General features: G+C 39.0%; 1 protein-coding gene across 2 annotated transcripts; it reads right to left on the reverse strand.

Moving 5' to 3' along the window:
• Positions 1-16,675: 16,675 nt before the first annotated feature.
• Positions 16,676-38,884, reverse strand: kita (KIT proto-oncogene, receptor tyrosine kinase a). 2 transcript variants are annotated; one of them, XM_075484699.1, is made up of 21 exons: positions 38,563-38,884; positions 36,227-36,481; positions 34,550-34,834; positions 34,283-34,422; positions 33,768-33,939; positions 31,913-32,099; positions 31,257-31,372; positions 30,863-30,977; positions 29,269-29,453; positions 27,706-27,812; positions 27,450-27,576; positions 26,780-26,884; positions 26,316-26,426; positions 25,994-26,135; positions 25,731-25,825; positions 25,499-25,629; positions 25,033-25,155; positions 23,480-23,591; positions 23,276-23,375; positions 22,889-22,994; positions 16,676-19,244 (listed from the first exon to the last, which is right to left on the reverse strand). In XM_075484699.1, exons 1-21 carry the CDS (start codon positions 38,615-38,617, stop codon positions 19,062-19,064), a joined length of 2,952 nt encoding a protein of 983 aa, XP_075340814.1. In that variant the 5' UTR covers positions 38,618-38,884; the 3' UTR covers positions 16,676-19,061. The 2 variants fall into 2 exon arrangements, with proteins under 2 accessions (XP_075340814.1, XP_075340813.1); XM_075484698.1 differs by having other exon boundaries at positions 33,768-33,960.
• Between the last annotated feature and the right edge of the window lie 22,068 nt (positions 38,885-60,952).

Below are 60,952 nucleotides of genomic sequence, written 5' to 3' on the forward strand. Positions count from 1 at the left end.
TCTTATGTGAAAAGCCCATCTTTCTGGTGCTCAGTGAGTTGGTTAGTAGTTTGATCATTATCTTTGTGCTTTTTTTTCTTTGCAGTACCAGTGCAGAGTGAGTTTTGAAAGTCGATGAGACTTTGAGGCCAGTGGTGCCTTGCTTGACTCTAAGAAGTGAAAATGTGGGTAGCTCATAAAGCGTATACATAGGTCGCCACTTATTGAACAAGGAAGAAGTAGGAGACTCACACTCTATCCAATATTAAGGCCTTCAAAGTTTTTATTTTATTTTAATTAAACCTTTATTTAATCAGATAAGGCAATTGAGAACAACTTCTCATTTACAATGACGACCTAGCAGGAGGCAGCACAAAAAGTAGTAAACAACAAAAGGCATACATACACATCAAACAATACATTATCAAACCAATTTAAAATAGGTTGTAATATGACACATAAGATAAAAAGACTTATAAAACTAGCTGTAGCTAAAAGCAAGTACGAACAATCACAGACTGTTTTGAAAAGAACAAATTTTTCAATAGATGAGAGTGATATAAAATAACTGAGCTTCTGAATAAATGAACAACCAAGAATATGCAGACATTAGGGATAAGCAGATTTACTTGAGCAAAGAATACGGCTGTTATTGAAATTGAGTAATGAGCGAAGATACAACAGTGTTTTGCCAAGTAAGGTTTTATAAATCAATGTGTTTGATGGCGAGAGTGGAGGGCCAATTTACCAGGGAATACAAGCTGCAGTGATGAATGTTAAAGGAGGCTCCGGTAATAAAACAAAAGGCAGCGTGGTAAATGGTGGTCCAGTTTTTGGAGAAGTGTTATTAGCCCCTTTCACACTGCGACCCGCTACCTTAGCGGGTCCAAATTGCACCTTCGACCCGCGTCGAGCAATGTGAACGCTTGGCGTGTTGGTGACCCGTGTCGCCTGAAGCCGAGTTCAGGGGGCGTTGCCTAGTGGCAGAGCGTCACACGAAACACATAAAATGCTGGGCGTGTACAATGACGTAGGCACAAGCCATGCGTCGGAGGTAGGGTTAAATACACCTTGAGGACTCGTTTTTGCAATTGTATATACAGTTCATGGAGATGTTATTTTACGGGGTGTGGATGGTTACAACGTGGGATGCCGCCGAAGAACATATGCGGAGAATACAAGAGCACTATAGTCCCCGAAATGTGGCGGTAAATAACGTCCTCTGCTCGGAGGCTGAGGAGCTCGCGGACCTCCTTGTCTCCCCAGTTGGCCATTAATAAATGTCTCGAATTTGATGTAGGCTAAAACAGAGTAAAACTTGTCCTCACCTTTCGCTGTTGTTCTGAATCAGCTGTCCATTCTGTCTTTTAAACTCCTCACGTCACGCCACGCCCACGTCCGACCCGCGTCGATTGCGTTCACACCAAACTCGGCAAAAAGACTAGGGTCCGACGCGGGTCGAAAGGCGAGTCGAGTTGACGCGGCAGCCCGGGCCGGCAGTGTGAACGCAACAGCGGACACGCTAAATTCGCGGATTAAACGCGGGTTATTCGGCAGTGTGAAAGGGGCTTTAGAGAGATCTGTAAATTACATCACCGAATAACCCGCGTTTAATTTGCAAATTTAGCGTGACCGCTGTTGCGTTCACACTGCCGACCCGGGCTGCCGCGTCAACTCGACTCGCCTTTCGACCCGCGTCGGACCCTAGTCTTTTTGCCGAGCCGAGTTTGATGTGAACGCAATCGACGCGGGTCAGACGTGGGCGTGGCGTGACGTGAGGAGTTTAAAAGACAGAATGGACAGCTGATTCAGAACAACAGCGACAGGTGAGGACAAGTTTCACTCTGTTTTAGCCTACATCAAGTTGGAGACATTTTTTAATATGGCCAACTGGGGAGACAAGGAGGTCCGCGAGCTCCTCAGCCTCCGAGCAGAGGACGTTATTTTCCGCCATATTTCGGGGACGGTGAAAGATGGACCTCTGCTGGAAGGGCTGGCGAGAAAGATGGGAGAGCGCGGTTTCCCACGCACCGTAAAGTAACATCTCCATGAACTGCATATACAATTGCATAAAAGATATCTCAAGGTGTCCCGCCATCGTTTGTTTGAAAAATTTGAGGCAGACAGGTGTATATAACCCTACCTCCGACGCATGGCTTGTGCCTACGTCATTGCACACGCCCAGCATTTTATGTGTTTCGTGTGACACTCTGCCACTAGGCAACGCCCCCTGAACTCGGCTTCAGGCGACACGGGTCACCAGTACTCAGAGACATGTATAGGTTGAAAGGAGAGAGAGGGCTGTCCTTATGGACTGGATGCATTTGTTTCTAAATGACCTGTGTGACTGCCATTCATACAAAACACTCCAGATATATACTTATCAGGTCTATCAGTAAGTATAATATCAATTAGTGTGCCAGATACCATTAAGTTGGTGTTGTATCTGGTAGGGGCCTTCACAATCTGGGAAATATTTACTGCATCTAATTGCAGCTGTAAAGAAGATGGACAGTTTAGCATGTCCTATTTTAAATCCCCTAGCAAGACAAACTCAGAGGAAGTATAAGGGGGAATCAGTTCACATAGTGCAGGCCAAGCGCAGACAGGATCAGAGGGCGGTCTATAACAACCAGCAACAATAAGGGAGTAATTGTTTGGATAAATTAATTTTTTAAAGAAAAAGTTCAAACTATTTAGCAATCGATTTAGAGTTGTTACTGAGCACTGCAAATTATCCTTACAGTAAACAGCAATACCCCCACCCCTAAAACTTCTGTAACCGGGAATGAAAACATCAGCGTTAGGGATGGATTTCTTGAGTCACATTTCAGAGATGACTATAATATCAGAATTTGCAGTGTTAAAATATGCAGTTAGTTCCACAAGTATTACTATTGGTATATTTAAATGCATATGACCAAGAATTTTTTGGTTACAATAACAGTCAAAAGCCCTGTGATGGACTGGTCAGGGGTGTGCCCTGCCTCTCGCCCAGTGGCAGCTGGGATGGGTTCCAGCCCTCCCCGTGACCTTAGGTTGGATTGGGCGGGTGTGGAGAATGGATGGAATAAGAGTCAAAAGTCAATGACTGGACATCAGAAAGTTCAGGAGCAATATGACTGATCGGAGAGAGATCTGGACCAGGATTTGGTTGAATAGTCACAGATATCAACAGAAGAAAGATCAGGCATTTATGCTTTTATAATCTAATGATATCCTTCTTTTTTAGTGTTAATAATCAATGTTATATTGGGAGGAATGCATAGAGATGTAGAGAAATTGTCCTGTAGAAGGATGCTGGCTATTTGAAGAGAACAGAAAACAACACAATAGAAAACAATCATAGGAAAACAGAATTGATGCATTTAGATGGGCATGTGCCCTGATGAAGTACCAAATTGCCATAGTTATCAAGCTGTGCTTCTTGAAAAAGCAGCGCTTGTAAAGGAAGGTTACCAGACCCATTTGGGATACCAGGAGAGCTACACAAAAGTATAAAACATAATAGAATGATTTATGACATAGAAGGAAATGTTCCAGTGTATTACCATTTTTGATGATGTGGGCAGGCAGGGCTGACAGCTGAAGGCTAACAGTCAGGTCCAATAGCTTTCTAACAGGCTAAGTTGATGGCCGGACGCTTGCAGGCAAAGGCTCGATGGCTGGAGGCTGGCAGGCAAGGCCTGGGCCCGGACTGGTGGCTGCTGATGGTGTAGCCTGGGCTCAGCCAAGTGCTGGCTCCAACATATGAAAAAATTATCATATAATCTTGACCTGTTCTCGTTGCTCACCTCGTCTTAGTTTGACTGACCTGCATCTGCAACTTGTTAGTAACTATTCTCCTCTTTTATGAGTAGAAGTACTGATGCGTAAAGGGATAATCAGAGTTTTTCATATTTGCTGAGAAATCCAACCCTCGTCTCTTAAATTTTGGCCATGAACTTCATTGTGCTGCTTGGGGACTCTAAACAAAGTTGGTAAATATATACATACATATGCATTCCTTTTCAGTTTTTTGTCTATTCTTATAGGACATTTTTACATTCCCTTTAATTTAACCCAGCCAAAACATGTCCTGTTAAAATGATGATTGTAATGCAACAAAATAGAAAAAGCACAAGCAAACGTGAATACTTTTGAAAGCACTGAACGTCAAGTACTTCCCCACATTGTCATGACTTTAAACCATCACTGTGATGTGCTCAGTATACATTTTTTGAGATGTCCTATCAAGAAAGAAGAGCGATCACTGCATTTGCAGATCTCTGGCATTTGGAAGTGTGCTTGTTTTCTGGAAAAGCTAATTAAGGCACTTAATAAAATATGGCCATCTATAATGTTATTAGTTACGGCTACGCATTCCTGCTATGATTTGTTCAGCCTGGAGGGTAAAAAGGTAGATTTTAAGAAAAGACTCACAGTGAATACCTTGCTTAGACAGAGCTCTGTATTGGCCTTAAAGTGAAAAATTTAGATTAAAAATAGAACATTTGTTACAGACCAGGTGTTGTACAGCCACACTGCCTCTACAACTGGTTGCGAATATCTTAAAACATAGAGGGAACTCATTTCCGACTCATTACTCTCCGAGTAATTAAACATATTTCACAAGGTGCGAGCCTTCTTAAATATGAGAGGACGATAGATTGGATGGCCGATGAATGCGGTGCATTATTATCTCAAAAGGTCAGTGACGCAAGGCTGGAGAATGTGTGCATATGGATGTTTATTTTGCTGTAAACAGCTCAGATTGGAGGGGAAGGAAGACTGATATCCTTACACTGAAAATAATGAAAGCAGAAAGAGGATGTTTGGTGCACAGAGTGAAGAGATAAAGATGTTGTGCGCAGAAGGGGTCAGGAGAGCTGCAAAACATGTATTTAGGTGTAATTCCAGTTGTGAAATAAAGAAGCAACTAGCAACCACATTTTTTCCCCTCAACATGTTTTTTTAGGAATCCATTCAAAAAAACATGATGATTTATCATCGTCATCAGAGACACGGGGTGTGAAGCCAGAATAAAAGGCAAGAGAACACACTATCCTTCCTGGAACAAGATTTACACTGGGAAAAAAGAAGCTTCTGAATTCTGTCCAGTTTTCTTCTCTCTTGACAAAAGTCACTGATCACTGATCATACAAACTTCACAATCTCTAAATGATAGAAAACTGGTTTGGTATAAATCAAAGTTTTAAAAAAAGCAATTATATCAAATCAAACTAAACTTCAGGTAAATGTATCTAAAAGGTGTCTGATTCAAATGAAGGCTGCTTTTTCAGTTAAGTCATATCCACACATCTTGTGGGCTTTCAAACGGGTTTAATTGTGGATGCCCAACAGCGAGGATCACCTAGGATCTACAAAAAATCCACGGCAGATTATCCCAAAAAAGACTCGCTTATTGGTTTTAAAATCATTTGCAGCTGACAGAGCCTCAAATAAACAAAATCGTATGACCACAGAACCTACAAACAACAGAAATCCTGCACATCTGTTTTTCAGTCTTCATTGACTCTCTATTTTCTCAAAGCGGGCACAGACCCCGGACCTCAACAGTAAATCCCACTTTAATGAGTGTAGCGCTAACCCTAAAAGATTATGATTTCTGGAGTGAAAATAATGCCAAACAGCATTGGATCAACCAATATAGGATCTGGAAAGGGAAGTTAATCAGACTGTATAAAATAACAAAAGACTATTTTGAACTTAAACTTAACTGTTTTTGTTTAAGAGATTAACCAAGGTCTCTTTGATGAACACATTCAGCTGAACTACAGCTCTGGGGTTTGCATTTTTCAGACTTGTGCTCTTCCTTGTTACACTGAAAAAAATCCTCAAATTGACTATTTCAGTTTTGTGTCTCAATAGAACTCCAAACATACAAAGAAATCAGAATAATAGACTTGAATTGCCTATAATGTTGATGATGATAGCAATTAAAGCATGTTGAAGGCTAACCTCAGTATTTATTCTCGAGGGAATTGAGCATGACTGTGTTGTATGTCTGGTATATTTACTTACATGGAAATGGTAATTCCAGCTGTGATCCTGGACAATCGTCAGTCAAAATCTTATCTGTTGCATATTACAGGCAGCTTTAAGAGCGGCCTGTCTTGAAGAGAAACTGTTGAATTATTGCTTGTCTGGAAGGGCATGACAAGCAATAATTCAACTATTTGTCATGCTCAAGCTGTTAAGAAAGACCTCAGTGGGGCAAAGTAGATAGCTATGTTGGATAATGCTCTCCTTACTGTGAGAAAACTGTCATTATTTAAAAAGATGTATAGGCTGTGTATGAAATCCTTCTTGGTTCACTCGGCCAGGTTTTATCAGAAATTGTTTGTCCGTTACACAGCTTCACAATCCAGGTTTAAAAATTGCTACCAGTGAGTACGCAACTATGTAGTCTGTGACAATGTATAGTTTTCCAGCCCCAATCATGTATTTTTTTTAACATCTAAAGCTAACCAGCAGGTGAAAGCGAACTAGAAAGTAAGTAATTGCTTGAGTACGAAAAAGTTGTCCAGGAGTGGATTTGAATCTCTCAATTGGAGGTAGATGGTTTTACGCTACCCACCAAGCTGTCCTATGCCAAGTTTGTCATTTTCAAAAGTGGCAACTGTTGAGATTATTCGATCACGTCTTAACACGAGGGGAAGCGTCAATGTGACATGAGCAGCATCACAGAGGAGAACTTAAAAAGGAAAATGGAACTATTGTACAATGGTTTTGTTTTTAGCCATAGTTAAGAAGTCGCTACACATTTTTCTTTTGAGCCAAGACAAATGTTTTAGGATCTTTTAAGAGATTGGGTTGGTTCAATATATGGTGAGTTGATATTTACCTTCTAGCATTTCATTTTAAAATTTAAAGTGTCAAATTAACATGTTTATATATATATCTTGTGTGTGCAGCATGTCTAGCATTCTCCCACAACGCAGCTCATGCAACTAGAGATGCAGAGACTGCAAAATGACATGCCCAGGTTCAGGTAATAAAGCCCTTTAGCGATCATAAAAGGAGGAGACACGGAAGTCAGGTGATGCTACTAAAGAGCTGAGACCAAATCCCAATCTCCATGGCCTCTCTTAGGCCTAAACACAATACCCTAACTGACAAATCTGCAGTCACAGCTACCGTGCTCATCACATCCTAAAGGTGTCACATTTTGGGTGGGTGTGCGTGTGTGGCGTGGAGAAGGTAGGACCCGGACGCAGATATTCAAAAACAAAAACTTATGTCCAATAAACAACAAAAGGCAAAAACTTAAACTTAAACTATGAAGTAACTTGAATTAAACTAAACTTGGCTATGACTGTGAAAATATGGACAAACCTGACATGACCAAACCCTACTTGGCATGAATTCAGTGACTATCATGAGTGACAGTGAGGATCTGGCAGAGTGCATGGGAAACTTGGAAACTAAATACTGAACGGGGTGATTGATGATGGAGTGCAGCTGAGGGGAAAAACACAGGTGACGTGAGTGAAGGTGATGGCAGGGCAAGAGTGGCTGAGAAAATCGTGGCAAAAAACTAAAGACTGGACAGGAACCTAAAACATGATCAAAACTAACAGACATGACAGAACATCAAAAACATGACCAGAAATGTAAAACATGACAAAAGGCTTGAAATAGAGTAAAGAGGAAAAGAACACACACACAACCATTTATGTTGCTTGGAAACAATGTGTCATCTTCGGAAATAGTTTGTCTGTTGTGATGAGTGTGGAATCTGCAGGTGTTGGGACAAAGTTCCAAAAAACCCTAATGACTTTTTAAAAAACATCTACATTTTAAAAAAAGTCCCTTAAATCTTCAGTCTTCAGTCTCATTGCTATTACACACACCCCTTCAACCTTCTGTTCAAACTTAAGTCGGATCATCAAGCACCGCTGACATTATTTTCATCTTTTGGAGGCCAGACGTTTTTAAAAAAATAAATAAATTTGGCTTCACTTCTTGGGAGCTCATATCTCATATGTCTATGCAAGCAGTACAGGTCACGTTATGAAACCACATGTACAAGTGTGCATAGAGAAGCAGTTGGGTAGGATGGATGGGCAAACAAAACAGTGCACTGCAATAAAGAACACCGGTTTAATTTTGGATTTCCAACTGATATGACTGTTGTTGTTTTTTTAACAAGGCTGTACAGTTTTTCATTATGTGATTTTCATTACGTAATTTACTGTGATCTCTAAAACAAACTCATTTGTGTGTAATGCTCACCAAATACAGAGTTACACACTGTATTAAAAAAAGAATTTACTGGACAGATGTCCATAAACACTTTTAGAAACATTAATGTTTCCTAGATAATGTCTTGTAATGATTTTAGTAAGTCACTGACTTTTTGTACAGCAACATCCCAAGCCACATATTTTTATTCATTTGACATAAACACACAGAAGTCTCCATCACCCCTCGCTGTTTTTTTAAATTTTCTTTTACTTATCAAGTGATAACTACCATGTTAAAAATAGTACAATAGATTCATAACAGTCAACATCTGTCAGCGATATCCAGATGAACAAAATTCCCTGTCAATGCAAGGTGGGAATGCATGATGAACACTCTGGGAACGGAAGGATTGCATCGCATAAAATGGAAAACATTTGGAGGGGGTTAGGTTTTTATTGAGATAAGCTTTTGTTCTGGTTTAAATGCAATTTGTACAGCATGACACCTGTGTGAAGAATAAACAGGTAATGAAATATAATCTAACTCCATGGCTTCCGAACACCCTAAAGCCCAGGAAAGGCTACAAGCTGAGGACATTTCTTCAGAGACTGGACATATCGGATGTAATCTAGCCAAAGCAGATCGTTTTGCTTAACCTTGGATGTCACATGTTTTTTGGACATGTCAGACAGCTCATCCTTGATAAATTACAGGGAAAACTAAGGGAAACTATTTTCAATTCAATTCAATTCAATTCAATTCAATTCATTTTTATTTATATAGCGCCAAATACAACAAATGTCATCTCAAGGCACTTAGATAGTAAGTCCAATTCAAGCCAATTGGAATTCAATTAATTAATAATAATCATAATTCATAAAATAATCCAATTCGTTCATATAGAGCCAATTCAAAAACAATTTCCTAGCTAAGAAAACCAACAGATTGCACTGAAAACTTTTTGTTTTTCGGTCCAATCTCCCGGCCTGAGCGTGCCTGAGGCGACTGTGGAGAGAAACGACTCCCTTTTAACAGGAAGAAACCTCTGGCAGAACCAGACTCAGGAAGGGTGGCCATCCGCCTCGACCAGCTGGGGTTTGAGAAGACAGAAAGGGGGGGAGGGGGGGAGGGCCGCTAAAAAGAAGTTTTTAAATAAAAGGAAAAAATCTCGTAACACTTTATATTAAGGTATATGTCATTTTCTGTATTTACTGAGTAACTGATGAAGAACTAATATGGAACTGTGTCGTACTTCATGCTTCTGCCTAACTTCCCTAATAACTTCCAGTCTAGGATGTGCATGCAGAAGGACTGCGAGGTAATATTAATCCATAAACCTACATACCTGTGTGCAGTTTGGTTATTAATACCACTTCTAATCACCTTTTTTTCTAAAATGTAACTTTTTTAGAAAAACAATTTACGTGTGTCTCAGGGTGTTCGGACGAAGTGACGATGAAGTGTCTTTATCAGCGTTTAAATGGCCAACAAATACATTTACAAGTGACCAGATGCTACAGAATCCTGCATGTTTGGAAGATCTCACAGACTGAAAAACTAAATGTATGGGCCAAAATGTGGCTATTTTGTAGGTATATTAAATCAGTCCATTTGAACTAGATCTAATTTTACATGCTAATTGGCATGATATCCAATCTCTCATGTTTGTAATCAACAAAATATCATAAAAATGTCATGAAATAATTTCAAAACTTTTTAATGGAGTTAGGCTTTAGTTGTAGTGCTGCTCGCATGTCTCACCTAGATGGAGGAATTCACACTCTGGTTTCGTTCCTCTACACACGCATGACCTCACAGGTTTCCTCTCTCATTTACACCATATGTGAAGGGGTTTAGGGACTATGAAAAGCTGCTTCCTGACCATGTAGCTATTCCATAGTTTCTGAAATATTTTGCAAAATACTGTGTGCACATATGTTGTTTATCCCTTTTTGGTTTACAACACATAGTTTTATAACTGATGAGTGATAACTAATCAGTTGAAAAGATCTGAAAAAGTAAATCCTTTGTTTTATCATTTAGTTGAAGTGAGGTCAACTTTTACAGACAAACATTCCAAACAGATAAAGAAAAGATTTGGGTCCATGAGTTGTGATTACGAATTCTTTATCTTTTACTGACCTCTTTGAATGAGCAACTTTCTAACTCAGAGAGCTTGTAGCTGCATGAAATGTAGTGCTGACAATAGAGCACAGTGCAGAGTGACTAGATGGGCTTAATAGCAGCAACTAAACAAAATTGCTCCACAGTCATGATATATCATGAGACTGGAGCAAAGAAAAATGTTAAATGGAATGAATGGCGTTTTTGGCACAGTTCACACTGTGGGTAAATATTTTGATCTGTGCCAAATCCAAGGAAATTGGAGATTAAAATGAACTCAATACCTTGCTTTTGGCTGCCTTGCAGCACCAGCTAAATATTTGAGCAGACAGGTGATATCTTGCCCAATGGAATGTTCCGACTCACAAAAAGGCTTTAAAGAATGCCTTACAGAGGAAACTGGTCCTACTAAGAGTTAAATGTGCGGAATAGAACAAAACTGATCCAAGAAAAAAAAAATCCAAACGCAATTCTTAAACTGACATGACAGTTTTAGTTCTACTTCTGTGATAAGCATGTGGTTTGCAAAAAATATAGGCTCAATTACATCGCCAAATATGGACAAGATGGAAATAAAGGCAGCATGGTTGGGTTGCAATGACAGCCTGAGGGGAACAGTTACAAGTCAGGTTAATGATTACCTCAGCTTGTCACCTTTTACACAGGTGAACACATAGAGCTTCCACATGCTCTTCTAAATACCCAGGGACTTGGGAATTTATATATATATCTGTGCATGCCTGGCTTCTCTCTGGGTACTCTGGGTATAGATCTATTGATATATATAGGTATCAATAGAGCTATAATTCAATCATATAAGATGGAAAATTTTCATATCTGGGGAGGCTGGAGTACCCAGAGAGAAGCCAGGCATGGACAGGGAGAACGTGCAAACTCAATGTAGAAAGCTTCCCTGCCGAGTTTTGAACTGGGAAGCTTTTGGTTGAGGCCACCACACCACTGTGCAGCCATAGCAATTCTTACTTTTATTATCAAAAGCAAGCCTAAAGGTGAAAAAAACCAAGCAAACCAAAAGCCTTCTTTGAAGCCTAGGAGACTTACTCATGCAATTTTCATGTTTGTGTTGGGTTATGGTGATATCATTTCCACATTTACATTCATGGAATCTTTGCAATGTCCACCATGGCCTCTGAGGTTCATCACAGCCACTAAAATCGTTACTCAGCACTGTATATTGTATGCTTGGCTTGGATGGTCTGCTCTATCCTTGCATAGACTCAAACATTGGTATATTCTCATTTACAAAACTATCTACGCATTTACACCCTTTAAAAAAGCAGGGGAAGTTATTGTCCTCTTACAAGAGAACTACTATTATCTATCCCAAATGCGCTGCTCCCTTTTCTTGGAATCAGCTACAAAATCAATTGGATATTAAGGATAAAGTTTCACTAAATTAATTTCAGCTAATTCGAATCCCATTGGTGGCGGACATGTCTGATTGTAAATGCCCTATAATTGACAGTTCTACCTCTGCTGGGCCTGTGAAGAATGTGGTGATTAAATAAAACTTAAGGTTTTTGTTTTAATACGTTTTTGACATTGTAACTTATGTTTTATATATATATATATATATATTTTTTAAGTTACATGCATGTATTATTTTGTATAGAGTGTGCGTATATTGTTGTTCTTCCTGCTCAGCTGAGTTCCTGCCTGGTCAGGACACTCTTTGAGATGAGATTTTAAAACTGGTTAAAAAAAAGGTTGAATAAAAACAAAATAATACTGTAAAGAAACAGTTGCCAATCAGGTTTGTCCAGCTGGAAGCTCAATGTGCTATTTTATACACTGGCTTCTTGCAGTTTGATGAAATAAGATCAGTGATTCTTCCCTCAAATATATTTATTCACTTCTTTGCCAGGTGAGAAAACTGGCCTCACCCCCCACGTGTGCTGTCAGCTTTCACCCGCAACTGGCTCATTTTTATGAAGATGGACAGCAAGGGGAAAAGCTAGTCTCACAGGCACAACACAAACCCAGGAAGTCCCTGTGTGTAATCATAAAACATTCTGGCATTTAATCCCTCTAAGTAGCACATAATAATTCTCTACTGATTTAACAAAAAAAAGACACAATGTGCTAATAAGTCAAGTCAGCTGATTTTTAAATTTTTGTTTTTTTTAAAGGTTGGGTAGGGGATCTTTTTCTGGAACATTTTTTTACATATTGCTTGAAATACTCTTCACCCCCCCATTGCAACCAATTAATTAAAAGTTTTGACACATATATGAAAAGTTTTAGTGGCCTCTAGAACGTACAATCTAGGAAAAACAGTATCCAATCATTGTGAACGGACCGTTCACAATGATTGGATACTGATGCCGTCTATCAAACTGCAATCTGCTCCCCCCTCCCCCTCCTTCCCCCTGTGCGCGTACCCTGCTCCATGAACGAATTACTCGCCCAGAAGCTTGGCAGGAAGCTAAACTAGAGCCAGCTTGGCTAGCACCTAGCATTATTAAACGTATAGTTATCATATACTAAATACTAAATACGGCAACGATCGATGCTTGCTGTCAGAACAGCGCTCGTGCACCTTCGTGCTTGTGCGCGTTCATGTACTCTAGAGGCGTGCCTTCGGGGGGAAAGTGAAGAAAAGGGTTGGGACTTTTTACCTGTGTATTTTCAAAATGCAGCTTCGCTGGACTCAAAATCCATGATCTCCTACCCTACCTTTAAAGTTGCTTCCAGCTTTTATGCTACGCTAACTGTTGCAAAAACAGATATGCAATGGATTGGACTCATTACCTCATCTAACCCTCCATGACAGTACATTAATTAAGTTTTATAAAACAAGAGTGTATTTATGATATCTTTACAAGTTTTACAAAGTTGTAAAAGTTGGATAAAAGCGTCCGCAAAATGGCCGTAATGTAATGTACAAGTGATGAGAAAACTATATATAAAGTGAAGTCAAATAAAGCGACCCTTGAAGTTTGCTTAGTGTTTCATATGTTTACACCAGAGTCATGGAAGCCATCTGTTTGATTCCTGAGCCCTGAGTCTGAAGCTTGTCTGTTAACGACCCAACGCACAGTGCTGGGAACAGAAGGTTCACTCTTCTTAACACATGAGGAAGTGCAGTGTACCTTGGATAAAATTCCACCTCCCCCAGCCCCCATACCACAAACATATGCACACACTCAGCAGCCATCAGCACACACACATGTATACTCATCTTCACCCGGCCATCTCTGCCTGGTCCCCCTGCGGTTTGCATATCTCAGAGCTTCTGGTTGGCAGGCCTCAAGAGCACCCCTCCTCTACCCTGTCAGGGTGCACACAGGGGTACAGGTTTCCTGAGCAGCTTTGGCAAGTATATGAAGTGGTAGTGACCCAAAAAGAAAAAAAAATCCTCCATATGTTGCATCTGTATTGCAGTGCCTTCCTTTTTCATTCCAACATATCCGTCAACTGCCAAAATATCCTCAAAAGAAAGATTCTGAGATACTCGATGTTAGTTAATTTGTGCATTTTGCTTTTCTTAGAAAAATTACCTGCTTTAAAATCTTTAAGGAGTGACCTGATGCTACAATGTATTGGTTACTGATGGACACGGTGTGTGACAATGCTAGTATTCAGCACAAAGTCATGGGAGTTAAGTGAGTACGAGAATGCGTTGTAGTGTACATCAAGGCATCCCTTCTTTGTATTTGAGAACTTGATGCTATCGCCGTTACATAGTAGCTCACTGACAAAAAGGATGGTACTCAAGTATCACATGGTGAGGCATGAAGCACCACATGATGCTGAGGAAAGACATTGTGATATGTTCAAGCAAGGTCATTTAATAGAGGCCTTGGAGGGCTGTTGTTCAGTGTTTCTTTTTTCTAAATGAATCCGTGATTAGGCAACACCACATATGCTAAAGGCAATTTTCTTACTGGATATTTGAAGCAATATTGTATTTTTTGGAAATCTCGATCAAGGAACCTGTAAAAATTACGCTTCTGTTCAGAGACAGGCCTTGAATCTCTGTGACGGCCACAACGCACCAGCTTCTGTTTCATTGTTGCTACACAAAGCCATCAAAAAAAGAGAGAAAAAAAGGTTTTTCATATTAAACTGGCAGATTTACCACAAACTGTGTCTGAAGGAAAGTGACATGCTTATCAAATTTACAACCACTGCAAGGAACCGCAGTGTGTTGAGCAATCGCGTACACCATATATCCACTTGTTGCATAAAGACAGGGGGATGTGCTCCTTTTTTCAGGTCACATTTTTCAGTGTTCATGGAGAAAAACAAAAAATTAACAAGATCTGCTTTACTGGAAACAGTGTTGGTCTGATAAACAACAACAACAAAAAAGAAATATGCATAATGAGTTTGATTAATTAAAAAAACAAAACATTTTATTTTGTCTGAGTTTTACCAAGCATCTATGTTGTACTTGTGGCCTGATCATTGGGATACTTCTGAGATTCATCTCAGCCTCTCTCTCCTTGTCCTGAAATACTTCCTAAAGCCTGACTAACAAACTTCTTAGCCTCAATTGTGGGATTTCCTGCCTGTCTCTTATCAGTTAGATTCTAAAACAATGGACTCTGCCCCCGCAACTTTTTTCACCAAGCCTGTCTGAGCGGCTGCTTTGAATGCTACTGTCCTTCTCTTGGCTTTCCCCTAATGGCCAGATGTCATTTTCTGGGCCGAGGCCAAACAAGCACAATAATACAAAAGACAGAATGTCTTAAATTATTTTTTTTAAAATCTCACTGTGCTATCCCTTCTAACCAGCTGAAACAGTGAGGCCGCCCAGGATGCCAAAATGCTTTGGAGGCAAATTCACCTGGCCAGAAAAATAGATTCAGCCAAAGTAGGGCATGAAGGATGATGGACAATTAGTTCTGACCCAAGCCAAATCTGGGCCAGAAACTAAGTCAGCTCTATATCTTGTTAAAGTTTAGGCCATCAAAAACAATCATTCTCAGTCCGACTGCAGCTAAAGTGTGCCAATTCACAGCTTCAACTGGGCTAAATTCAAATATTTAAAACCTGACAAATCTGGCAAACATTATGTGATTATTGCCAGATCACATAAAGGGACCAGATTATAGACTTATTGAAATAGTTACTTCATGTTCTATCCGACTTAAAAAAACATACGTTGACATGTGTAGTAACAAACTTATTCTGCAGGCTGCTTGATCTACCATATTAGGCTGTCATCAAATATCACCAGTAATTGAAAAGATGACACTGTTTAAGGTGTAAAGTGTCGTGATGAGTTGACTGCAAATGTAATCGATGATGAAAAATAACACCAGACATTCAATAAGCTCGAAAAAAGGGAAGATTAGGAAAGGAGGTTGTCATGTCTCTTAGTTTTGTTGGGTTTTAAGTTCGTGTTTAGTTTTTAGTTTTTGCCAAGTTTTCCTTAGTTTCTCTTGCCCTGCCATCAGCTTCACTCACATAACATGTGTTTCTCCTCTCAGCTGCAATCACTTACCAATCACACCCTCAGTAATTAGTTTCCAGGTTTTTTTTCATGCAAATTGCCAGATCCTCACCGTCATTGTTTCCCTGTCACAGCTACTCTTGCCAAGTCAGGTTTGTCCATGTTTTTCACATGTATTCGGGCTAAGCCGCACTTTTTGTTGTTTCTTGTAAATAAATCAAGTGTTATTTGGAAATATTTGCATCCTTCTCCACGCCACGAACACCACCCCAACGTGACAGAAGTAAGAGGATCTGACATTTTAAAAACATGGCTCAAGAATTTCAAGCTTCCTTAAAAACCGAAAAAAGAACAGCAAAGCAATGAAAGTTCCTTGCAAGTGGAACGTTTCTAGGGTGTACCATTGATTGTAAGTGGTCACCCTATTTCTGACAAAGTAAAGGAATATAACTGCAGCACAAATGAGGACATAGGTTAGAACGTTTGTCTCCAGAACTTCTAGCACTACACTGGCAGTGACTAAGATAAGATACTAATACAAATATTTTTCATATGTTAAATAGATACAGATTCAGATCTTAAAAACCCACTTTTTTTTTCTTTAGGTATTGCTACTGTTTTTTGTTTGTTTGTTTGTTTTTCCTAAAAAAGGATGGAGGGGTTTACCGTTGGTGCCACTGCAGACGATGTGATGTCATTGTAAAGTGGCTCCTTGGTTATTCGGTTAACCTCCAAATTACAGCAAATCGGAGATCTTATGTAACTTGTGCAACATGCTGCCTCATACGAAGTTACCTGCTTTCACCCACTCCACAGTAAGTGGCACCAAAGTTTGAAAAACACAACTAATATACAATGCAGACCTCCAGATTTTAAGAAATTTATAAAGACCATAGTTTTTGAACATATACACGATTTCATGTAAATAAAATAAAAACCACCAAATATATGAAGGTGGAATTCAATATACACAATTTTATTTACATTGACACATGTAATAACAACACATCAGATTTACACAATAACTAAAGCTTTTAATAAATATCAAGCAAAATGCATGAAATCTTGCAAATATGATGAAAGCAATGACATGAAAAATAATCTCTATCATTTGAAGAAATCTCTTTTGTAGTTGTAAGATTTAGTGATATCATTTAGTCTACAACTGCCTTGACTACTGATGAGCACATCTGACCATCAGGAGTTGCCAAGTTAATGGGCAAAACTGGTTAAAACGATGAGTTGAAATAAAAATTAAAATGTTAGCTCAAGTGAATCTTTTTTTTTTTTTTTTTGGTCGAAGTTACCTTAGTGACAAGAGACACAAGCAGCTTTTCCAGTTGAATCTACACTAGGTAAGTCTGTGCACACATAACAAAATACAGCATGATAAAATTCTGCATCAGTGTACCATATCTTCATTAGGATAGATATCTTCAAAAGCATTGACGTTACTTTACAATATACGCACATTTATATTTACAAAAAGACATGAGCAGTAAGACTGTTGGGTTTTGGTAGCCTAAACGACTTGATGAACCTTTAGTAGTGGCACCTCTTGACAGTAATTCTTAACTAGGCAGACATAGTCATACACATGGAAGTGAACATGCATGCTCTCTCATAAACACACACACACACACACACACACATACAACCAAACACACGTTTTCATACAAACAAACAGGACACTTTGGTGGACAACATCCACCAGCAGGAAGAGGGGATTTGTAACGGTCTGAGCTGATACAGACTACTGGCTGAGAGGTGCTGAAAATCCCACTTCTGATAGAGGAAACAGCTGGATACAAAGAGGAGAGGGACTGCTAGGAAACCAGCTACTGGCCCGAGAACAATGAGATGACCGAACACCAAGTTCTGTGCTTAGGATCAACATCTGCACAGAGAGCCTTAAAGACCCTCGGCTTTCGTCTGGCTCGTCACCTCAGGAAATTCTGCACTCCACTTAATGGCATCTCACATGAGCATCACCTTGACTTAACACGTGATATGTTCTGCACATTATAGAGTTTCAGCTCTAGTTTGGGGTGAAAACACTCCAAGTGCCTATCAGCAAAAACAGTTTCCAGGTCCTTCATGAAGGGATAGAAGTTGAAAAGAGGAAAGAACACATACCAGAAATAGCAGTACCTATCTCACGCTTGTAAACAAATATACAGTAGATGTGGCAGGAGAAGAACCATGTGAACTTGAACAGTTGTATACACTTTTACAAGAGAACCAGCTTATGTAACAAAGCTATGATGAATGCTAAGACTAACAGGCTTCACAGATTTTCCTTGTCAAGACTCTGATCTTGCTTCTGATCACAGAGGAATTATTATCATTACCTTCATATGTTTGTCTGTATATACAGTCGACAAGCACATATATGAAAAGCTAGCGTACCATATTTATACCATACCTCTAAATACGTGTGTGTCGAGTACTTATGAGAAATGGTATGTGTTAATAAAGTCCAAACAGTTATTTTCTCTCTAGGTTGCGACATCAAAAATTAAGAAGAGCAAAAATGTATCTCCTAATCAACTCGAAGCACTTATGGACATATGATTGACCATACTGTTTAATAGCTTATATAACAGTGTCTCCATATGTCAAATCTAATTGGCCCCCAAAAAGTATCTTCTTCATATAGCATTGATCTGAACAGTTTGATATAATACTGACAATAAAAGTAAAAAAAAAAAAAAATTGTGTGGAATGATGTGAAGTTTAAGTGCCTCAAGTGCTTTTTTTTCTTTCTTTTCCCCGCAACCTTAACAGCCAACCAAAGTGAAGACACTACTTAAATTTCCATAACAGAAAAACAACCAAAAAATAACAGAACACAAAAAGTAAAAAGAAAATCAAGTCCAATAGAAAGAGACAAGTTATATATGGACTGCCAAAAAACATGACGAAGCAAAACAACCTTTATGAAATGTGAAGGAGCATGTATGTAACTGAAAAAGTGAAAAATAACAAAACAGATAACTTCGAGATAATGTGCTTTGTGACAGTTTTAATAATGATTGTTGAACTGATGTCCCTCCGCCTTCCTTGCTGCCTTAACAGGTCTGTGAGTCGCTGTGAATCAGGGAGCATTAGTCCAAGTGTCCTCCCCCTGATCAGTAGGCAAAAACAATGATTGCAAAGATAAAAACCGTTTGTCCTGAACTTGTCCTCCCAAATTCTTTCTGTTAAGAAATGTCTGTTATCATTTTTATCTGCAACATGACAACTGCTGCTGGTACCAGAGTGGCGGATGAATGTAGTGGTCGGATGGTTTCTGGCGGAACATTACAGGCACTTTATGAGGCAGCCAAGCAAGTCGGCTGGGTCCTTACACCCGCTGAGCTCCATGGGTTGTCCCCTCCAAGAAGACCTCGTGCTGGACCAGTAAGGGCGCTGTTGGAGTTCTGTTCCCGCTGTCAGAGTTGAGATTGTGAAATGCTGTGCTCTGAGCATTGGGCTCCTCCCTTGCTCTGGGAATCGCAGGGAGCCTGGAGCTGAAGTTCAGATAAATCTGAAAAGAAGGGAAAAGAGAGCAGAAATGTCAATTTAAGTCTGTATGTAATTCCATCAAGTGAAAAAAATAAAAGGAAGAGTTTTTTTTTAAATATTGGAAGATTACATTTTTTTCATTTTATTTCTAAAAGGACAAAAAAAGGCAAAATAATGTTGGCTCACATAAAAGCCCCCCTTCATTCACTTAAAAATTAAGTAATTAACTTTAGCATGTCCATAAGATGTTTTTTTTGTTTGTTTTTAATGTGTTACAATACATATCAAAAGCAAAGCATTGATGTCATCAGTCCTCAATGCTTTGGCTGTGAATTTCTGCTTTGCAAATAACCAGGAGAAGTTAGCTAGTGTCTAGTGGGGGCTACCAGCTGCCCTGACTAGACCCTATGAGCAAGTGGGCGCTAACCACTGCATTCGGGTGGACAAGATCAGCATATTCATGTATATTCGCTGGATGAAGATCAGAAGAGGTGAAAAGGCTATCAAATAAACATCTTGCAAAAAAATCCTTTTTGCAAGATGTATTTTTATATTTTTCTTTGCTAAAGATATTTGTGTTGCCAGATCTCTAGACAGTGTGCTGTTGAGAACATGGGCAAATAGGGCAAACATTTAACTTGCGCTTATGTTCACTCGAGACTTGAGAGCTGCTTTCCTAAAGGAACAGGACAGTGAAAAAATACATCTCGCCAAGGCAGAAATGGACAAAATACAGCACAAAATAAAGACGCACATTTGAGACTATAAGTAGAAGTGCAATTACAAAGCTTCTATGCATAGTAGCTGCACAACCATGACTTACTACACTGGTTATGTTTAGTAAGTTTCAATGTTGCATATCATATCCAGGGAGCGTGCAAAGGTCAATGTCCAGGTTTGTTTGGAACAGGTGATATCTGGTCTAAATAAGGAGTTCTTGGGTCAGATACGGAAGTTGCAAAATCAGAAAACAGGAAATGCTATTGAATATAAAAAGAGATTCTTTGCACCACGTAATTCCTCAGAAAATATCATGTTGACAGATCTTCATCTGCATTTCCCCTCGCTAAATAAACAAACTATGTGAAAACGGGTAACATGTTCTCTTTGTGCACCAAAAACAAAAGCAGAAGTTATCGGATTGTGTTTTGCATGTATGATAGCACAGGTGTACCCATTTACAAAACATAAATATGGGAAATGAATGTTGGCCAGAGAGGAAGCGGCGTGAGACTGTAGGGCAATCACAAACATGCTACAGATTTTTATAGCGCAACACAATACAGCCCGCACTTACAGTACTTATTTGCAAACATTTATCAAGTAATTCCTCTGAACTTAAGCAGTATAGATATGTAGTATTTTAGATGAGAAGATAAAAGATTTTATTGTAACTACTTTTCAAGTACTGGGTACTAATGGGTAAAGCATGGTACAGAGACAATTATCAAACAACCTTCTTTTTAGAAACTGTATTGTGCTTGGTTCCTGAAAATAAGGTGCAATAAAAACACTTTTAATTAATCAAATTTGATTTAATTTAATTTTGTTTTTTATTGATGCAATTAATCTTACATACATAAGCTACGCTACCAGACGTGCTACCATTGAGCTAGCGCACAATAACTCTGGACTTCATTAGCTTTGCCTTTGGTGCTAATTGAAACCAAGCACACATTAGATATTGTCAGCTCAGATGTCAGACTATAAGAAACAATGACTAGGCAAAACAGTTGCATCAAAGGCTGAGCTGCAACTCGTGGAATGAAGGTTTAAAGTCTTTTTCAGTTTCCTAAAATCTATTCATGCCTTTTCAGCTGAGACGGACACGTGGTTTGTTCATTTTATTTTCAGGTTTATCATTAAGTACAATCTTCATGGCTATAAATGTATTCATACCAAACACTTTGAGTTTGCGTAGTTATTCTAAATCGGATGGAACAGATTCCAATTTGATAGTGATTCCTGTGATCATTTCTATACATTTTGTTAATATGAATTAAGAGAACAGTACTTATAGTTACCTTGTAATTGAAGAGTAAATGATGCAATCTGTTACCCTAAAATATTGTACAATTACACAGTAACAAGGAAAAACTTTTGTCATGATGGAAGAGCTCTCTCAGCCTGTCCAGAAGACTTACAACAACAATAGACCTTTGTACTTCAACTTTCTTTTGTTAGGTTGTTCCGTTCATGTCCACCAAACTGAATGTGTATATTTATTACAATGTGTAATAAAGAGAGGAAAAATAATTCCCCTGACCATAGCTAAGTAGCTTGGTGTCATGTTTTTCCTCCCTTTACTGGAAATTGCACTATAAATTTCAAAGAATTACAAAGAAAAATTTGGGAATTACGCTGCTAATTGTGGTGCTGTATAATGTAGTGTTACTCAAATTTCTTACATATTGTGTAGGCACCAGAGATGGGAACAAGTCACTGTTTTGCAAGTCTCAAGTCAAGTCCCAAGTAAAGATATGAGTCCCAAGTCGAGCCCAAAGTCCAGAGTCAGGTCCAAGTTCTAAACTTTGAATGTTCGAGTCCTCATCAAGTCTTCTGACCCAATATCTAATTCAAATGCAGAATAATAATAGGTGATTTCCAGAAATAATAATTGCTTCTTGCATTTATTTGCCAAATTAAGCAGAAAGCGCAACTGAATTTAATCAAAAATACAAAAGTGCATTTAACAATGGAAAATCACACAGGACTACAAAAATACTGAAATGTAAATTAAAAGCTTCCATTATTAAATTAGTAAGCTAGAAAACATACTTAGGGTTAGGTAAGCTAACGTTACCTATGAACTCATCACTGTGACAACCTTGACTTACCGTTCTTTATGTAGCTTCAAATGTTGGACATTGTTGCCTTCCCGTCTGTAATTTTAGACCTGCATGTTTTGCATACTGCAGTTCGCTTCTTGTTAACCACTTGGTAATTTGAGTAAGCAAATGAAACTACCTTAGGTATAATTTTCCCCAACTGGGACCCAGTAATGTCATGGTAAATCTTCGTACATCTCTTCTGTGACTTCACTGTATGTTGCATTGGATCTGGGAATTCTGTCCAGTTGGTCTAAACGGACTGGAAATTAATAAAGTTAATTGATTGATTGAAGTTTTAGGTTAGTTGATTTGAGTAATGCATTAGAAACTTTAAAAAGAGAAATACATATAAAGCTTTTTGTTTGTTGTGAAATATCAAGTATTCTAAAGTCAAAAGACTGAAGTCTAAGATTAGTTGCAAGTAATTGATATTAAAATCCGAGTTGAGTTCAAAGACCTTTATGATTATTAAGTCAAGTCCAAAGTCATTAAAATTAGAACTTGAGTCCAAGTCATCTGACTCAAGTCCACAGCTCTGGTAGGCACCCTAAAAGCAATTAGGTTATTTAGTAATGAAAACTCGTTAGCATTGTTTTAGTTGTTAGCATCTTGGTCTACATAACGTCATGACACTTCATGTCTCTTTTGTCGGGGCTCAAACAATATGTCGAAGGTGTCCCACAACCACAGACCACTTCAAGTTTTACACCCTTCAGATCCTGGAGTTGCTTCTAAATCGCTATTTCATAATCCTGCTAAGCTGGATTCTCTAGGCTTGTAATTTTGACTCATTTCATGCTTTGTGAGAAAACCTGATCAAAGTCGTGCAACCTACATGCTTGGTGGCATCTGACAACTGTTGTTCAATCCTCTCCACAACCTTCCTGAAGGGGGGTCTGTTGAAGGGGTCTTTATCCCAGCAGGACCGCATAATCTGATACCTGCAAAGCAACACACCAACAAACAGTTTTATTTGGGCCACAGATATTACATCCTGTTTTCGTTTTATCCTGTTCTTAGGTCCACCCAAGAGTTTCAACTCATCCTAATTTTTGTAGTTATTCTTATTTGCAGCCAAATATAACAGGATGAGAGCGATCTGTGATTCCAATCCCCCACATTGCATTCTTTCATAGTCTCACCACCTCCAATCTATCCAACCAAACCATCTCTCCTTTTGATCCTTTTAAACACTCAAATTTCAAATCAACAAAAAACTCACATTTCACTGGGTGCAAACTCCGGAGCATCCATTCTGTATCCTTCTTTTATCAGTTTGTAGAACTTGGCATCCACAGGCATACCAGGATAAGGACTGTTTCCTATGTTCAGTGGAGATATTAAGTTACATTATGCAATTCTGAAAACACACACATAGCCGGCCACACACACACACAAAGTACAATATAGTGGATAGTGGACTTACCCAGCGAGAAGATTTCCCAAAGCAAGATGCCATAGGACCACACATCACTCTCAAAGGTATACACACACTCAAAGATACTTTCTGGGGACATCCACTTCACTGGCAGACGAGCCTAAAGGAAAACCCCTCAGTGAGTTATAGACTCTTGTAATATATCACATATTAGTTTGTTTTACTCAAAACACGATGTGATTGAGGGCTGCTAATTGACCAGACAGTACTAAACATCAGTAATGCATAAAGAATTTTTCCTGAGGTATTTAAAAACAAGCAGAGCACAGAGCATATGTGACAATCATACCTACTCTTAAAAAAAAGAAAATCACTCAAATTTGACAGCTCAGTCAGTTCTCACATACGTGTCACATAAAACACACAGCTTAGACTCCAATTGGTTATTTAGAAATATTTGCACTGGCTTGACACAATCCACACCAAGAGTAACCAAGTTATTGTCTTTTAATTGAAGAACAATATTTCTGACTCTGAAACAGATAAGATATAACAGAGGCAACAGAAACATTGAAAAAATTAATGAAAAGCTTTCTTATGTCTGGAACTGAGAATTCTTCTTCTTTTTCTGCAAGTTTGTTTTCCCGACACAGGCATCAGGTAACTCTGGCATTGCCAGACAAATATGCATAGGAAAATAAAGTACACAAGCATTAGGGGGATTTCTGCTTTTCCAATTCAACAGCTGCAAGAACAAGAACAATTACACCTCTGGCTGTAGTTGTGCCAGGTTCTCATAAAAATCTAAATGGATGTGTTTGTATATAACCCTGCTCTACACACTTTCAGAGATTCTTTTTTTTACAGGACAAAAATTATTTTCTAGCTGTTTTATGGGAATTTATAGTTCCAAATAACTACTTGGTTTTAAGGAGGTGATTTACTCAATCTGGGTCGCTATATAGGATGCATATTTGCATAAAACATTGTTTTTTTTGTTCGGTCATAAGAAACTTTGTAAACGGCGCCTTTTCACATGCGGGTTTCAAGCAGGGACTGCCTGTGAAAGTACAGTTTTTGGGGGTCCAGGTTGATCTACTGCTGATAGGCCTCTGAGACAACGAGGCAGTGTTTTAATAGAGGCGAAACAGCATGTATGTCAACAGGGATTTCAATCACATGGATGCAGCATTTTTACAGTGTGAGAACTCTTTGGTATGGTTTTTCATTGTGCAGGATAATGAAAGAGTGTATTCCAAGCCAAACTCTGACCGTTGTGTAACTAACCAAGTGACTTTGCTACCTTCAGAACACAAAACTAAACAGCAAGAGAGAATGAAAGTAAAAACAAACACTGGATTTACACTTGAACCCAGGTCTGTAGGACAAAAGTCCTCCAATTTAGTCAACCACTATGCTTCCTCACATTGACTCGAGCGTGATGCTGGAGCATTTGCTCTGTTGTTACTGCTAGTATGTCAGTAGGCCAATAAGACGCAGTGTGTATCTCAGATTCAGGTTCAGAAATATTTAGACTTTACATATTTTGCAGAAAGATAAAATGGTAACGTCTTGCTTTGTTAAATCAGTAAAAAACTTACATTGCCTTTCACTACATAGTTGGAATCTGTTGTGATGTCTCTGGCCAGGCCAAAATCACAGATTTTTGCCACTCTTCCTTGAGTCAGTAGGATGTTTCTGGCAGCAAGGTCTCTGTGAATACACTGAACAACAAATGAACCATTAAAAATATGATGATACGTGAACAACTGGTAGTAATACATTAGTCATGAAGGAGGAGCTTTTCAAAAGCACTGTGGTACTGAATTTTCCGAGCGTGACTCTGTGACACACAACCACTGACACTGATATGTGAGCTGAGTGGTCACAGTATCTGTGCCTCCACAGCTGATACATTTTTCAACAGCATGCTCCAACAGGCTTTTTAGATCTGTTTACCAGCTGTGGTAACATGATCTGTGGTCTACGTTACAAAAAAATTAGGAAATCAGAGTTTTATCCAAAAATCAAGTATATAAAATTTGCACATTCAGTCAGGGCACTCACATTTTTGGAAGCTAAGAACTCCATGCCTTTGGCTACTTGGTATGAGAAGCTGAGAAGATCCTCTGTGTCTAGAGTCAAACCATCCTCATCAAACATTTCGCTCTCTGCATTTGCTTCAATGTAAGAGCCCCCTGGGAACAGGAGAAAGATTCTTTTTCAGTTGCATTATTTTTTAGCAGTTTTCTGTAAACTTTCAGACAGTGAAAATTTGATGAATGGCCGGCTGGCTTGCCTTTGCGTAGCGAGCGTCTCCTCTCAGACGATGAGCTGAATGGTGGGTTGCCAGCAACAGAAGGCCTCATGGACATGTAGCCGTTCAAGCTGTCACTGTGGAGAGGAAAGGAGCAGTCTGGTCTCAGCTGAGCGCTGCCACACATAAGCACACTGCTGTCCAAATACCCTCCTCCTACGCACGTTCTGGGTTGTAAATACTAGTACTCTCCTTTCTCTTCCACACACAATAAACCACTCTTTGTACAAAATAAAGAGCCTGACCCTTTTGCGACTCTCTGTTGCGTGACATTGCGGTAGTAGTAGTCTTCCTCTATCTTAAAGCAGATGAAGGATTCTCTCTTTCTGCGGAGAAAGTTGAGAAGGTCTCCAAAGCAGCAGTACTCTGTGATCACCAGTGTGGGGCCTGCAGGCAAAAAAGCGCACCTCATGAAAATGATTCACCTAATCATGTAGCGTGCAGCTTTTGTACAAGGTGTTGTAATGAAACCAAAAGGAGCTGGAGTTTCAACAATAATGAGTGTCTGAAGTTTCCTGGCTTCGGGCCACAGCTAAAAACTAATAACACGAGACATGGCTGCCGAACCTCCAACAGTGCAGGCTCCCAGCAGGTTGACAATGTTCATGTGGTTTCCCAAGTAACTGAGGACTTTCAGCTCTGACATCAGTGCCTCTTTCTCTGTGGCATGAGCGCTTGCTGTGGAAAAGAAAGGCAACACATTCAGCATTTACCAAGGGATAAAGACAAATCAGCTCAAGTGGATCAATGATTGCTTATTGTGATCTGGTTTTTGCTGGATTAAAAGAATAGGTGCTTGTTGCAGGCTGATAAATATAAAAGGTGCCTCTTAAATATGTTGCTTTAGCAGAAGTGCACAAACCATCAAATAAAAATATCCATAAAACTGCAGTCTGTCTCTGAACACCTGCAGCCAGATATTCATAGGAAATTCTTGAAAGCATACAGCTATTGTGCACAGTTGCATCGCAGTCAAAATAGCCACGCTCTGTTTGTCCCACTTTATTTGCATGTGTGTTGGCAGAGCTTACATTTGAGCATTTTCACAGCCACTGTCATGACTGAATCTGCTTTCGAGAGTCCATATGCAGTGGCCTCCACCACTTTTCCAAATGCACCAGATCCCAATGTCTTCCCTGAAACAAGAAGACAGAAAAAAAACTGTTATTCCTCCATCCCTCCCACAAACAGGCACTATTCCCGTGTTCCTAGGACAAAAACTGTTTTAGCCCCCAGGCTGTGTACGTAGGCAACCAGGACACGCAGGATCCTGTTTGAGGAGAGCTGTTGAAAACAACACCCAGAATATGTCAACAATATTATGTTTGCACTGAAGGTGTGTGATTTCATCATTAATAAACTGTAAAACAGGTTGGTCGGTACACTTGACTAAAACCTTACTGCCATATCCATATACACAGAAAGTGTCAATCAGCATGAAGTAGCCTGAGGGCGGCAGCTGTGATATCATGCTGACAGCACTGTTTAGTTCTATCATTGGGACTATCACTGAAGAAAACCCCATTTATCTACCTACCCACCTCACTCCTCCTGCTGGGATTTACACCTAAGAAATGACTGCCACACAACCGTGACCACCAGGACATAAATGCAGCAGTGTCAGGAATGACCGATTAGTGGGATCATGGAGGCAGAGCACAAGCTCGAGCTGATATTGGCAGAGTAGTGCAGCATGCTCACCAAAGCACAAGTTGTTTCGTGGGAACTCCCACTGGTGATCATATGGTAGCTGTGTGGGGTCAATGTACACATAGTTGTTTCCATGGATTCCCTCTATAACTTTCCACTGAATCTGGTATTTTGGTTTCTGACATGAAAAAAGAGAAAAGATACCATATATTACATATCCATTCATGAGGTTTCATGCTTTACTTTTATTGTTGACAAAATGGGGCCAAAGGGGTTGTATACAGAAAAAAAAGCTTTGCCGTCTTACCTGTATGTACTTGTAGAACAACATGATAAGGATGAGGCAGAGGATGCCTGCTGCTGACACAGAGCCAATCAGCAGAGGGGCGAACAGATCGTGGGGAACTCTTTTCTCTACAAGGAGATAGCATTGTTATTGTTTACTAATGGAGCAATGATGTCGCCAATCAGATACTCTTTTGCTGGTTTGTCACGTTTACACTCACACAATAACATAGCAAAGGAGCATTAAGGAAAGCCCGAGAAGGCTGAGCTACAACGACGCCCACTTTGATCAAATGGCAAGAAACTAATCCAATTACATATGCACACATAGTGTTGAGTTCCCTGATTTTTTTTTTCTTTGTTTGTAAAATTTTGCTCTTAATTCGTTCACCCCCTAAATCCAATTTGATTGTCTAATAGTTGTTTACTGTTTTGTTGTTGCTTTTACAGCTGTGCTGATGAGTAATTACGCGTAATCAGTGTTCTGTTCCTTTGTGTCTTCCCGGTTGTGATGCCTCATTGTTTTGCTCCTCTGTACACTGGGTTGTAATAAGCTCTTTAGCGATAAGAAGCTTTCTCTCCACTTCAAATCTGAGAATGCAGAGTCTGCAGGAACTAATCCCCTGTAAACCTGTCAGTGGTTTCTAAAGCTCTGTTGTCTCTGCTGCAGCTCACTGACACCTCCAAGCCTCCCACAGCCCTAGAATGCCCAGCATCGCCAAGACTCCTACTACACACTCTCAGCGCCTCCGCCTGGTCTGCTGTTAGTCTGTGAAGCACAAAAAATCCTGGGCACACGCTCCCAAAGGCTCGTCCTGCCCGGCTGCAAATAATAGCCTTTCTCGTAATACTCACCCACATACCCGCAGTGGCAACAAATTAACCCCCCGTATCCAGCATGAACCTGGGCGTGCCGGCTCAAGCAGGGGCAACGCTGGTGCACATTCAGTTACTGCGCTCATATTTTTTTGAGATTTTTTACAGCAGATGGGGAGGCCGTTACAAGAGAGCGGATTTTGAGTCACAAAGTACACAAAGGACTAAAGCTAATTCCTATTTCTGAGTGACAACATCTTATCGCAGCCAGTCTTTTCTGAGGTAGCTTCTCTTTGCAAATGTTTACCAAACAGAGGACAGCCAACCAAGATCTAGTATTGGGACCATATTTCTGGGTTAATCCTTGCCAAAATCGTGCTTTTAGTAAATATTTTGAGCTGAGGAATTATCCCTTGAAGGGTTTACTGTGGGGCACGCCCACTATGATAGGGTGACAATGCAAAGCAGGGATTTTAGAATCCCTGAGATTACTATTCAGTTACTACAACAAAAATATAAAATGAGAATAAAATCTGTTGGATGAAAAACAAAGAGATTTTCACAAAGATGTACTCTTTTAAGTCGTTCACTCTGTTGCACCCAAACCCAATCTGAAGTTGTGAGCATACCAAGAATTACATCAGTTCAGCAACAAAGCATGCGACTGACAGGCACCAACACCTCTTCTAATTCTTTGTGGTCTCTATCCAGACTACATATGTAAGAGGTGTTTTTGTGTGCATGTACTCTTGTTGACGTTAACACACACCGTTTATAGAAAAGAGGGTAAAGGCTTGTTCCCCCTCCACTGTAGCCACACATTCCAGAGTGCTGAATCGTCCCCTGCTGATGTTCACCCGACTCTCCACCTCTGTTTTACCAAATGTGGGGCTGAATAATGTGATGGTGATGACATTGTGCTCTTCTTGGGTAGCATTCATTTGCTGGGAGCACCTGAAAGCAGAACATTATTGTTGACAGGGAGGTGATAGCATCACAAAGCTAATTCCTTTCATGATTGTTTCCTATCAGGACATGGGAGCATCTCTTTCCTGTGTCTCTACAAGACACACATTCATTTCCAAAATCCCGAAAGCACTTTTTGATAATCGGTTCTACATAAAATGCTGTACCATTGCAACACGTCCTCATATTTCAGTAAATAGCCAGCAGTTATTTTCACCAGAAGCCATAATAATAGAGGGGAATTCCATCTGAGGTCGTGAAACAATTGAGAAATGTGTCAAGTTAGCCCAAGGCTCCATTCTTAACAGCCCTGCACCACAAAGAGTAGATTCTATCTAAATGCTCTCTGGTTATTGGACTCTCTTAGGTCACATCACTTCCTGTTCCTATACGTACACATTTACACGCCTTTAGTGACTGTGCATATAATTAAGTGGATTTAATTACAATTTTCAAAAATGACTGGATAAAGTTGGTATTGCTTATGATTCATTGGCTATGCTGCTTGGGATTGGTGTTTCTACGGCAACCGGATGCTCCACCTTCAGCACACTTTACATTTGACACGGGATGAGCCCCTTCCAGTTGTATTCAGGCAGATGTCCTGCCCCCTACCAATCACAAATCAATTCTTCCAATCCCTTGTCACATGGGGGTCATCTCATCACAAGTCCGCCCTGTCAAATCCCACAACCCCACATTCCACCGTCATCATCATTCCTGACTCGATCCAGTGTGTCTTTAGCCTGACCTTTAAGACCCTCGAGATGGACTTCACAGAAGTATGCGGAAGTTTGAATTAAACTAGAAAGTAAAATTGGAAACTGAGGCTGCATATTAAAAACAAGTTGTGTTGTGTGCAAACACAGATAAAATAACCAGTACAACACCAAAATTTGGGCAGAATTGTAATAATATACACATATTTATATGGTAATTTATTAGAACATTATCAGAAAAACACCTTCAATTTATGTGTGCTTTAACAGAGATGTTTGTTTTCAGAGAAAGCTAATAACTGCATTGTTTTATGATGTTTTACTGTATATAATTACGCAGGAGAGGGTTGCTTTTGGTTTTGGTTTATGAGTTTTTCTTTTGCTTTATCTGTTGGTAAGGTGGATGGCTATTCTGAATATCGTCATATTCCAAACAATTAAATGATTTAAAAGTAAATAAAAAAACAAATGGGTTTGAAAGTAATTATCTAGATATTTTAAAAGCTCATCAGGACAATGAAAGTGTTGTTCGGCCGCACCAATCTTTGATTGGTGCGCAGACATATGACATTATATATGAAAATGTAGCCCCAGCCACAATACAAAACAAACAAAAAAAACAGGAATGTGCAAATTTCATGAGAAACAAAAGAAAACAAAAGACAGTAAAAGTCTCACCTGACGTATGGCTGCTCACAGTAGTACCATTTGATCTGTGGTGCAGGGTACCCTTCAGCCACACAGCGTACCTGTCCATCAACTGGGCCCTCATATAATACAATCTCAGGTTTACCTGATAAACAAAAGTTGGTGACAAGAGAAGTCAGGTAAGAAACGAAAGACAAAACAGTGGAAAATTTTATTCAAGCCCTCTATGGCACTGCAATAAAGCTTACTGGGCTATATGCTGACAGGGTGTGGTGAGGGTGGGGAGCTGGACCTCATTTCATAGAAAGAAAAGGTCAACTCCCCCATGTCAGCTACTGAAGATTAATGCAGTGTGCAATAATAAATTTCTCAATGTGGCTTAAGGGAAAAGAAAACCTTTCACAAAATCTATGACACGACTTACTGATCACAAAGATGTTGAATGTCTGATTAACTGATGCGTCACCGTTGGAGGCTTGAAAGGTATAAACACCACCCTCTGACATTTTCAGCCGCACCAGCCTCAGCTCACTGCTGTAACTAAACAAGAGAATTACATTTTTAGCATGAATGCATTCATTAATTTTTTTTCTTTCTTAAGAATCCATCATTAAATGTTTTTTTTATGAATGTTTTACCTGGGCAGAAACATAAAGAGCTTACACTTCTTTAGAAATAATGCAGCCTGAGAAACTATTTAAAATGTTCCAATTTTTGGATTTTGGATAACAGGTCTTTTTTTTTTCGATATAATCCTTTCCTTCACACACATCTGGCTAACATTTGCTTTTGTGAGTGATGTCCATCTGGAGCTTAAAGGTTGCTTCCTAATACGTCCCATATTATCAGAAATGTTGGAGGGAGGTGGGGGGCTTGTGGGTTTGGAGAACACATGATATATCTTTCTACAGCACATAGGTAGGCTATGTCATGGATTGATTTTCATAATCTGCCAAGGACTGTTTCAGGGTGGGGTCCTTAGCTTCAGCTGTTTTTCTCAAAGAGCTGTGACTTGCAGCCAACCCAAAGGTGCTAAATTCCACTGAAACAACGTGAAAGGAACTTCAGGGGATCTCGCACCTGTATTCATTATTGTGTGTGCTGATGACATGGTCGCTTGTGTTTCTCAGCTCTTGGTCCATGAAGCTCCAGGAGAAGGTGTTTGGCCTCGGGTATGCCTTCATGCTAACTTTGAGAGACAAACTCTCACCTGAACGAACGTAGAAGGTTCTGTTGTTTGTGGGTGTTAAGCTGATGAATCCTCTTTCTGAAATAAAGGAAAATTAGATTTTACTCTTGGATTTGTCGATGGAATATGAAGTCTGAATCAACGTGAGTCAGAATTTAATTAATCTGTTTGTGCTATTCAGCGGACTTACTTGTAAATCAGTTACCTAATATGCATATAAAGACTCTGTATTTGTTAGAAAGGGCAAGGCAAAAGATACAGAATCACTCCACATATGTGCATTTTTCAAGCACAGATTTGACATTATGAAAGACATGTTTGTAGAGAGTTGTACAATATCCAAAAGTGAAATTTTAGATTTGAACAAGCGGCCAGTTAGCATAGGTTTAAATGAAAGAATCTGCTTATTTTGTTGTCTTGTCAGGCAATGGAGGATACAAGTAATATTACTCTTATGTATTTATGTAAAATATAGACAAATATATATATATATATAATATATGTAGAAATATAGAGTTGTCAGATAACTTAGCTAGCTTGGATTGACGAGCACACTTATACGTAATCCGTGACATTAAAATTACATTTCTCAGTCTCACTTGGGTAAATAATCATGACCATGTGCAAGGTAACAAGCAGAAATATGCGACTTTTATAAAAAAGAAACTGTCACTCTGTCACTTTTTTTAAATATCAACCTTCAAAACCATCAAAAGGTCAACAACAACGCAAAGGACAGTTTTTTTTAAGTCTTTTACACGAAAGTCACAAATGGCCTTGGGTGCAATTTTCATTTTGATGCCAAGACCACAAATTGATTTGTTTTTTACTTTGAGAATATAAAGCTTTTTTTTTTGTCAGAGAACAAGTCTTTTTGAAGTTCAATTTTCTCCAAGGAAATCGGATTTTAGTTTTCTAAAGATCACAACTTGTAGTCACCTGCTATCATGGGAAAACAAGCTTTGAATTCTTAACATCTCAAGGTTTGTGATGACATTGAAAATGAGTTAGTTAAGTAACTTTATTTGTACCCGAAGGTAGATTGGTCCTCTGCTTTTAACCCATCCAGGTTGGCACCCGTTGACACACGCACAGGGTCACACACTCAGAGACAGATGCCAACCTGGACCGGTGGGCAGCTATGAAAGCGCCTGGGGAGCATTGGGGTACGGTGCCTTGCTCAAGGGCACCTCAGCTGTGACAAGAAGGTGGACTGACACCCCTCCAGCTATCAGTTCCACCAAGCAAGAGTGGGAATTGAACTGCCAACCTTCTGGGCATTGGACAACTGACTCTAACCACTGAGCCACAGCCGCAACACACAGTGTTTCCTGTGTTGATGCCAAAATTCATCCTGTGGTAACTTGAAAATTAACTTTCCTAGACCGAACTATTAAAATATATATTCACCTGTTTTCTCAAGAAAACAAGCTTTATTATCTCAGGATAATGACACAAATGTATCCATTATTTTCATTACATCTTGAGATAATGAAACGCTTTTTCATGCATGGCCTTCCTTGACTTTCTTAGTTCTAACATGATTTGTTCCCCCTCTTCTTTTTCTATTAAATTGTTAATCTTAAAGCTGCACTCCAAATTTTATAACCATAAAATGCAACAAGATATTCAAAACAAGAATGATCCGCCCTTTGGATTGGCCATGAATTTCATCCCAACCCATTGAATCTTTATCAGTGTGAAACTGCGGTTGCAACTACCATCAAACCTTCGTTGTGTACTCACCATAAACATCAAGCCACACCGACTTCGTGGTGGTCCCTTTTTCATTTCGTGCCTCGCATTTGTAACTCCCAGCATCCTGCGGCCGTACTGCTGCGATTTGAAAGGTGGCGCTGCGCACGTGAGTGAAGTTCTCCGGCAGGATACGTGAAGCGCCATCAACCTTTGCTGGTTGCTGTGGACACCGGACGGCATCCTGTCAACGCCCAGAGATCTCTAGAGATTAACCCCATCTGCATGACTATCCTTGCCAAGCAAATACTGACAAACACAGAAAACTGCCTGCATGCGAGCACATATCTCTACAGCACTGTGCAAGCTACGAACACAGCCAAGGTCCTCAAGCGCAAACAGAGAGAATTTTGACCCCTTTCACCCTTGTGTATTCAAACAGAAATTAAGAAGACACAGGGAGGACAATTCTGGTCTCAGACAAAGTTAAGCAACGTTTGGAAATGCAAACATTCAAGTGCATCCTCCACCAACTGCACAGCAAAGACATAGCAGAGGGGTCTCACCGAGCCAGGTGGTGTGACCCACTTGACGCTGATTTCTCCATTGACGTTACTGGTGTTGCAGGTGAGTAAGAGGCTCTGATTGCGGGTAAGAATCAGTCTACTGGGCTGCTGCATCTCAATTACAGGAGGAGCAACAGGTACTGTAGGGAAATAAATGAATTTGCATCAAAAGCTGACTCTGACAGAATCACAGAACAAAAAGGGCCCAAAAAGTGTTTTGATAATAGCAATCCAAACTCAATAATGCATACAGGAACTCCATTTTACCTGGCTTCACTATCAGCTGGTACTCCTGTGATCTGACGAATTTTCCCAGGAGTGTTCCTGTGCACATGTAGCATCCATTATAGGCCTTTTGTACATTGTGGATGATGATGCCTTGCTCCAGGCTTGCAGAAAACTGGAGACCAGAGGCGAGTGCTCTCTCATTGCACGCTTCCAGGCGCAGATTGTCCAGACTTGGATCAGTTGCCAGGCAGGAAATGGAAGCGGTGTCTCCTTCACGGGTAAGAATGCTGGACACCATTGCTCTTCTGAAAGGATTTTCAGGATCTGCCAAAAATTACAATCACACAGGTGGTGTCAGAGACCTGGCTTCATATTGAGTTATTGAGGCTTTACAGCTATATTTCCTTATTTTGACTTCTTGGCAATGCGAGGGGACCTAAAAGAGCTGAAAATAAAGTGGTTGTTGATGAGAGTGCTTTCGTACACACACTGTTTTACCTGGAATGTATAGCTGTTGTTGAAAAAATATTCTTTTTCATGCAATAAATAACCAGCATTTATTTATTTTTTAAACGTTTTTAGCAACGGCTATTCAACAGTATAATAAATCAAATCATTACATAATTTTCATTTTTAGAGGTGAGGTCATAATTCATAGACTGGAGTAAAAGGGCTTCATGTCAGTGGGTATCACACCGTTTCTGGAAAACCGTCCAAAAAAAACCTTATAAATGACCTTAGATGGTGTAGAGAGGCATTGTTATTAAAGCAGCACCAGTGGAAACAATGCAAAAAATGATGTAATAGAAATCTAACATTTCTGTTCATTTAATGTATGAATCTAAGAGACTCCAAACCTACCTGATGCCAGTTCTTCCACCTCTGGTAATGTGTTCAGTCAAATGTGAGGTGTTAGCATATGTTGAAGTCAGATGCTTCGTGTTTGCCATGATTTACATGTGTTTCTGTTTCCACAGCACTTTAGTGCGTTTCCTTTAAACAGATTCACCAACCTTCCATGCGAAGCTGAGTTTTTCTTTTATCTTTCTTTCATTTCCACTCACAGTTTTCCCGCCTTTTTTTCTTTCACAGAAGATTGGAAAATTAAGATTGAAAGAAAAGATGCTGTGAGTGGTAGGCTGCTCACTGGTTACATAGTATCAGAGTTGTTCAAAGTTACTGCTACAGCAAGCAAACACGAGCTACTACTACTTTTTGGTGATTGGTGAAACTGACATTTATTGTCATGTATGCATGACAATAAATCTGATATTAATCTTAATCTTAAATTAATCAACTAACTATATAGTTTTATATAATGATAGATGTGGGCAGCCCATCTAAAATGTGATTATTTTTTGTTGCTGTAAAGATAGATATGGGGATTGTTGAGTAAGTGATCAGCACATGATATGAGCCTGCAGTGATGGCAATTGGCCAAGGGGATTTATGGTCACAGAGACTCGGAAATACAGTAAAACCCAGGTTCTTAATAAATAGCTCCAGTATCTACTGTACCTGTTCAGAGCAAAGTTACATACACCTTCTTCTGTAAATACACCCACACACTCTGCTTCCTGTCAGTAAAGTGAAAAGATTATGTCTGCTGTTCCCTGCAGTCTGTTTCCACTTTCTCTAGATTTCAGTTCTCTTTCTCTCACGCACAAACACCACATAGTCTTGCACACACTTAATCACTGAACTACATCCAGCTACCTTTCACATAGACATAGATGGAGGCCTGCTCGCTGGAGCTCTCGTCAAGGCAGATGTAGCGGCCCATGTTAAGCGGCTGGGCCTTGGGGATGTGGAACGTCCACATCCCATTAATCTGTTTTGCTTTCAATGGCCTGTTCCAATCCACTCTTCTCCACTGTGTCCTGCTGTCACTTTGGCAACGCAGGTCAAAGGGTTTGTCACGCAGGACAACAAGGTGGGGCTCGGCTGGGATGATGGTGGGCTTGGTGTTGCCTATAATGGGACAGAAAAGATATGCTGCTGCAAATCAAACTTGTAAAACCAAGCTGTGTTATGTATAGGCTGAAATATAGTATCATTTTATCAAAAAGAATCGGGCACAATCAGGTCCACATTCCTGAAACACTGATGTGGAATTAGGGCTTTTGTTAAAATCATTTAACAATCTGTTGAGGAGAGTTGTGCCTCAGGAGAAAAATGTTCTCATCACTGCGAATTCAAGATGTATCGACTTCTGTATACCCAGTGATTGCATTGAAATGGCTTCGAAACAAAATCTGATGCAAAGCAGCGCCCATATCAAAACTCTACATAAAGGATTTGTAACTTTGCGTGACTCCTTTTGTTAAACACAAACTACGAACAGTTCACCTGAGAAGTTACGTATCCGTCCCAGATTCATTGAAAACAAAATACCATAAAGGTTTGGGTAACATCCAGTACTTTTTTCACTTAATTTGCAGAACCAACTAAAAACAGGTGCGGTAGTGAATGAGTTTTTTCAGTCAGTAAGACTGCTGCTGACTGAGATGCTCTCTCTATCCTTCAATTCATACTTTTATATAAATAAATAAACTTCTTATCGGTGGTAACCCACTGTGTAAGAAATGCGGGGGTATCTCAAATGTTGGCATTTGTCAAATCACTTACCAACAAACACCAATAAATAATTGTGCAACAACATCCCTGACTTGGTTAATACTGCTGGCTGCGCGTAAATATCTGAAGAACAACTGTGGAATTTAGCGTTAAACCTTTGGTCATCAGCTCATAGGGGAAGGGATCAAAAGGGAGATAAAAGATCTACTAATTATGCGTGTGATGGAATACTTAATTATTTTCTGCGTTCCAACTTCCAGAGCATGGCCATTAATGGCTCATTTGCCCTGCAACATGCACGCGCAAACTGGCTTAAGGCAAACTTCATAGCGTGCTTTGTTGCGTCACATGACATGACAGGCTTACGCTTGTGCTCACTCGAAATGGCAGTAGTTAAGGTTCCCCGATGATACAGTTCTGGCGTGAACATCAAAAGCCTCCCATGGGCGCGTGCGTCATATCTCGCCAAGCTATCGATTGAGAGGAAATAAGGGCAGAAATCTAAGCCCACCTGATGCCGCCTTGGGATGCTCGAAAAGGAGCAACACTCGAGGTTCAACGCTTGTTTTTGCAGGGATGGTCCAACACGACGGTTTTCCATAAATGTCCCTACTATCTCTGGGTAAATTCTAACTACTATTTCCTGCTGAGAAAAAAGGTTGACTTTGAACGATACTTGTATATTTACACTATTCTCAAATGAAAGATTGATATTGCAGGTAAAAACGAAAAAGTAAAGAACAAATGGGGGAAAACTACAGTATTTTGATTAGACAACGTGTTGGACCTTGACCTCTGCAGCTAGGATCCCAAAGATGCCAAGCCATAATAGCTGCAATGTGTTTTCGAAATCCATCCCTTACACAATTAAGCACAACCCCCAGTTTGGATAATGGTTTTAAACTGCTTTTCGGTTCATTCAATGAGTGAAAAAATAACACAAGCCAACCAAACAGTCCTAAACAAAGCAGCAGCTCGTCTGCATGCTTCCTAAAAAAAAATGAGCAACCGATCTATTTTCATAATAACGCCTAGTGCGACTGTTAAGCGCTTGAACGTCTCTTTGTATCTCACTTGTGTTATTCAGCACCAAATTTCACCCCTAATAGTTTGATTATTATCTCCTTTTTTTTTCTTAACGGCGCCCTTTTTCCCACCCGAGTCAATGATAAATTATTAAAGCAGCTCTAGCATCCAAATCGTCAGCCAGAGTATCCACTTTCCTCCTCGGGTTTCTGTGACTTCAGGTAGCTTTCAGATCTGACAGGCGGAACAAAGAAAAGTGTGCAGATATGTGTGGAGGGCGATCCAAAGCAATAATTCACGATAGCCTATATGGATTATGTGTATCTTAATGGGCTACCAGGTGCTGATAAGATGAAGTCATTAAAACGCAACTGACCCCTTTTCCGAAAGTAAACAGCAACAAGTTAAGTGCGTAACCCGGTGCATCAAGTGCAAAAGCTCAGTCTTACCTGGATGGAAGGTTAGCTGTAAAAACACAGACAGCAGAATCCAGAGGTATTCCATAGTTAGTATTCCATGGGTCTAGCTGTGAAGGTGAGCCAGTGCCTTTATGGTTAGGGTAGTTCTACTCTACTCGCCCAAGCGCGTCGGAGTTGTGGGAAGTTGACTGCGGGCTCTGACAGAGGCGCACTAACAAGGCTTTAAAGGTATCTATGCTCAGCACAGCTCGCTACAGCAGCAGCCGTCGCCTGTCTGCAAACATGCTGTTTTTCCTGGAGCGCGCCAAAGGGGACGGTGCAGGCTGGCCAGGTATCTCTGACTGGCTGTGCGTTCAACATGTTTATACGAACCCGTGGTGGAGCCTATACTCACGGCACACCGAGAGAGGGAGGTGTTTCCAGCCTCCCGTCTGCCTCCCAAGGCAAGCAAAAAAGAAATCAAGACGACAGACTCACCCGCAGATCAAGACAAAGACACGCACACTTGGCTCAGTTGTTACGCATCTAATTTGATCCTATGTAACTCAGCACGAATGATTCTGATTAAATAGCTTTACAATATTACCCGTGAATACAGCCCAATAATCGAACATTGTGTGCATTTAACACTGAAATGAAAACACTTTAAGCTCTATACGGTTTATTCATTGCTGAAAACAATCATTTTATTCTTTAACTTATTTCATAACACAACAATCATCGTGACAGATTAAAAAAGAAATCCTGAATTGATGAAAGAAGCCCATAAATGGCATCTCTTTGTGTTTTTCAGGGTAAACCTGACAGGCATGAGAGTCTGTTTTTCTTCTTCACAATAGGCCTTAAATCCAGTTATCTTCACAACACACATTTAAGCAGTCTATAAATGAATGTAAACGTTTCACACACTTGTTGGAAATGTCTAAATGGATTTGAAACAAAACACTGCTCCTCTGAACATCCACAAAATTAAGGGTAAAAAAGGGCATAAACACTCCTTCTGGGTATTCAACTTTAAACGCCAATAAAGTGGAGAGAAAATCAAGTTCTATTTCAGGACCTGAACCACGTTTTAAATTCTCAATAAAGCACATCTATAGCAGCTTACATTGTGTTAGACCTATCATTCTCTTATTTTTCAGTCCCGATTCCCCAAGTTTATCCTTCCATAAGTTTTTGAATGAATATTTCAAAGCTGGGTCTTAATGCCATAATCATAGTTATAGGAAGCTCCCCGAGGAACGTTCATGCTGAACAGTGCCATCCATGATGAGCAAACCAATATAACAGCCATCAAAATTCACTGAATCTATTCTCCGTTCATGTCATTGGTTTTCTTTTTGAAAGAAAATCCACGTAGAAACTATTACAAAACTTCAAAGTCCTACTTAAGGATATGGACTGGAACTTGTAAATTGGAATTTTGTTTTTGTAAGTTGTTTAAAGACTCACACATGGTTAATTATTTTTTTTACTGCATAAGGCTGAAAGTCGTAACAAACATCTACACAAGTCTAATATTTAATTTTGTGTAACACTGTTTATTACTGAGGTCACAGTGGGTGGAAGTTGTGTACTTCACTGTATTTCAAAGAACTTGTTTTTTGTAGTAGTCAATCAACTAACTTCTAGATTCTGGAGGATTATGTGAGTACCACAAAGAATCAAAATGTGTCTTCAGACTGAAAACTTGAAATGGAAGATTCTTTTGTCCAGATTGAACAATTTCACTGGTGATTCATTTCTCATGTGAAACATCTAGCAACAACTGTTAAGATGCAAAATATCCTTGTGGATTTATGGATGTTTAGTAAAACCTAATTTCTAGAAAATCCAGTGAAAAATGTGTAATAGGTGAAGCTTGGAGAGAATAACAACAAGGATTAAATTTAGTTCTGAGGATCAAACTTTAATGATTCCATAAAAGTATTTTGAATATGTTTTCTTAAGGACTTTCTAGTCCCATGACGTAGTTACCATTCAAATTTATTTAAGCAAATTGATGACAAGAACTGAAAGGGTTTTGAGAGCTGGCACAAATTACCCTTTATATCAGATACCACAGGAATACTACCTGATTTTGTGTTTGAATATGCACCGAAGTTCTATGTATTTGAATATATGCTGATTTGCATTTAGAGTAGCTAAGTAAACAATGTGTATTTCAGCTATTCATTTTAACTGGTACGAAAGAGACTATGTTATGCAAGCAAAATAACCAAAAATCTGACAATGAACAAGGAATAAAAAAAACCTTGTGGTGTAAGATGTTTTATTTCTAATTCACTCTTGCAGATCTTCCAAAGGCTATAACTTGAAATGTTTATGACTTGCAAGGTCTCATGATATTCACGTGATCTATCTATCCGATGTGCTTACCCTTCACTAAACAACCTTTCTGCATTCAAAATGGGAATTATGATTAGTAGAATGTGTTTATTGCAAGTTCAGTCTTAGATTAGTAGGTTATTTTAGCAAAATCAATGTTTTGTGTTTCTGTATGGCCCTCTAAAAGCTGACCTTCCCTTAGGAAAAGGGGCCAAAACTGGACAAATCATCCTACTCATGGCTCTAATATTTGGGATTTTTCCATTGTAAAAATGTATCTGCCACCAGAAAGAACAAAATCTGACATCTGACTTAGGAACATTGAAAAAGAACAGTTGGGTTGATATTCGATGGTCCATAACAGTTTTTATCTTTTTTTTATTGAGCATTTAAACTCTACCCACTGCATAATTTTGCTTAACCTTTAAGGCTGGACTGCTTCATTTTCTGAGAAATATGACTGGTGCATTCAAAAACCTGTAACAGCCATAAGCCAGTCACTCTGTGTGATTAATTTGATATGCCGTTTGGTGGATGTCTTTGAGCAAGCTCAGGCCATAAATGTCAGTGCAAACCCTTTGAAATAACTCTCATGATATATGTTTGCTTTGGTACATTAACACCTAGTTGTTCAGAACAAGAAATAAGGACAAATCCTGTGTTTGATGCACAGTGTGTATGCAATTTATAACTGGTATTTGGGGGAAAGGAAAGAAGAAAAAAAGAAAAAAACTTCCTTAATCTCAAACGTGGTCTTAGATCATGTGTTCTTAGTGGTGCTGTCCCCTCTTATATACTTATTGCACCTGTGGGTTACAGCATGCTTTTTGTACTCAAACCAGAACTTTTTTGTAGTAATACCCCCTCCACTATCACTCCAGAAATCCAACTCCAAATGTATGTGTCCAAGCCGTGTGCAGTGCCACACTTTTGAACCTGTCAGCAAAACATTTGTGAAAAACCCGCTTATCACAAATATGTCTCCAAAGCCTTTGATGTGTGATCCTTTAATTCGAGCCTGAATAGATTCATTTTGTTATTCAATAGCCTCCACCATCATTTCTCCAAACCTAAGCAGCACAGACCACTCTTAAAGGCTCAAATGGCTTACACTCTGAAACCAAATCTCTAATTTCACTTCCTCGAAGCATTAACTCCTGTAAAAGAACCATCAATTATCACACATAGATTTTTCCATTTACATAAATGTCTGCTTGGATAACAGAAAATGATTTTTGTCTGATCAACGTGTGCAAACACAACACTGTGGTCAATTAATCTGAATGGGAAAAAAACCCAAAACTGAGTAATGATTCACACATTGCTTTGAGAGGCATAGCCCAAACAATATTAATGTTGGAGCTTCCTCCTGCAGGCCAGAGAAATTAGATTAATGGTTAGTGTCAAAGTAATGTCATACTCTGAATTTGTGAATCTTTTTTAAAGCAAGCAAGACATTTTTTTTCATGTATTTTTAAAATCAATATAAAGAGGAGCAAAGTCACAGACCAATATTTCACAAACCTGAAAAATAATACTTATCTTTACAGAAGCTCGGTGTAGTTCTTGCACATTAGCAAACATCAGTTTGCTGATTTCTTCTTTACGGAAGACTATTTTCACAGATTAAACCATGATTGCAAAACAATACACTGTTTTGTCTGTTCTGTACTATGATCAAGAGGCCATCAGCATCTCCTCTAAACCCCCAAAACAATGTTTCTACTGTTTCTGTGTTGAAAACACTTCCTGAAAAGATGAAATTAGCAACGGATACAAAGTACCCAGTTAATATCAATCCTGATTAAGTTGTTTGACAGGTGATGCCTCAGTGACGGTGTAATGAAGCTGTGTCTAGGTGAAATTTAAACAGAAAACTAAGGAAAAGAAAGATGAAAGGATAGTGCATGGAGAGAGGCAGAGGCGAGTTGTCCATGTGATTCGGTCCACAACCCAAGTATGTGAGGATCTGATTTCAGAACAATTGCTTCACCTCAAAGGAAAGTAGATTTATCATTGTAGAATCTTTATAATCCACAAAGAAAATACATGAGTAAATATAAGCAAAAACTACAACTAACAATCAAATCAAAATGAATACAATGAATATTACTTAAAACAAGGAAATTAAAGTGATATCGACTTGTATTGAAATGTAAAACTTTTCTTTGGCCCTCATTCTTAATTTCATGCACATTTTTTCCATGTAGTCTTTTCTCTCAGCTACTTTCAGCTGAATTAGTTTATTCCATACTTACAGTATTTTGCAAAAGTCATCCAACATATCATTATCCAATTCTTCAGACTCAGACTTTCTTGAAATCATTTAAAGTGGTCTTGAGAAATAGTTCTACAGCCTTCCAGGTCTTTGACTTTGGCTACTTTTTCACTCATTTTCAGTCCAGTCCTTGTTCCAGAGCATTTTCAGAAGAATTGTGTTTCTTGTTTGTTAAGCTTCTTAACACTGACTTATGAATCATTCACGCCTAAAAAAGCACTTAATTCAGGAGTAGGACCAGTGTTATCTTCAACTCAACAGAGAATTTAGTAAGTAATTGTAAATAGCATCATGAGGCACTTTGTTGCTAGCAGAAATGACCAATTTCTGGAGTGACATCATTGAAAGATGTGGCTGTCAAGAAGCCATTCCTAAGGAAGGGAAACAGAGACAAAAAAGGCTGGGGTATGTCAAATGATAGAAGAACTACTGAAAATAAGTGGCAACAGGTCTTATGGAGGGATGAATCCTTGTGAGAGTCCAGACCTCAACATTTTTGAGGCAGTGTGGGATCATCCTGACAGAACGGAACAAAAGGCAGCCGACATCCAAAGAAGAGCTTTGGGATGTCCCAGAAGCCTGGAGAACAATTCCTGAAGACTACTTCAAGGAAATCCTAAGAGGGTTTGTCTCAGAGGGTTTAGGCTATGCAGAAGAAAGAAAGTGAAATACTGACTTTAAAGTTCATTAGAAATGCACAAAAACAGTTTTTGCCATATATATTGTATTTCTGTTTCTGTTTGGACATGATTCAGTAAACAGCTGCACATGTTTCCCATTTCCTGATAATAAACACTGTTCTGGCCCCCCAAAAAAGACATGGACATCATTTTGGTGAAATCAAATAAAAAAATACTATACATTTCCATCCATTTTCTATACGAGCTTAATCCGTCAGTCGAGTCGCGGCTGGAGCCTATCCCAGCGGGGCTCATTGGGCGAGAGGCAGGGTACACCCTGGACAGGTCGCCAGTCCATCACAGGGCCACACAGAGACAAACGAGACAAACAACCACACACATGCTCAAACTCACTCATAGGGACAATTTTAGAGACACCAATTAACCTAACATGCATTTTTTTGGAACGTGGGAGGAAGCGGGAGTACCTGGAGAGAATACACGCATACATGTGACATACAGTGAGCTCACCAACCGAAGCAACCCCAGACAATTTGCTTGGTTAAAGTCAGGTGGGGAAATGGATGAAATCAAATTAGAGGTGGTTCAAGACTTTTGCATATGAAGACTATGCATCAAGGCTTGTCAAACTACCGCAGCAAAGAAGGTTGTGGAGGGAGGGGGTGGTGGGGATTTCACAAAGTCACTGTATAATAACAGGAGTACATAAATGATAAGTAGAGCTAGTGTGATATTTTGCAGTGGTTTAATAAAAGTAGGCATGCATTTTAAAGTATTGTATCTATACAAATGTAGCTTTGGCAAAAGTTAAAATAGGAAAGATCTCCTTCCTCTCACCTGCCCTTATTCCCTGGGGTTCATGATCCCCTCCTTTACCTTTGTCACCTCCGCTTTCTCACGCTGTTAAATTGACATCATTCCTGTGGCCCAATGATCTTCTAACATGCTGTTTTCTTGAGCCAAGCAGTACTTCCTTGTTCTTTAAATCTCTGTCTTGCTGGGACTGTCCTGGGAGAATGACCTCCATCTGCCCAGTGGGCCTCATCAGAAGTTCATGTCTCCTTATCTCAGCTCACACCACCAGTGTCCAAACACCTGGGGTCCTGTCCTCTTGCTACTATTAGCGACGCCTCACTCAGAATGACGTACCATCAGACAATAGTCACCAAACATTATTTAATCTTGTACATCAGTAAACCTTGTTTCTCCCTTCTAATCGATCTGTCCTTATTGAACTATTTCACCACATCTCAGCTATAGTATCTCTGCACACAAACTATACAAAGAACTTATAAAACATGATTGTTTTGTTATAAATTATACGCTATCCAACAGTTTATACAAATACAGATTTGTCAATTAGGCAGCTCACAGAAAATCAGCGTCAAGCATGTGTGACTCTATTACTTATCATTCACAGTATCTTTACAAAGCAAATGAATGGGTAATTGAGAGAATAATCCTGAGATTATTCCCACAACCATCTATTGGAGACCGTTCAAAAGGAGATCCACCCTAACCAACTATGACAATAACGTCTTCTATTTACATCAATACACGAGTAATGATAATCTAATCATGAAATGACAACCAAATAATATGATTTTCGACTTTAAGTACTTTTACTTTGTGATGTTATATACGCTTTTCATATTTGTAATTTTAAATGCTCTTGACTAGTCCTGTTGTTTGTCTGATCCATTTCTCACCAGCTCAGATGATTTATCTGCATCTTTTAAAACAAGCAGTGAAGTCTATTAACTTGTTTTCCCTGCCATGTTTGATTTGTTACATCTGCTCCAGTTTCCTGGTAAATACCCTCACTATAACTGACACTGTCATAATTTACCATGTGGTGTGTAAGAGCTGATTTTGGATGATAAGATACAAATAATTTTGCATGTATGTTTTGCTGGGTCTCTTGAATGACTAAAGTGTAGTTTCCATGTAGTCGCAGAGCAAATACAGGCACAAGGGTCATTATCTCGGTTTTGTACTCGTCTATGTTTTAACATAGACAAATATGACGTTCTCCAAACAAAGACAAACATTTCCAGAGGTGGCCTAGTTTTCCACTGGCTGTCACTGCCTGCAATGTTGACAACAAAATGAGTTTTTTGCTCAGAGAAAGCAAATATACACATACAATGTCTGTTTGTTTATGAAAAGACTGATGCTTGTACTGCAATCTCTCAAAAAGATATTTAGGGGAAAAAAATAGACCAGCTTTTGTCTGGCTCTGAGTTAGGCCTCTGGCTAACTAAACACTTCCATGTACACCATCACATGCCTGCAGCTTCTTCACAATGAAAGTCTTCTTTTCAGTTCCCCCTTTATTCATACCGAACATCAGACTTCTGGCAAGGTCTTGGTCTCATTTCCAATGAATTGCTCCATAAATGTGGATTCAGTGCCTCAAGAACTTCAAGCAAAAAAAGAAAACAGGGCTGGACAACTTGTCGCAGAACTATCATGACATCGCAAATAAGATGTGGACCTACCTTTACTGTGGTGACTAAGCTTGGTTTAGGAAAATAATGACTCCTTAATTGGCAATAGGAGTACAAGACTACATCCTAAAGCCACAACTATATGCAATTTAAAAAAATAATCTGATAATGCTAATTCTAGAAGCATTGCTGTATGATGGCCATTGTCTATGTCGACAATGATAATAATAACAATAATAATAATAATAATAATACAATTTCTCACAGATGGGCTTATGAGAGTAAATTTAATACTTGAAAAGTAAATGGTAAAATAGCACTTTGCATACCTTTATAGAAAAGTTGGGATCATTGATTCTGTTTTATCTGTCATTGTAAATTGGGAACTATCATTTGGAAGTAAAGAAAAGATCATTGGACCAAAGTGTTGACAACGAAATTGAGTATACTGCAAGGTGATCTTGACAGCAAAGGAAGGGGAGTAGACCAGCATAAAGAGCACTGAAACCACCATGACATCAAAGAGGCTGGCTTTTGCACCTTTCTCTGATGAGAAAGACCATCCAGTCTTTTTTGGCTTTGGTTGTGTAGAATCCAATGTCTGTTTTTCCTAAAAGTAGCTGAAATGTATGTATCCCCTCTCCTTCTGCCCATCAGAGATGAACTCACATCCAGAGGACTGTACTTGCAATGTATCTGCATTAGTGAAATGAAGTTTCAGGTTACATTTCTAGATACAGCTGTGGATTTTGTTGAATGACCAATGAAGGTGGGCACGGTTAAGAGATCTGGAGGTACAAAGACAATATAAAGATTCTACAATTACTAAATTATCGGCTGTTAATTATCTGTTTGCTGTTTTAGAGCATTGATTTCATATGAAAAGTTTTCAGTAACACAGAGACAGAATGTGTGTCTATGGAAGTCTGGGTTAGGGTTCCCCTAAAGAAAAGTTCTGAATTCATCCTACCCTCAGTTTTTATTAGCATTTGTACACTGAAATGTGCACATTAAGGGACACTTTCCAATATTAATAAGCTATTCAAATCTGGTAAAGAAAGTGTTTTTCATTGGGAAAACAAACTTTTTTGTCTGTTAGGGCTGTTGAGTGGGACATGTCTATCATTAGAATCTTTGTTTCTGAAAACTACTTTCCTCACAGTAACTTCATGACCCCAGAACTTGTGAATATTTAAATAGATGTGAACTTCCTGGGTGAGGATAACCAGCTTAATCCATGCGCATAATCATTTGCAAGGGCAATTATTTCATCATCAGACTCTCCCCTCAAAAAATATTCCAACTGCCAAGTTAGGGATTGTGTGGGTGGAAACTTGTCATATAGTGTCAGCCTGCAATAACGATTTAGTGCCAAGAGGTGCGTCTATAATCATATTCTCTAGGATTGAAAAGAAAGAAAGAACTAGTGAAAAAACATCCCTCACAATTTTCTCAGGCATTCATCCCAGTGAGATCTGCCCGCAATTTATGTATTACGTACTGTACATCCTTAAGGCATCATATGTTTGAACAGAGAATAATCGTATGGTTATGTATTTAAAGTCCACTGTGTAGGATGTATTGACATAGAATGTTGAATTTGCTGACTGCAAATAACCCTGACATCCCCTTTTCTTCCGAGCGTGACGGAGAAACTACGACTGCAAAAGAAAAAAGAAAGAAAGCACAAATGCGAAAGGATCTATTCATAATCAGTGAGAGGTTTTCCAGTCTGGACTACAGTAGAAACATGGCAGTGCAACACTGGAGTCTTTGAGCAAGAGATTTGTGAAACACATGTAGATTTAAATCCCTCATTCTGAGTTAAAGCTATAATGTGTAATATTTCACGTTTCCAATGTGGAAACGGAAAATGCGAAGCTGATGACATGTCCTTCTACAAATCCCGTAGTTTTAAAATGGCGGAGCGACATGGAGACATTCATTGGGGTGTAACACTCTTATGTACATTCGTATGCTGAATATAAAGAATATAAGAACACTGCACTTTTGTGATGGAGGTAATTAATAACGATTGAGGTAATACTTGGGAATGATGAGACTCAAATTTGTTAATGGACAACGTGAAATATTACACATTATGGCTTTAACAAAAACACTGACATTAAATTACAGATTAAGCACAGAAATATCTAATTATGCCGTCCTTTTAAGGTTTTCTCAGATAGAAGATTTATGAATGCAATGATGGAATGTTAAGAAGACAAGACACCGTATGCCTCATACAAATGCTCTCTAACTGACAGAGCCATGGTTGTGGATAACCTGGGTGTGACACAGTACTTCTAAAATGCAGAGGTGATTAGATTACAAAGTTGTACACTGTGTTCACAGCCACAGATTTGTAAATTAGATCTTGACAGATGCGCAGTTTCAGCGGCGTGTCTCTGTGCCTCCTTGTGACTGACTAGAGAGTTGAACTAGACACAAATAAGAGCCAAAAGTACCCAGAGAGAACCCACGCATGGGGAGAACAATCAACCAGAATAATAAAATACAAAGCTGTCTGAGATTAAAAGAAACAAAAACTTAAGTCTAAAACCAAAGATCTTTCCTCTGTGGTTGGAAGTCATGGCTGTGGAAAGGTAATAATGGGCCAGGTTTTCTGTTAGGAAAGCCAGTCTGCACCATCCAATCAGCAAAAAGTGTAAACCACTCAATTATCTGATCTGTAACCCTTGTTATAAGGTGCCTTTACCATAGATCAACAATTCCAAGTCTCTACATTTGTATTTTTATTGGATAACTAGGTATTAGAGTACTTGATAGTTGAGTAATGCACATTATTGATAACAGCCAAGGCATAGGACACCGAACCATTGCTGTATGCACGTGTGTCCGTAAGAGGAGTAAAACAAAAAGTGACAATTTGCCTGGAGGTGCAAAAGAAAATCACAGCCTCACCTATTATACACCTATTATATGCATTTCTATTTGATGTAACCCGCTCACACCAGAGGTATTTTATTTCAATATTATCTGAACCTGCCTAACATGTTGGTTATGGGGCGACTCAAGAATTACAAATAACGACATTTTACAAGCTTAGGTAACTTCAACACTCCCAGAGATTAACTCCCAGAGGTTAACTGGGGTTAACTCTGCTTTCCAGAGTGGAGCCTGGCCTGCGAAATATTACTGCCACTGGTTTATAATGTGTACACTACTTGCTTGTGATATGATGTATTATAATGTACTCCTGTGATAACTTTGCTCACCTTATCCAAAAAGTGTGGCAGAACTTTTTCCTTCTTTTATGGTGGCAAACGACATGGAACATTAACAAAAGTGACTGGCATGCAGTGAAACAGCACAAACACGTTACTAACATGTCATCTTTGAAGGCTTAATATAATGCAAAATATGATCATGTTAAAAACCTTTTTTAAATCTATAGTATTACACTTCAAGACATGAAAATACATAATCTAGTCCCTTACTAGGTCTTTAAATGGGTAAATACAAGTGCAGATGAGCAGCATGTATTACAGTGTAATTATTTATTTCTCAAAAACTAAACCAAAATGAAGCAGAGTACACTCCTGCTGCCTCCACAGCAATTCAAAGGGTAAGTAACAACCAGGTGCAGCAGACAAATGTACTTGATTAAATGACCAAAAATATTTAGAACCAGATGATGTGTTATGATGTTCAAATACATAAAACCTTAGAATGGAAAGAGGGTGCACTTTTCTTTTTTTACATGACTTCCCAAGGGTACTTCACAAAAGAACTATTTCGCCCAAGCAGAGTGTGCTGGGTTAAAGGCATGAGCAAAAAAAGGAGGCTTTCTATTGTGCCCAACATTACGTTTAAAGTTTTGTTTGTTTTTTCCCACAGGTTCCCACAGAGTGAAACATTGGTCAGGGGGCTTTTGGGCAGATTGGAGGGTCATTTTGCGGGCACTTAGGCTGGTGAAGTGCCAATGATTTAACTTTGGGGCAAAAATAGAACATGGAAGTTCGTTGTTAGGGCACAGACACATCCTGGTTAACAGAGGGACTTTGGCATTCAAAGAAACACACAAACACAGACTCACACAGGAAAAGCAAAGTGAGGGAAGTTAAACAGTTGATGCCCAAAACACCAGGGAAAAACAAAGAAACTGACATGGAGACTCAAAGGAGAATTTTATTGGGGGGAGAAAAATTAGACCAAAATGGCTGCAAACAACTGTAATAGTGACTTTTTCTCAATAAATGATCACATTTTGGCAATCATCTGAGCCAGAAAAAATTTCATAACCAAAGAATTTCTGTTGCTGCAAAGACAATATCAAACTAATATATCTATTCAAGTTGGATGGTTACTTTGGTAACAAGTTGTTGCAGGATGATTGTAAAGCTAATTGTAAAATAATTTAATAGATGGAAAAAGAATCATAAAGAATATCAGTAAATCAGTAGTGTCTATGTCTGCTGGCTGTGCCCCTGAATGGTAACTATATCCTTGTCATGGTTGTGTGACTGAACAGCGTTGAGCAAATAACTCGACACAAGAACAAACTGTTGAGATGACGTAATTTACATCACATGATTGTTTGCTTTAGTCTTAAACATGCTGGTTAAACTTATGGCAAAGCATGCAATAGTAATGAAAATAGAAATGAAAATCATGTTAAAGATGATGAGTTTTCTTTCTTTCTTTTTGCAATATCCAGCACAACTTTCATAGGAATGCATTTTATTAAAAATTCTTATTTGTGCAAAAAATATTTTTCATGCTATAGACATTCACTGGCTAAACCTGATGAAACATATTTTGGAAGCACAAGTAAACAGTAACCTGGAAACAGAAGCACAGTTTCTGGTCTGTTCTTACTCAGGAACCCGTTGCATTGATTTTGAATGCAAAGGTTAGCCTTAAAGCATTATTCAGGTGTTTTTGTGCTTAACCTCAAACCTGCAATTCTTTTTTAATCACTAAATACAACAACTGTTTTCCCATATCTGGGTTAGATCCAGAAACGTCCAGTAAGATTCACTGCAACACTTTACATCCAGGTTGAGTTTAGCCAGTAACACCGATTGACTAGGATTGGAAATCAAAGGTACTTGGTCAGGGTTAAAAAAAAACATCACGATTAGGGCTAAAATCCATTCTAACTACTACGCCAACTTCACCTTAATAGATGCCATTGTTATACTTCACATGCAGTTACTCCTGTAACCATCAGAGGTTTTTTTTTTAATTACAGATCATTATGGCTTGCATGAACAAGAGGGAGGGCAGTCGCAATTGGACAGTGATACCTGACAGCTTATAAAATCTTTTAAAGTCCAAATTACTTTTAGATAAAGAAATTATTTGTAGAAGAAAAATTGGCACACTTCTCAGAAAGAGTGAAACTGGTTAAAGACCATAAAATGACGTGTGGGAAAAATACATCAGCTTTTCATTTCATGAAAATAGATGGTGCTTTGTTGAATGGGAGCCTTCAACATTCTATGGCCGTGAGTGAACCAAGTTTATGGGTCATTCCAGGACAGCTCAAAGAAAAGGAACGAGCCCAACGTGATTCCACATTTATTAAAGCTGAATATCAGAAATTGCACTGTTGTGGATGTACAAATAAATGAATAATTGAAACACACAACATTAAAAAGGCACACAACGAGCGTGGTAGATAGTCTATTCAAAAAATGGACATAAATAGATGTTAAAAGTTAATGTTAAGCAAATCCACCGAACAACCTAACCAAACCTTGTTTAGCCTATCCTAAGTAGTCTACTATTCAGAAATGCGATAAGAAAATCATCTTACTGAGTTTTTTAAGATATTAAGTTAGTTGGTTATTTAGTTATCTGGGATGTTGCTGATACACTTCACAGCCTTTTCTTTATTTCTCAGGCTCATTAACAAAACCCCTTTACTGTCGGGCAAGTTAATGCGCAGCAATCAGTAACAACATACGACTGACAGAGCCTGGAATAGCTCTAATATTGTCGTAAAACAAGGCACAAGACAAGGCATGTGGTGTAGTGACCAAGTATTTGCGAACCAAACTCACACAAGATCTGATTTAAAATGGCATATAAAGATTTCTTTTAACCATATGGAAAGACTCAACGAGACCTTACCAGATCATAAGTCATAGAAGAGATGGAGGGAAATTTGATTGTATAATGTTTTACTTTGCAAGAGTGAGAGGGAATCTGATTTTGATATATTTGGCTGCGCGAGTGAGTGTGAGACAATTAGATTAGCTATCTCTTTGGTTTGTTTGATATGTAACATCAGTCTCCTTCGTGAAACTCGACACCTTGTTGCCGTCAGCACGGTGTCCATTGACTGCTCCTCAGGGAGAGTAGGTCCAGGACCAGTTCAAGGTTTGAACATATCTGCTGTAAAACACATTTGCCTCTAGGGCCGCAATGTGTCCTCAAGGCTGGTGTCTCATTTCAAGCTTTTTCTCTGAGGGGCCCGCCCTGCATGTGCTTCCCAGGCTTTTTGTGTAACGGGGGGCATCGTGTCCAGATTAAAACACCATCACCGTAAGAGAACCTGATATTGATTTGTCCCTCCAGGATGAGGAAATAAACAGCAGTGATATAAAAACAGTTGCATTAGCCTCCCTTCCTGAAAGACCCCCTCCGACACATACACACATACAGCACATATATGCCGTACAGGCCAAAAACCCATTGATCTCAGTCTTAAATTTATAGATCTAATCACATAGGCCTTGTTGTTGGGAACTTGCTGCGAGCCAGGAAAACATGCCAACTCATGACTATGAGAGTTTTGGTCTCAGGAATCATATGAGTCTGCTCCAGGCTGGGATAGTACTGGGATAGTACAGGACAGGACAAACAGGACTTTTAATATTTCTATTTTATATCTATTCTTTAAAGTTACCAAGACAACTTTTGTTTGGTCACATTTTGCTCCTTAACTTCTTGGTACAAGGCAATCAATTCTCATAGATAAGATGATTCATTGAAGAATAATTAGACATTATTATCTCTGCTCTTAAGTTCAATTAAGTTCAATATACATATCCGGAAATATGGCTGAGCTTGTTTTTATCTTCTTCGGGATAACATTTTATTGCTACAAGCTGAACAACCTGTGACTCAGAATCTTAAGATCAAATATTCAGATTTTTTTTTTCAGTTTTTGAAACTTGGATGAAAACTCATTCTATTGATTCATGCCAACATACAGGATTTTCTCTTCTTTATCTTTTTCTTGTGCTACAGGACTCAAAAATAATGGCGTAGAAGAATACAATCTAAATGTCACAAAAGAGCTGTTTTTCACATTTTATTGCAACAAAGCTTGTGCGGAAGGTCAAAGGGATTGGGTGGAGGCTCACACTCTTTGCCCTTTGAGTTGCTGTTGGAAAAGATTTACATATTAAAACTACGTGGCTAAGGTTAGGAAAATGTCATAGCTTGCATGAAAACAGACACATAAAAATACGGGTCTACGGCGTTACTGATTTACCGTTGTAGGGAGGTTAACTCGAAAATGTAAAGTAAAGTGTAATTTGATAGCATCACTTGTTTCACGGTTCCACATTAACCACTTTGGCTGCACTGTGTAGAAGCATAAAGAAACATTTATGCATCCAGGCTGCCTGACATCATAAACAGTACTTACTGAATTATAGCTTCATAATTATAATCATAAGTACAGGACTTTCACCCTGGAGACCGGCGTTTTGTGCCTTGTCTGGTGGCACTGTCATTTTGTTTCACACAATTTTGAAATCTTTTTTGTTAAAGTTTTTTTTTTGCTCTGTGAACCAATGTTGCTATTGCAGATCTTTACGTGAGACTGTGCAGTTCAAACTGATGGCCTTGCCTGCCCCTAAGCTACATATAGTGAACAAACGGCCTGTTGCTGACTGTTGCCCCTAAACTTCCACAAGATAACATGGCCCATGCCATCTGTATAACCCTGCAACTCCCCCTCTTGATCACGAACACATGCAAGCATCCCTCTGTGCAGAGTTTCCACAGAGTGAGGATTGTTTTGGGTTTATTTCAGTTTTTCTCTCTGCCCCCGCCCCATTTTCATTTCATAGCTTTCAGTCTGGAACACTGTGCCTCTTGTTGCTTCCTGGTAGGATGACCTGGAAAAAACAATGTTTACTTAAAGCATTTATATGTGTGGCTTGTTTTTTAACTTGTGAGTGCTCATTTTTGCACAGAACTGTTTTTGTTTATTACAGTATCTTCAGTGTGGGTCTTTGCTCTATAGCATCGAGAGACTGTCAGAGTGGATTAATGTGCACTTGCATGCGACCAAGCCTCTGTAGTAGTCATGTGCTTACTGACTTGTGGTCCTGGCCCGGGGATGATACCCTTCCATTCATGTGATCTGTGACAGTGGGTAGTGTTGGTGCGCTGCGGGAGCCTGGGGCTTCAGTGGGACAGACATACATGTCTGGGACAGACATCTTTTCATTTGCCAGAAATAAACTCTCTGAAATCACCAGTGCAGCTGTCTCTCAAACAGTTGCAACTGATGACCATGAGTCTGACAAACTACACCTTGGTTTTTATCCCATAGTTATCTGGCAGAGCCACAGCTGCAGATTCAGTTAATTATGCTCTCAAAGAGTCTGCCTCCATCTGCAACAGTTTTTGCAAAAAGACAAAGGTGCCACCTAAGGAAAAAAATCAAAGATCAAATTTAATTAAATTTGCTGTAAGGAGGGTGACACTAATGTGATTCTTTTATTCCTGTCCCTCATAAAAACACAACTTGTTGCCTGAATTGAAATATTCCTTTTTTTCTCTGTAGACTCATTTCTCATAGTTTTCCCACAGGATCCTGCTTTTCCCCTGAGTGTTTTTGGAGTTTGATAGTTTACTTTATAACCCTGAGAGCTCTTCATTGATCTTGCCCTGTCTGCTTTAATTTCTTATGCAATTTCTCACTACAAATGCCTTTGTTTTCAAGAAAATAGTCCACATTTTCACATTCACTCATCGCAACAGAGACCACATTTCACCTCTATGATTGTAGCAGAACCATTTGTCATGTACACATCGTTGATTCATCCGCTTACGACTGTTCTGACATGTAACGCCAGGCTAATGAAAAAGATTTGTTGTCTAATAAGAGTGCTAGCCCATATTAAAATGTAGTTTCCTGCAGAGATGTATCAAAGCACTGTAGTCATAAAACCAATCATAATGGTTCAGCCACAGTGGAGAACTCCATGAAATTGTTCAGACCTCCATGTTGTGATTTTTATTAAGCTTCAGTCGAGGCCCATCAGGAAGCTGGTGGATGAGTTTCTATTCACTTATTCATGCTTTCTAGTAATCGTTTCAGTTTGATTGATTGCAGTAAATTTCTGACAAGGAAAAATATAATTAATGTTCAAAATTACGATGGAACAAAAACAAAAAGAAATGTACAGACTGATACAATATAGATCTAGCTTTTACAGCATGCTTGCTGGATAGTTATAGTAGAATTCAGTGGTAACAAACTGCATGAAGAAACAGGTCTTCAAAGCCTGAGACTTTGGGCTTCCCATAATTTACTTACTTCTTGGATGTCTAAGTGATCATGACAGTGTTATTTGTTGCCACAGACAGATTACCTAATTATGTTGATATCGTGAGTTAAAAATGTCTACATCTTTTTTTCTTTATTGCTAACTTTTTAATCAAATCACATACATTTAGGGTGAAAAACGTAGCCCCTCCTCTTCCCCGTTGCCAAGGTGACTCGTCGAATCGGGGCTCCATTGATGCTGGCTTTTTAAAGTTGTGGTGCACGCGTTAAACTCAAGGTGAACTTTCTCAGAGTTGATTAAACTCACTCAAATCAGCGTTTCTGGAACCGAAAACTCAGGGTTTTCTATCTCAGAGTAGATCAACTCAGAGATCAGGAATAGACTCAGAGTTGGTTGAACCTGCTACGTGAAACGGACCCCAGGTTGTTCCACAATAGATATTTTTTTTCAGTGGGTGTGAGGCATCAGTTTTAGACATGGACTGGCCACCACAGAGTGCAGATGTTCCCTCTGAGAATCTCTTGGATTTTCTGGAGAGGTCTTTACACAGCAGTCCAACTCTCCCATTACCACTGCAAGCACTTTCTTACTTCACTGGTCACTTTATATTTTTATATTTTTAAACAGTTTTTTTTTTAAATTCTTAGATTGTTTTTAAAGTGTTTATTATTGTATAAACAATTTTATTGCTTTATTATGTCTGCTACTGGATGCTTGAATTTCCTTCGGGATCAATAAAGTATCTATCTATCTATCTATCTATCTATCTATCTAACTTGCAGAAAAATGTATGCAAATCTGGGCAGAAATTAATGTTGTGACATTGCATAAGGACAAGGATGATAAAAAAGGAACAGTGAATGTGTTCCGTACTCAGTGTTAAAGGTGGTCCAACAAAACATTTTTAAAGTTTTTGGGCCAAGATAGAAAGATAGATAGATATAGCACAAACAAAGATTGATATATGAAACCGTAGCAACAAATCCAAGCTGTTGATTTAATTATGCCTTTTTCATTTTAAAAAATGTCAGAATTTTTGTATTTCTTTCTGTTTTTTCTTTCTGTTTATTGCAGTTTCTGTTCTTTATAAATATTGGTATGTGCCAAAGGTGACTGAGAGGAACTTTATAAAATTATTATTATAATTTTTTTTTTACATTGGTGTGTTTTCCTGGGGAATTTTCAACAAAAACAATAGGCTATATAGTAGATTTTAGAGCTGTCTGATTGTGACAAAGTGCTAAGGTGAAATATCAAAGAATAAATGGTAGAATAAATAATCATGTCCACATAAAACTGTCTTTTCTGAAAGCTGCACTATCCAGTCATATCTGCATCATAAATATGTCTGAAGTCAAGCAACAAAACACTCCCCCTCACTGGGAAACTGGATTTTTAATATTTACAGGGTGATGCATATGTGACAGCTGCGCCTCCTTGTTGTACAAGCGTGGAGAAGACAATATCAAAGTGTAGCAGTGGCAGGCCTCCTACTTCCTCTCTTGTGACAGAGGTTCATTGCACTCTGTTAATATCATGTTGATAGGTTTATAACCCATGACAAACAAAGCATTATATTTGGAAGTGACTGCAACAAGTTCATGCAATACGTATAAAGTTGAAGGAAGGGTGCAATAGACAGTTCACACCATAATGAACTGAAAGGGATATGGGCTAATTTTCTTCTCTCCTGGGTTATTTTTAAAAGTAGCACTTTGTCCTAGAAGGTGTAAAGGCTCCAATGAGGATATATCTGGCAAAATAAAGATACTGGTTCACAAAAACGGCAAATGTTAGATGCTGTATGTGTATGAATGCCAACACTAGTAAAATATTTAAATTTCTAATACGAACAGAGGTATCGTGTGGGTCGTCCAATAACCGGAGGTTTGGCGGTTCGATTCCCACTCTTGCCACTCAAAGATTGGTGAAACTGACAGCTGGAGGGGTGTCAGTCCACCTCCTTGCCACGGCCGAGGTGCTCTTGAGCAAGGCACCGTACCCCCATGCTCCCCGGGAGCTGTGATTGGCTGTCCACCGCTCCAGTGTGTGGCATCCGTCTCTATGGGTGCGTGACCCTGTGCATGTGCAACAGGTGCTAATCTGGATGGGTTAAAAGCAGAGGACAAATTCCGTGCTTTTCCCTGTACATGACAATGAATCTGATCTTAATCTTTTGCGAATGAAGGGAAAGCTTGCATCTCTACAACAGTGTGATGTACAGCTCTGACATAATGGTTGGTAACCCAAAAGTGAAGAGAAAAAAGCTGAGATTCAAAACGTAGTTTTATCCCTGTTGTTAATATTCCTGCTATTGTCATGGTTTGTATTCTCTGGTCATGTTTTAAACCTGACTGTGAAAATCTGACATGGACAACACAACAAGGACAAACCTGAAACACAGCATGAGTGACGGGGAGGATCTGGCACAGGAACATGGGCAAACTGGGAGACTAAATACTGAGGAGGGTGATCAGTGAATGAATGCAGCTGATGACAATGAACACAGGTGAAGGGAGTGGAACTGATGACCAGACCAGAGAGAGAGTGAGGAAGGTGAGGAAATGGCAAGGCTAAACTGTTAAACTAGAAACTAAACAGAAACACAGATCATGACAGAAACATAAAACATGACCAGAAAATGCAAAACATGACAGCTGTGAGATTGTTATAGCCTAAAAATATATGTAAACATTTTTAATAGATGTATTTATTATCCATAGTTACGTATATATACTATATATATACATATATATATATATATATATATATATATATATATATATATATATATATATATATATATATATATATATATATATATATATAAAATTCACATAATTGATACATAATTTGTCCAATTGGTTAATGAAGATTTAAAGTCACTTTCTAGAAATCATGAAACAAAAGCAACAGCTTATAAGTCTGGGGGGGCTTTCTGCTTAAATTCTCCTCATTGCAGATAGAAAATTGCCATTGTGGTTATAAAGTTCACAAGGTACGTTGAGGTTTTTATTTACAGAAACGGTTTATTCCTTTCAAATGGGTTTTCTGGAACATTTGAAAAAGTGTTATTTCTGATTGTAAAATTGTCAACCTTTTTATATATACTTCAAAAAGTCAAACATAGGATATGTATACTCGACTGATTTCAACACAGTTGTGCCATCTAGCTTCAGCTATGACCACTTCTACTTTTAACAGTACCTTCAACTGTTCCACAAGCAAATGTTCCACTTATTCAAATTCTGAAAAGCCTGTGTAGCTAAAGAGCATTTTAAACTGCAAAATGAGAGATTAACCGAAGATGGAGGCACATGTGTGGCACTGTTGCCGTGAACATGTTAGCAAGGAGATGTTGGCTCTGGGTCAGTGCTTCACCATGATATCAGCACACTGTTAAGATGATCAAAAAAAAAAAGCTCACCTTTATTTTTACTTTACTTTTTTTACACAAAATAATAATAATTTTTCTATACTCTATTTTCTTTGAACTTTGGCTTGATTTTGAGTTTGTAAATGCAGTCTCAACAAATTCCGATCTGATACATGACTCTAAAACAAATTTTTCATTTCTGAGGAAATTCTGTTAAACCTTCCGTTATTTTATCAGGTGTATGTTCACCAGAACACTTTGCATACATGTCACATAGTAGGCAAAGTTCAATGAATGGCACTTTTGTTATCAATATTATGGGGGTGGGTCCTTTTTCTGTGGAACAAAGATTCCTATGTGGTCACTCCAGGCACAATTATTCTTTTGCAGATAAAGATAAAAAAGAATATTGTCCTGACATTTTTTTAAATAATGCTGGCTTTAAGGGAAAATTATTTGTTTCATTTGCAAGCCCCTGCGAGCAGTTCAAATCTATTTTATAAGATTCTGTTTAGTATGTGAATGACAGATGTAAAGGTCCTTTCCATATTTTATCCCAGGTGCAGATGCTAGTCAACTTTTTGCTTTTGCTGTTCACTGGTTTCTCCTGTTTACTAACTGTGCTCATTATTGTGCCACCATCCTATGGTAACTAATTGCCCAAAGTCACAGCTCTTCTATCAGTTCTTGCCTTGCCAGTTCAGACTTTGCAAATCTCCCCTTGAAGTTGCACCCCGTTGTTTTGAGCAAATCTTTATGCCGTTTGTTTTTTTTCTCAGCACAGGTCTGCAGTCTTGGATTAAGAACTTATGCAAACAGGATCTAATCAACAAAAACAGGCAAACGACACAGAATGAGCAAGACAAAATGTTAATGCAGTGCAATTGTGCAATGCAGTGTTGAAATACAAATACTTGTCACAGTAGCAGGGTTTAAAATGATTAAAACTACGGTTTAACAGCATGTTTGCTAACATGATGTTAGATTTACACTCTGGAAATGCTGGTTTTGCAGGTGTCTTTTATCTATTGTCTGATGCCGCATGGCTGCACCTTTTCCCTGACTGATCTCCCTCAGGACATACACAGTTAAAGCTGGGAAAGCATGTCTGGGTTGTAGTGGTCCACTCATGTCTACAGACTTAAAGAATGAGCTACATCTTGCGCACTTCCCTTTTCTTCCATTTTATTGGCTCATCCTGAAAGCAGTGGGTATTATCTACATACTACCTCCCTCTACTGGAGATGGAAGGCAACAACATCTATTGCTCACTTTTAGTGTCAGAAAATACAGTGAAGTACTGGAACGTCTCAGCTAATGTTCAGAATACCCTGCATTTCTTCTAGCTTTACGTTGACCTCACAAAGGTGTTATTTTACTTCTGTCTCATGGTCCAAAGACATGCATGTCAGGCTAAATAGTGACTTTAACTTAGCCAGTGGTGTGCGTGTGAGCGTGCATGGTTGTCCATCTCTGTGTGCTTGCCCTGTGTTGGGCTGCCGATAGTCAAATGTCAGCTGAGATAGGCTCCAACCACACGCATCCAGGAACATGATCAAGTGTGTATAGAGAATGGAAGGATGGAGAGCTTACTCCACATGTTGCATATTATCAATTTCAATACATATAGTGATATTTGTCTTGCACTTTGTGCTTAAGACATTACTGGATTTCATTTTATCATCAATGTAACATCTTTTTGCAGATAAAACGTACTTTATCATGTATGCTGTCATGCATGGAAGCTAAGCATAATTGCTCAAATACTCCGCTTCAGTCCAATTTTTAAATACTTTTACTCTATAGGAGTATTTGACCTTTTGGTGGGTGAATAAAAGGATGAA

The sequence above is a fragment of the Odontesthes bonariensis genome, chromosome 15, assembly GCF_027942865.1.
Source record: "Odontesthes bonariensis isolate fOdoBon6 chromosome 15, fOdoBon6.hap1, whole genome shotgun sequence".
NCBI classification, from domain to species: domain Eukaryota; kingdom Metazoa; phylum Chordata; class Actinopteri; order Atheriniformes; family Atherinopsidae; genus Odontesthes; species Odontesthes bonariensis.

Excerpts from the sequence above, each read along its gene's own strand:
- kita (XM_075484698.1), bottom strand. The coding sequence starts at position 38,617 with ATGGAATACCTCTGGATTCTGCTGTCTGTGTTTTTACAGCTAACCTTC. Across the intron at positions 26,885-27,449 it reads ACGAAACAACTTGTGCTTTG|GGAAGACATTGGGATCTGGT; the intron begins GTGAGCATGCTG and ends TTCTTGTTTCAG. Across the intron at positions 25,156-25,498 it reads AGTTCTTAGCTTCCAAAAAT|TGTATTCACAGAGACCTTGC; the intron begins GTGAGTGCCCTG and ends TTTGTTGTTCAG.